Here is a 72,089-nt window from a genome sequence, read left to right as displayed (position 1 = left end):
ACGTCCCAAGTCTTCATTTTGGACTTTCATTAGCAAGACTGAGCTGCCACTATTCTGCTCAGAGTCTTAAGTTGAGGCTTTGACCCACCATAGCCATAGTGATGCTGCTGCTGTTGCTGTGCCTCCCAACCCCAGATCCAAAGTCTTGGCTTTGACCCATCATCACTGCGGCATCACTCGCTGCGGCAGTTCTGGGCCTCCCTCCAGGGTTCTTGGTTGAGGCTGTAACCTCATCACTGGGCCAGTGCTGCTGGTCTATACGAACTGCCTAGGGCCAGAGTTGGAAGTTTAAGCCACCGTCCAGAGTGTGCTGCTGTTCCACCTTGCCCCCTAGGCCCAAGCTATGGCTCCAGCCTGTCATCCTAGGGCCTGTGCCATTGCTGCTTTCCTGCCCTCATCCAGGGCATGAATCATTTCCATGAGCACCAGAGAAGAGAATCCCAGTTCCACGGGGAATCTGCTCATGCTCCCACCTCGGATTCTGGTGCCATACCAAGTCGTAAGTGCACTTATTCCTTGGGACCCAAGAACTGTGGTGGTTTTCTGTGCATCTAACCCCAGGATCCCAGCTCCACAAACCACCAGTGCCAGTATGCCAGCTGGTGACAAGAAAGATACACTTGGCTAGAATGCCCCCCTCCCCACGGAGGGGGAAAAAGAGGAAAACAAGAGAACAGCAGTCTTCATCTTCAAGGACCCCGAGAGAACTAGCCGTCACTGCCACACAGGACCTCCATAATCTTGTCTGTAGAAGATCCTCCCCCAACTGAGTGGTCTTATCCATCGTTCACCTCAGCTGACAAACCTACATGAAGCTTACGCCACCATGCTATCCCAGGAGGCAGAGACATTGCACCCCACCCAGCCAACGCCCTCACAGCCACATCCTGGTGAAAGTCTATCTGCATCAAAGCCAATCAGATAAGGCTAGAAGATGCCACTGCTCCCTCAAATGCACAGATGTTAAAGCCATTTGAAACGTGAGAAAGCAACAGAATTTAACACCACCAAAAGAATACAGTAACTTTCCAATATTTGACCCCCCAAAATATGGAGATCTGAAAATTACTTGAAAAAATAACTCAATATAATTATCTTAAGAAAGGTAAGTGAGAGTCAAGAGAACACAGAGAGACACCAATGAACTTAGGAAAAGAATGCATGAAAAAAAAAAGTTAAACAAAGAAATAGAAATCTTAAAAAGAACCAAACAGATATTCTGGAGCTGAAGAAGAGATGAAACAAAAACACTAAAATAGTGAAATAAAGACTGCAATAGATGGCTTCAGTAATCAAACAGAAGAAAGAATCTGTGAGTTAGACGGATCTCATAATACCATCCTATCAGAGAAGACAAAACAGATATGAATAAAAGAAGCATATAGAAACCTATGTGAATTATGGGGTATCATGAGATAAATTGATATTCACGTTATGAGAGTCCTGGAAGGCGAAGAGAGAGGGAAGGGGGCAGAAAGCTCATTTAAGGAAATAATGATTTAAAACATTCCAAATTTGGGAAAATATTTGGTCATCTGGGTATCATTATAAAGCTATGGCCTCAAAGTGCTCAGATTCAAACCAAAGAAGTCTTCACCAAGATGCAATATAATCAGATTCTCAAACACAAAAAGAGAATTATGAAATTGGCAAAAGAAACTAAGACTCGAAACACACAAAAGGACTTGAAAAGGCCATAAAGTGATTTTTTCAGTAGAAACTTTGCAGGTTAGGAGAGAGGGGGATGATATATTCAAATGGCTCAAGAAAGAAAAAAAAAAGCCAACCAAGAGTATTTTATCAAATAAAAATTTCCTTCAGAAATGAAGGAGAGAAAATGCTTTTCTAAACAAAAGCTGAGAAAATTTATCACTAGTGAACTTGCCTTACAAGGAGTGCTAAAGGGAGTTAGTTCTTCAGGCTAAATGAAAAGATGCTATTAGTCACAGGAAAACATATGAAAGAGCTTCTGCACAGCAAAGGAAACAATCAATATGTCAAAAAGCAACCTACTCGAATGGAGAAAACATTTACAATTCATTTCTGATAAGGATTAAATCCACAATATATAAAGTACTCATAAAGTCAATAGCAAAAATGATATATTCCAATTAAAGTGACCAAAAGACCTAATCAACATTTCCCACATATAAGTGGCCAATAAGTACAGAAAAGATGCTCAACGGTACTAATCATTAGGAAAATGCAAGACAAAATCACAGTAAGATGTCACCTCATACCTATCAGGGAGGCTATTTTCAAGAAGACAAGAGGTAACAGGTGTGGGGGAGGATGTGAGAAAAGGAACCCTTATGCAGTGTTGGTGGGAAAGTAAATTGGTACATCCATTAAGAAAACAGTATGGAGGTTTCCCGAAATTTAAAAATAAAACTATAATAATAATAATAATTCAGCAATCTCATTTCTGAGTACGTATCTAAAAACAAACAACATGAAAACAGAATATTGAACAAATGTCTGCATTCCCATGTTCAATGCAGCATGATTCACAATAGGCAAAATATGCAAACAATCTAAATGCCTCTTGATGGATGAATGGATAAAAAAATGCTATATACATATATGATAATATACAAAAATATATAATATATTATATATTTATGTATTATAATATGTAATATAAAATATAATATAAAATAAACATATTTATTATATTTTATTATTTTATATATTTATAATATATATTTTATTATGTATTATATATTTATTATATGTAATTATATATTAAATATATGATAAATATAATGTCTGATTTTAATAAATATAATAAATATGTATTTATAATAAATATAATAAATATAAAATAAATGTATTACAATAAGTATGATTATATACTTTCATATAATAAATATATAATAAATATAATGTATTATTTATATTTTATTTTATAATAAATATGTAATAATATATAACATGCATGATTTTAATTGAAATCGTATATATATATGTATTATATGCATACACAATTTTATTGAAACAGAAAATAAAATGGTGGTTATCAGGAGCTGGGAGGGGACAGAAATGGGTAGAAAATGGGTAGATATAAGTCAAAGAGTACAAACTTTCAGTTATAAGACACATAAGGTCTGAGGATCTCATATACAGCATGGTGACCATAGTTAATAATATGGTTCTGAATATTTGAAAATTACTGAGAAAAATCTTAAGCATTCTAACCACAAATTCAAAAAAAGACTTAACCATATGAGCTGATGTTTGTATCAGTCATCTGATCTCGGGACTCCTTCCGTAACGTATGTGCATATCCAATCATCCCTCGGCACACATTACATAGATACAATTGATAATTACATGGTCAGCTAGTCCTCAGTAAAGAGAGAAAAAATAAACTGAGAAGCTGATTCTAATATTTATATTAAGATACAAAAGTCTAAGAAAGTCTAAGAAAAATCAAGGCAACCTAGAGAACAAAACTGGAGATCCTATAACGGCATTTCAAAACCTATGTAGAGGAATACTGATTAAAACAGCACAGTCCTGTTACACAGATGAAAAATGGATCAATGGAACAGAATGGATTTGAAATAGTCTTCCGTGGATAGACACGAGCTGGTTGACAGGGGTGACGTTGTAGAACGGTGAGAAAAGACAGTCTTTTTTTTTTTTTTTTGACACAGTCTTTCTATAAAAGACATTGTCTTTTAGAAATTCTTTTTTTTTTAGAAATTCATATTTTAAAACCAGTATTGACTGCATCCTCACAGCATTCAGAATATAAATTGCCAGGACATTATTGGTCTAAATGTAAAAAGTAAACAGTAAAGTTTGAAGAAGATAATATGGGATAAGAACTTCATGACCTGGAATATGTCAAGACTTTTTAAACATAATTCTAAAATGCAAATTTTAGAGGAAGAAAAAAAGTCATGACTTAATTATGTTGTTATTAAGACTTTCTGTCGAAGGTGGGCACCTGGGTGGCTCAGTCAGCTGAGCATCTGCCTTGGGTTAAGCGTCTGCCTTGGGCTCAGGTCATGATCCCAGGATCCTGGACTCGAGCCCCACAACGGACTCCCTGTTCAGTGGGGAGCCTGCTTCTCCCTCGGCCTTCTGCTCACGGTACTTGTGCACACACACTCTCTCTCTCAAATAAATAAATAAAACAAAAAAAAAAAGGAATTTCTGTTAAAGGTCACAAAAAAAAAAAAAGGTGAAATGGAAAACCACAGAATAGGTGAAGACATTTGCAATACATGTATCAGAGAAAAAACTCATAATCAGAATATATAGAGAACTACGCCAATCAAAGAAGAGAAGAAACATTTGTGGAAAATTAAACAAATTACTTAAACAGACACTTTATCAAATGGAATGTATATCTGGCCAATAAACATGTACAGATGTTTAAATTCATTTGTCTTTAGAGATACATAAATTAAAGCCGCCATATGCATTGGACTAAGAATTTCAAGAATCGGTGAGAACGTCAAGCAACCAGGAGTCTCTAGCATTGCTGGTGGGACGTATACGTGGTGCAGCTACTTTGGAAATCTAACGCTTCCTACGAAAACTGAACACATACGTAAATGTGATCCAGGGATTCCTGTTATAGGGTATGTCCCAAGAGAAATTCAGAATATATTTATTAGGCTTCCCATAGAATGTCTACAGCGGCATAAATAGCAACATACCAAATATAGAAATTTACCCAAGTGCCCATCTGACATCATCAAGAGTAGATTGAACAAATATATGATATGTTCACACACGTTTAACAATAAGAATGAAAGCTCTTCAATTGTATACAGCTATACGACTGTCGTATAAACATAGTTTTGAGCAAAACGAAAAAGACCTAAAAGAGAAAATCCTGTATTGGTTCATTCATATGAAATATAAAACAGACTGAGAAATTCGAATAGTGGTTACACTTGAAGTAGAGCGGTATCCTTAAAGGGGGTTCAGTGGCGGCTTCGGTGGTAATAGAAAATGATTTAAATCTGCATTTAGGTTCTGGTTACACAGATAAGCTTGTTTATTCTAAATTCAAATTGTCTATGCGTGAGTTTATGTCTTTCTCACGTATGTGTGTTTTACATTAGTTTTTAAAAGATCAGAAGAATTTCGCTGAAATGTATTTAGAGTGTAAGTCAACATGCAGTTTTTAAAAAAATGCACATATGGCTTCAAGATAATTTATATTGTGTAATGTGAACCATAACCACATGAAACGAAGTAAGTGAACGACAAGTCAGTCCAAATCGGAATGTCCCTTAAGGCAGATGGAACTATCTCATGCATGAAAAATGCCCCAAATTTGAGGGGCACAGGAGTGTCTTCTTTCCTCTCTCACCTGTTTGGTGTCCTCTGGACCTTATTTCCGTGATGGAAAAGTGCCCTCAGGCCGCATCACTGACCTTCCAACTCCCCTTTGGCAGCGTGACCCTGTTTTCCCAAGTTTTCTGCCCCCGGAGCGGGCTAGCCGTCGAGTCCTGGGACTGTCTTACAAGATCTCTGGCTCTGTTGTTGTCCCACCTCCTCTGCCTTTCTTCAAATCTCATGACAATAATCCTTGATCTTGCCTCGACTGTCACTGTCAGATTCTATTTCCTGAAGCATGGATTGAATTGTGCCCCCCCCCCAAACAATTTTTGTGATTATTACCTTTTTATGGGCAAAACCGTAATCAACTTGAAGGTCTGCTCCATCAAAGTGAGCTCCCGACTTTCCCACGATCGCCGTCTCTTTGCTTACTCTTCCATCTGGGAGATTCTTCTACCCAAAGCCCACGACCATATGACTGAATTTCCATTATTTCATAATTTGTATATCATCCAGCAACACTCTCACACGTCCATGTTCTTTACACTGATCCCATGCCAATGTTCTTCTCTTTTGACGCATACCTCATTCTGCCTTTTTCTGTGACTTATTTACACATGTGAACGTCTAGATGGGCACAGAGTAAGAGACAAGGAAAGATTCTTGATTTTCAAGACCTTAGTCTAGAATGCCCCCTTCTTGACCTCAAGCTGCATCACACATGCCTGATTTTGATCAACCTCCATCTCTTCTTTTCTGGACTAGATACTTGAAGTTCTTTTGTATTTATTATTATTCTTTTCTATTTCGTCATTACATCCATTACTTGCCTTAACTCTCTTAGCCGTTACCTTTGGATCTCCAATAATTTGCCTGTTACCTTCACAAAATATGCTTTCAACTGAATGCATATCATGTAATATTATGATAAATCTGCATTTTATATTTTGACCTAAGTAATCAATTGAAATATAAAACAGAATAGAGCCAGAAAGCTCTTGCCTTCCACCCAGCTTTATTCCTTATTGTTAGGCAATGTCCTTTAATCTGTAATTAACGACAGAAACTTCCAACATGCACAATAGCTAGTCATTGATGCAAAAAAGTACAGAAAACGTAGCAGAGTATTTTTAGGTCAATTCTCTATTTTTTCATCTAAAATACGGATGAAGGAAGAGTGATTGTCATTGTAGTCTTAACGGATGGTATTTAGAATCTAGTTATGCTTTGCTAAGTAACCCCACAAATTAAATGATAACTTAATGCACATTATCCTAGAACGTGAATATGGAGAAATCCCCCCTTTGCAGAGGCAAATAAAAAAGCACTTCTTGAGGATAACTCCAGAAGCTGAGAAAAAAGTTGGATTCTTATGGGGGGAACTTCCACTGAATTAAATAACAGACAAAATAACTATGCGCCCAAGAGAACCCACAACCAGAGATTGTCTAAATCCTAGCAATGACGTCTGGCCATTAAACATTTTTCCTTTGGAAGTTCACGATATTTGGTTATACTGAATCTTCCGACTCTGTTACGTCATACGGATCCTCAGATACATTCCTGTGTCTCCACCCAAGATCTTTTTTGCAGACCTTTGTTTCTGTGTCCTTCACTACTCGGCTGGGAGGCCTAAATCACATTTAAAGGGATGTGGGAGCTCTAATCAGATCCTCCTCAACCATGAAATTTAATTCCAAATCTATTTGTATATTGTTTTGTTCTCTCAGGCTGGAGATTAGCCTCTTCATCAGAAAGAATAGAAGCTAAACAGAAATGTGAATCCCCCCCCCCCCCGTCATCTGTTAACTTATCGGCTACCTCCGATTGTGCATTTCTTTCATGTTTGAAGCAGAACTGAAAGAAAAATGTGTCATTTGCTAGTGATTCATACGTTGTGCTTAATAATTCTGACGAAGTTATTATGAGTTTATTTTACCTTTTTACTTTTATACGTTTATTTGCTTTAGGCAAAGAGGAGGAAGGAGGCAGGTACAGGGAAGGAACGAACAGGGAGATAGAGCCAGAGAGGGCAGCATAAAGCTATTTTGGGTTTTAGTGTTTTGCATTTCCTCGTGTTTCTAGCTACTCCATCAGACTCTGTTCTTTCAAAGTCTGTAAGTTCATAAAGCCACCTGGCTACTGTATTGATTTCTTTAAATACCTCCACATTTTATTTTAGCTTTCATTCATTTATTTATCTGAAAGAGAGAGAGAGCATGAGCAGCAGGAGGGGCGGAGGGAGAGGGAGAGAATCTCAGGCTGACTCCCTGCTGAGCAGGGCCCCATGGGGGCGCAGTCCCACAGCCCTGGCATCACGACCTGAGCCAAACCCAAGAGTCAGACACTTCACCCAGGAGCCCCACCTTCATGGTTTTTTTTAATCAAGATTTTTTTTTTTTTAATTTAGGCATAGAACTCTGCAACTCTTCATTAACCACATTCTTTTTAAAGGTCTGTGTAAACAGATACTCTTTAGGTTTTGAAATTCTGTTTCTTTAAAAATTTTGCTCCTTAAAAATGATTTGTAGCTCGATGATCAATGCTATTGATCTGAAATAAAGAAATGTGGTTTGAACACAGGTCGTGACCTTATGTGAAGTCCTTGACATTGGGGAAGAGCTGGAAAGGCCTGCCACTCACGCCTCCAGAGGAGGATTCACCCCATTCCCTGTGGGCGCTTCCTCGTGACTGGAATATATCAAAGAACACGATACACAAATTTCTGCTCCCATGAAACAAATTTTAGTGCCCTAATGGGAAGAACATGAAGACAATTTTATAGAAACAGGAGTGTGTTTTTAAAATAAATCATCTCAAAAATAAATAAATAAAAATAAAGTAAAATAAATCATCTCTTTAAACTTTAGCAGACAAGCATACTATATAACCAAGTCGTCCATAAATATTAATTATAATTTATAGACTATGTCCTGAACTATTAATCCAAAGCTAAGTATGTATTTTGGTCAAATGTAAAGTTTGACTTGATGTTCAGGTACTGTTATTACCCAGTGATTTTTTTAGACTTTATTTTATTTTTTTAAGATTTTATTCATTTACTCATGAGAGACCCAGACAGAGAGGCAGAGACACAGGCCGAGGGAGAAGCAGGCTCCACGCAGGGAGCCCGATGCGGGACTCGATCCTGGGACCCCAGGGTCATGACCTGAGCTGAAGGCAGATGCTCAACCACTAGGTACCCAGGTGCCCCTGAGTTTTTTTAGCTTAATAGGTCTATTTTAATTTTTTTTTTTTTTTTTAGTTTAAACTCAATTTTCCAACATATAGCATAACACCCAGTGCTCATCCCATCAAGTGCCCCCCTCAGTGCCCGTCACCCACTGGGTCTAAATGAGTAAAATCACAACACCTCTTAAACCTCACAACAGAAAAAAATTATATAGAATATACACAAATATTATATATATTAATTATGTATTATGTATCATATGTGGATCAAAAAAGATATGAAAGTTTACTTTATAATTAAGAGAGAAAATTTTCACTTCATATGGTTTTTGATCAACTGTTAAAACATTATTTATGACAGAACATGAATACATATTTGTATGACTATATGCATTGAAGCATTAAATGATTTATTATCCCTGTTGATTTATTTGACATAAATAGTAGATATTGATATGTCAGCCATTAATATTTTAATCCATTTGCCTTCTTGGGAGATTGGGAATTCTGGAACCTGAGATACAGTAATTAAAAAGGAACAGACTGAATAAAATGTTCTCAAATGGTTGAGTATAGGCTTTTATTTTTCAGGTACTTTTGCAAAACATAACGCTTATTGGATGATAAAATCATGCAAGCACGGCTATGCCATGCACCCTTTGAAATAATCAGAGTGGTTTGGTTTTTATTTAAATGTTATTAGATTTGATTAAAATTATCTAAGGCAATTTATTGCTCTGATAGTTCTAAGATCCTATTTGTTAAAATACACTTCTTGGGAGGAAGTAATTTAATTTTCAGCCTGGTAGTTCAGGCCATTAATTACTGTATCTTCAAAACTGAAATTCTTTTATAAACATGTGACGTGATCATGTTCAGAATCTAAGACTGAATGGGTTGCGGACAATGATTGTTATCATATTTTCCAGACTTACTGATTACCAAACTTTTATTCAAAACATCAAAACCCAGTACTTTAGTGCCAGTTTCCATAGAACAAAGTGAAACTAGTTTATCTTGGTGCTATGCTGAGCATTTTTTCTTACTTTTGTTTGTATTTGTTAAGTCTTTATGAAATGACTCAAGAACAGCTCAAAAGTTTTAGAAAATTTGCAGATCTTTCATCTCCTTTAGACCAGGCTTTACACGTTCTTATGCATCCCTCCTAAACAAATCATTGTAGTCACAAGTTACTCTGTTTTCAACTTAGGTTGTTTAGTCATTTTCTGTTCAAGGCCCAAAGCATGCAGTTTGCTGAAATGTGGGCATTCCATTTTTTTATTTCTTTTTTTTTATTGCAGTTCGATTTGCCAATATATAGTATAACACCCAGTGCTCATCCCATCAAGTGCCCCCCTCAGTGCCCGTCACCCAGTCACCCCCACCCCCCCGCCCCCCTCCCCTTCCACCACCCCTAGTTCGTTTCCCAGAGTTAGGAGTCTCTCATGGTCTGTCTCCCTCTCTGATATTTCCCACTCATTTTCTCTCCTTTCTCTCAAAGTCCCTTTCATTATTTCTTATATTCCCCATATGAGTGAGACCATAAAATGTTTGTCCTTCTCCTACTGACTTACTTCACTCAGCATAATCCCCTCCAGGTTCCTCCACGTGGAAGCAAATGGTGGGTATTTGTCATTTCTGATGGCTGAGGAATATTCCACTGTATACATAGACCACAGCTTCTTTATCCATCATCTTTCGATGGACACCGAGGCTCCTTCCACAGTTTGGCTATTGTGGACATTGCTGCTATGAACATCGGGGTGCAGGTGTCCCGGCGTTTCATTGCATCTGAATCTTTGGGGTAAATCCCCAGCAGGGCAATTGCTGGGTCATAGGGCAGGTCCATTTTTACCTCTTTGAGGAACCTCCACACAGTTTTCCACACCCTCTCCAACATTTGTGGTTTCCTGCCTTGTTAATGTTCCCCATTCTCACTGGGGTGAGGTGGGATCTCATTGTGGTTTGGATTTGTATTTCCCTGATGGCCAGTGATGCGGAGCATTTTCTCATGTGCGTGTTGGCCATGACTATGTCTTCCTCTGTGAGATTTCTCTTCATGTCTTCTGCCCATTTCATGATTGGATTGTTTGTTTCTTTGCTGTTGAGTTTAAAAGTTCTTTATAGATCTTGGATACTAGCCCTTGATCTGACAGGTCATTTGCAAATACCTTCTCCCATTCTGTAGGTTGTCTTGTAGTTTTGCTGACTGTTTCTTCTGCTGTGCAGAAGCTTTTTATCCTATGTCCCAGTAGTTCATTTTTGCTTTTGTTTCTTTTGCCTTCGTGGATGTATCTTGCAAGAAGTTACTGTGGCTGAGTTCAAAAAGGGTGTTGCCTGTGTTCTCCTCTAGGATTTTGATGGAATCTTGTCTCACATTTAGATCTTTCATCCATTTTGAGTTTCTCTTTGTGTCTGGTGTAAGAGAGTGGTCTAGTTTCATTCTTCTGCATGTGGATGTCCAATGTTCCCAGCACCATTTATTGAAGAGACTGTCATTTTTCCAGTGGATAGTCCTCTTTTTCGGATGTTAGTTGACCATGGAGTTGAGAGTCCACTTCTGGATTCTCTATCCTGTTCCATTGATCTCTGTGTCTGATTTTGTGCCAGGACCACACTGTCTTGATGACCACAGCTTTGTAGGACAACCCGAAATCTGGCATTGTGATGCCAGCTCTGGTTTTCTTTTTCAGTATTCACCTGGCTATTTGGGGTCTTTTCTGATTCCACACAATTTTTTATTTTATTTATTTATTTATTTATTTATTTATTTATTGATTGATTGATTCCACACAAATCTTAAGATTATTTGTTCCAACTTTCTGAAGGAAGTCCCTGGTATTCTGATAGGGATTGCACTGAATGTGGTTTTTTTTTCCTTCTACTTGATTTATTAATTTAGTGATTTCAATTGCTTTTTTGGATACTATTATAGTAGCGTTATTTGACAAAAGTATAAATTAAAGATGTATATTAGAATAGCCAATTCTTGAAGAAATATATTGTCATAGGGTATGCAAAATTTCACATTTATTGGAAAGTGAGGGTGGTTAAATAATGAGCTCTTTGTTCTAATTTAAATGCTTTGTTTTTATCTGACATTATATGTTTAATAACTAGCTTTTTGAAAAATATATTTAGTGTAAAATTATTCTGTTGATGCTTTATAAAGTACGTTGCTTTCAAGTTTGCCCAATTATATAATGTGTCTCATAAATTTGTCTATAATCATGCAAACTCAAGTGCACATGGTATTTTGAATTTTTACTTCATTTATAACAAACTCTCTTAATTTTTTATAGTCTATATAAAAAGATTATATTATTTCATTATCCAAAGGCCTCATGTATATAGTTTATTCTAGGTTTCACAGAGATTAGAGCTTTATGAACAATTACTGCTTGGTAAAGCTTTTCTCGATTTTTAGTATTTCAGCTAAGTCCATTGCCACTTATTCTACAACACACTGTCTCTCTATACTTGCTATTAAAAAGAACAAATTGGTGAGTTGGTCAATACACATGTAATAAATTGGAGGAGGGTATAGAAAAACTAAATAAAACTTCATTACTGTATTTGAATACCAAAATCAGCTCTGAACACTTGGAATATATCAGTGCCATATAATGGATTCCAACTTTCTTAATATGTCATAAAGGAACATTTCTGAACATCAGAGAAACTATTGCCGATATTGAACCATAAATACAATATTTTCATTCAAAATGTTTAATATTAATATAATCAACACCAATGTTTAATAAAAATGTAAAAATGCACACCACAATCTTGATTTTCAGAATATCTATATCTTAGTTTTTGCATAGTAGGCCCATGAATAGAGTCAGTGAGGAAGCTGTGAAGGGATTCGACACCGTTTCTCATGCTGCTACTTATCCGACCTGTCTAGAACCGAGACCCGAGGTGAGAACACAGTATGGTACCATTCCTTGAGAAGAGCTGTTGGCCACTTAGTGTCGAGGTGACTTCATCAGACCCTTCCCCTCTGCGGGCGTCTATAATTAGCCCTCACTGGATTGATAACTCAGAATGGATGTGGATCTGCCTTTTCTGCTGACAATGTAATTGCCTCCTCGCTCTCAGAGTAATCCTACAGAATGGCTAACTTATTTCAATAGGTTTCACAAAAGGTTTGTTCAAGGCAATTTTATGAACTCCACCGAGTTTTCCACATCACTTTGATGCAGCCAAACAGAACATTAGAAGACGTTGTTCAAGACTCAGCTAAGAAGTTAGCACTGGAGTCGTGCCCTATTGGAGGGCACTGTCCTCAAGGACGCAACGTTTGCATTCATCCCATGGCAAATATTCTGAACCCACGCCAGTAGTTAGAATAGGTCTGTAAACTACGCTCACTAGTTAGGGATACAGGCCACAAGTTGGCACGGTTCCACCAGGGGGCAGGGGGCAGGGGGCAGGGGGCAGGGGGCAGTCACTCGCCTTAATCTTTATTGGTCTTGACACTTGAAGGGTGCTGGTCATTTATTTTGACAGATATCTCTCAGTTGGGTTTGTGTGATTTGTCCCAAGATTTGATTAAGGTTATTTTTGACACTAATACTACAGAAGTGAGGATTCTATTCATTCCTCGTGTAGGAGAGTAAGGTTAATATGTCTTATTAGTGATATTAGCCTTAGTCCCTTGTATAAGGTGGTGTCTGCAAGGTTTCCCCAGCATAAACTAACCTTTTTCCTTTAATAATCAATAAATATCTTGGAGAGACACTAATACATTCCGCAAATATTCTATTCCTTCTCAAGCTGTTGCCCGCTACTTGTACTGTGCGTTATTGAATCTTGACAATGAAACAATTTTTCTGTGTTGTTCCAATGATAATTTTCTATGTACTTCATTCCCTCGACATCTGTGAATTTGGATTCTTCTATAGGAGAGCTGTATCTTCCCATGCATTTATTTATTCAGTTATTCATTTATATTAGTATACGTATGATTTTTTTAATGCATTGAAATTTTATCTATCGTCTTGCTCAATTTTTTTCCAGTTTTGACATTGGGAAATCTCTCAGATTGGTTTCTTTGTCCTTTCAACATGCCTCATTCTTTTTTTCATAAACTCTTAATTTTAGTATGGTTTTAAATTAGCTGAAAAATGTAATATAGTTTCATTATCAGACCATATTTATGTGTTTTTGAGAGGAAGACCACCACATTGAGTGCCATTTTCATTTTATGTTTCAAGGGTACAGATTAGCAACGTGACCTTCAGTGTTGAAGTTAACCTTAATCACTTGGCTGATTTTTTTTTTTTTTTGTCAGTTTCCTCCACAATAAAGTTACTCTTTTCTCCCTTTTCCACATGTACTTTTGGGAGGAATTTCCTATGCAAAAAAACACACTGAAGGAGTTGAGAGTCATGTTCTCTATCCTTGAGGGAAGATTATCTACATAAGTTATTTGGAATTCTTCTATACAAGTCACCTTTTTCCCATTTATTTATTCACCCATCTGCTTTCAGTAGCTGGGAGTCAAGGAGTCATGGATATTTATTTGATACTTCGGGTTACAATCTAATGCTGCTTTCTTTTGTTTCTCATAGTGCTCCAGCTTTGGCCAGTAGGAGCTCAGTTGAGTTACATGAGTCATGCACATTGTGGGGTTTGTGTGTGCGAATGGCGGGGCGGCGGGGGGCGGTGTGTGTGTGTTTTTTTTTTCCTTTTTTCTTTACTTTTTTTTTTTTAAGCACTTCTTTATTTTTCTGGCACTACAAGATGTTTCAGGCACATCTCTACATTTCCTGCCCAGGCCTAGAATGATTTGTTTCTCCAAAACGTCCATTGAAAGGATTCTTTGCTCTCTGCTTTCACAGATATTTTTCCAGTGTCATAGCTTCTCCATTCCCCTTATATAAGATTAGAAGCCTACAGGGGCTTAGCAATAGAGAAGTGCTTTTTCCCTAGTTGGGATAAGCTTCTAGTAGACTGTAATCCTTGTAAAGTAGGTCTTTGTTACAGAGAATGCTCTTAGTATTTCACAAGGGATTCACTTCCTCTCACATAGATCCAAAAGGGGGATCTTTCCTGGCTTGTCATTGTGAGAACTATGTAAGTTCCCAGAAAATTGCGGATGCCCCAAAACCATGGGCTGTAGGAGTTCTTCGTTCTCACACTAGGCCTCACTCAGCTTCTAGCAATTTGCTTATATTACAGTTAGGGATTCTTACCAATTTCCTGGAGGTGGGATAAATGGTAGCACCTGACCCCCACTCTCCCAGCAGATAAATCTCAGCCATAGCAACTTGAATTTCCCTTCTGTCCACATTTTAGGTCAGCTCTTCGTTCTGCAACCTTAGGTGGGTAAAAAATCATTTGTTTTTTTGGTGTGTTAAGATTTTCCTTGGTGTAAGGGGTGCGGACCTCCACACAGGATATGAAACTAGAGATACTATTTCATTTTTATTGGGTGTCTCCCTACTTTCTGCCATTTCAAGTGTGTGGTTTGAGTCCATCTTGTGAATTTTTGTGTTGCTTATTTTAACTTTCAACTCAAATATTTGTTTCACTCTTTAACAGATCTTGTTGATTTATTGAGGTTCCTTGTACGTGCACCAAGTTCCCCCACTAGGAAAGGCTGTGTGGACAGTTTATCTAGCCCTTGTCTGGCTCTCTTATTTCTAGGATCTTCTCATTAAATTTTTGACTGGACCACTGCACAGCCAACCTGGGGCTGCGACCTCAGTCTATCAGGGCGGTATGTTTCCACATTCATTCCCTACTGTGCTTGCTACTTGTTTAAAAATGACACCAGATATGAATTTCTACCCTCTTGCTGAAATCTTGTCCACAGGTGTGGAAGTTGCCAGTTTTTAAGGTAAGCTCTGCCCTGGTAATGCTGAACTCTGGATTCGGGGAAATAGTAGCAACTGTAGGCAACAAGGCCAGCAGTCTTCTATTCTTCTTACCCAAAATTCTAGCAGTTTTTCATGAGTAAATGCTTGTCAATTATTTTGGGCAAGTTCCAGAGCCCTTGAGAATGGTTGTTGTTTGGCTTTTTTCAGCTTTATACTTGATTTTTGGAAAGTGGATTCCCAGCCTTTTCACATCTTCCTACAAGGTGTCAAAGCTCAAGGCTACCACCTTGTTATTTGCTCTTGGAGACTAAATCTGACTGGAAACTCTGAAGACGAGGAGTGATGATAACCTGCTAACTTCACTACTGGCTATCCTCAATGGGCATTAAATTTCATTTAATGATCATTCCATTTCATTATTAGGAGATTTTTCTTCTAATAAAATTCCTCAACAAGATATATCTAATTTCTTATTAGATAAGAATTAGGGTGAATTAAGAAAAGATAATTTTGATGATTCAGTATCCAGGATATAGCATTCAGTCATTCCTCCTCTCTCCATTTTGGTATTCTTTCTCTTAAGTGTAACTGGGTTGGCGGGGGGAGGTTCTGGTCTATGACTGAAATTTGGGAAATTCCTAGAAAAAATCAGAATGACAGATGTGAAAAAAAAAAAAAAACTTCTAATCTTATGTAGCTGTTGGAATCATTAAAAAAGAGACTCTAATCTGGAAGTGGGTCTGAGTGATAGCACGCCATTGTGAAACAGTGAATTCAAGAAAGCAATATTCTCAGAGTTTTGAAGAAAAATATGTTGTCATATGGCTAACATTTTGTTCATACGTGAAACTAAAAGGCTTATACACCGTAGTTCAGAAGATATACTACCCATATAGTTACTGAAAAAAATATTGAAGATAATTTGACTAGAAAGTAAGAGATTTGAAATGGGGAAATTATACAATATGAAATTTTGCGGACCTTGTTTTACTGACGTTGAGCCTCAAATTCAGAAACCTAACTATATGATTTGTTGTCTTTTATCTTGCCCTAAGCTCTTCTGTAATCTCGTTCTTCACTTCGTCTTATTATAAAATGTTATAAACTTACATTCTTCCCTCCACATTTCATAGGAAATCCTTTGCTAGATTTATTTTTTATTTTATTTTTTAAAAGATTTTATTTATTTATTTATGTATTCATGAGAGACACACACAGAGAGAGAGAGAGGCAGAAACACAGGCAGAGGGAGAAGCAGGTTCCCTGCGGGGAGCCCGACGCGGGACTCGATCCCAGGACCTGGGGTCACACCCGGAGCAGAACACAAATGCTCAACTGCTGAGCCCCCCGCCCCCCCAGGTGCCCTGGAGTGTTTGCTTTTTAAATGAGACCTACAGATATTGAGTGCATATACATGAATGTGAATGTATTTTGACATTTCATGCCCAAATATATCCAATGATTTTGTGTTCTTTGAATTCTGATTCCTGGGCTTCGAATTACCCTTCCCGCACGCTTTGGTCAGTACCCTCTGGTTCTTGGGTGAATGATTTTCCTATCTAATCTTTGTATGTAGTAGATTCCTCTTTATAATAAAGTGTCCATTTTCTTTTATCTCCAGTTTTTATGGTCAAGAATTTCAAGACCTTTAGTTCATTTATTTTTATATATTTCTACCGTGAACTTTAATCAGTGAATACTTCTTGTACGTTGACTCACAAGATGACTAAAGTGTTTTGTACTCAAAGTGTTTAATTTGTAAGGAGGTGGTAATGGTTATATTTTGTGGAGTTTGGAGTACACAGATGCATGCATTTGTCAAAAAGTAAATGTGCACTTAAGATTCACATTTAATCACAGTTTTACCTCTACAGAAGAAAATCGTAAACAAATAGGGATATCTATATACTATGCATGCTGAGATATTCAGAGAGAAGAATAGAGATGTCGAACTTATTCTGAAATGCATAAAAACACAAGAAGCATTCATGGATGGATACATAAATGACATGATAAAGTATAAAATGTTAATGATAGAGTAAATAGTAGTTTGTGAGTGCTTACTGTGAAATCCTTTCAATTTTTCTATATGTTTTAATTTTTATAATAGAATGTTGGAAATAATTAAGCGTTCCATATTTTGAAAAGACTGTTAATTTCATCATGACTGATATTAAAAAATATCACCGGAATAAATTTCAGATACTGATTTCCTGAAATGATTCAACTATTCAAATTTTGAACAAAATTCCTCTAAGTGATACTGTTGAACAATGAAAACCCATGTTTTATTGTCTTTTCATATGTACCAGGTACTATTTTGAGCCGTTTAAATGTGTTATCTTGGGGCACCTGGGTGGCTCAGTGGGTTAAGTGGCTGACTCTTGGGTAAGGCTCAAGTTGTGACCTCAGGGTCCCGGGATGGAGCCCCACATCAGGCTCTCCGCGCAGCGGGGAGTGTGCTTAAGGATTCTCTCCCTATTGCACATGCACGTGCCCTCCCTCTCCGTCTGCCCTTCATGTCCCCTATCCAATAAATAAATCGATCTTTAAAAAAAAGTATTATCTTCTATATTTCTATAACCCAGAAACATAACCTTTTTTTAAATTTCTTTTCATTTCTTTTTATTTTCATTTCATTATTTCATTTCATTTCATTTCATATTTCATTTCATGTTTCGGCTCAGAGATGGTTTATATGACTCCAGTGCAGCTACTGTAGTGGCTGCTTTAGCTCCCCGGCCTTCAGTCTATGCCCTAGATTCGTTTTAGTATTGCTAGCAAGTAGAGAAAGCAGGATTCGACTCTTGTTCCTCCGGCCCCCATATCCATGTTCCCTACCCTTTTTGCTACCTCCTTAGCTCTTCTCTCTTAGACTAATGGGCACCAGCACAAAAGCAGAACATCAGGAAGGTTGTTTCTAATGCTGTTTTCCACCGTTCTCTTTTAATGACCACGCAAACGTAGAGCTTGAGTGAACACTTCCAGCCTCCCAACGTGTATTTGGTTCTAAGGTGTCTGTGGTACCATTCGTTCTCCAGGTGTAATCTGGAAAAGTGAAATTGGATCAATCATTTTGATCAGATCAAATCATTTTGGTCATCAGCTGGGTAATTCCTTTTTCATCTTTCACTGGACTTTCTGTCTAGAGGTAAACGTGAATGTAGAATGTGTGATGGAAATGTGTTGTCAGACACTTATATTTTCTCACAAACTTTCTTGGCAGATAAACCTAAAGGTTTCACGTGGCTAAGATGTTTGCATGGCAGTCAGAGATAATTAATTTTGTGTCACTCTTTAATATCTGTTTATTTATTTGGTTTCAAGTCTGGAAGTCGATCTCCTTTAGACAGAGACAGCTTTTCACAAAACTGTCATTCTTCATGATGTTCATACATTTTTCTAAAGAGTATGATTTTTTAGAATTATGTGAAGCTACACAAAACGAAGTAAATTATAAGATATTACTTCCCAGGTGAATTCGTATGTTCTCTATGACTTAATTTGTTCTGACAATTTTTGTAGAAATACGGTTTTCTTCCGACAAGCACGATTAGGTGTGGGGAAGTGCACTTATTTCATGTTTTTGAGAAAGCAACTCTCCTTGGACGGAGAAGTATCTGTGATGGGATGGCCAGTGAAAGATATGGTAAATTTAAGCGAGTGTTCAGCCGTGATTCGTGAAGCAAATCCATCCACCACTATTGTAAGTTTGAGCAGGAATCTCTTATTTTAAAGAATAGATTATATAAGGGTATGTTGTCTTTTAGACGCAGAGCAGGGAAAGAAACAAAAAGACATAAGAGCAAAGAGAGGCTCTTGTTAAGTTGACAGAGTTTTTAATGTGTTTAAATCACATGAAAAGAAATTGTGGGGTTTGGTCAGATTCCCCCTCTTAAAAGCATTAATAGCGTCAGAAATCTTTTCAAGGCATTTATCACCTTTTGAGCTTTATACGTAGCTGCTGAACACTTGATCAGTATCCGTCCACTTTATAAGATCGTGTGCTCCGCAGGGGCCAAGATCATATCTGGTTTGGTTCAACATTTTCTCCCAGTTCGTAGCACTAGGGTTAAACCAAAAGGAGGCATCCAAAATATTCATAGAATCAATGAGCTAATGGTTTTACTCTCTGAAATTACCCGTAAATTCTAACAGCTAAATTCTTGCTCTAAAAACTCCATATACCATAGCATCTATAAAGTACAGATTTTATGAACATCCATTTATACAGTTCATTCGAGTGTCTGATAACTGGATTGAAGTTTGGTGCAGATTCTGGTGTTCTCTGTGTTATGCCCTATGTTGTACTATTACACATCTTTCCTCCAGTTTGTAAAAACACTTCTCCGAAGAAATATTCTTTTGTATTTCTTGATTGTGTAGCACTTACGATAAAGTGCCACGAATGTTTGCAGGTAGAAATACTAAGAGCTAGTGAATACCATTTGAAATGAATGAATTTTTGAAATTTCTAGAATTCCAAATAGAAAAAAAAATAGATTTGTCACTAAAATAATAAATTCCTAAATAAATAAAAAAAATAAATAATTAAAAAATAATAAATAAATGAATAAATAAATAAGCAAATAAATAATTAAATTCCTAGTGAGCCGATGGCCATTGGGAGTATACATTTCCATAGCAGAGTAAGTTGCAAGGCCTTTTCTAAGTCTTATGGTCGGGTCTCAGATTTCTGTTCTGTTATACAAACTAATTTGAAAAATCAAAAAAAAAAATAGTAACCAGTTATCAACTGTGTTCCTTTGGAGAAACAACTGCACTTTTGGAGTAGATGCGAAACTGATCATTTTCAAGGTGTTCTGAGTTAGACTTACTCATGTCTTCCCTTTATCATAAATAATTTTTACTAGCTCAAGCCTGTGATCAATTACAGGACAATTATAAAGCTCTCTTCAAATGAAGATTTTTTTTTTTTTGATTATGAGTTGAGATGTATTTCTGGAGCAATGTCTAAGTCCTGATTTAGATACCTAGGTAGTCATAAAAATTATAACCTATTTCCGCAATAGAACGTGAGTCTCCCTAAAGCCCTAGGGAGTGAGTCTCACCCCTGGAGATTAAACTCTACAGACGTCATGGATGGATCTTATCAACGTTGACCATGAGATACTGGGGAGGTTCACTGGCAGTGCAGTCGGAAGCTGTTCACTTCCAGCACAGCCTGAAACCCACGGCCATCTGAGGTTGGCTTTCTTTGCAGGTGCCATCGCCTCGTTGGTTACAGGATTGGCGACTGCTAATTAATTATAGAAAACTGCTCCCACCCAGACACACGTGAAGGCTTGTGGAGTGTAGATTGTTCGTAATCTGTGCGGCACGTTACTTATTTTAACTACCAGGAGCAGCTGCACTGCAACCGCCCGAAAGCTCACTAGGCCCCTTCCCCGCCTCACACGCTGGTGGATCTCTCATTATTCTCCTTCACAGCTGATACAAGACCAACACTGAGTTTTATCATATAATGAAGTTTTCCTGGAAGGAATCACAGCACAGAATAGAAAAAAAAAAAATTAAAACTGTCAACCAGAAATCCCTTCCATCACCTTCTGGGTTTTTCCCGTTCTCTCCCCAGGCTATCACCTCCAGGCCCATGACTCTGGAGTGGGCACAGAATTTCATTTCCTAATTGATCCGAATCTCCCCGTCCTGTGTGTCGCATTAACTGTGCATAACCCGAGGACACTTTAAATGAGAAAACAGAAGAAAAGGATGATCCCAAAGATGCATTCACTTTATTCTTGACAGTAAGAGGTTTTTTGGGGTTGTTTTAGTCAGGATTCTTATGAAGGACTGATGACTTAGGCCAAGGGGCCTCTGGTTTCCATCTTACCTAACGGCACAAATAAGCTACAACAGGGAAAAAAATCTGTGTCTTTTTCCCAATGAACCCCAAAGCCTAAGTTTCTATCATTCCTACTTTCCATTTGTTACCCTTCCCTCCCGTTGTAATCTCCTTGGTGGCAATTGGACAACCTGGACCTGTGGGTTACTTTTTGCTCGTTGTGGTTCTCAGGAAACAAGTTAATATGTCAATTTAACAACAACAACAACAAAATGTTTGTCATATAGGTTTTCTCCATTTTCTTCACCTGTATAATTGTATTTTTCAGTTATTCATTTTCTAAAAAGATGAGTCTTCTATACTTTACTTGAAGGTGAATTATTTGTCTTGTGGGTCTCATCCTCTCACCTTCTGGATTATTTCCCCCCACTCATCAATTTTTAACCTCACCGTCTACTTCTCTGCTGATGTCTTCCCCTCTCTATCAAATAATCAGAAATATTATTCATGTTTGTCTCCAAAATCTGGTCATCTTCCTGTGCACAGGAAGTCAAAAAAAGGGGGGAAAAAGGTACATTCAAGGAAATAAATAACAGTGATTCAAATTACAAAAAAACTGACATTTCCCTCAGCAAATAAAAACACTTTTGAAAAACTATTGAAGTATGATTAATGCCCGACTTATATCAGCATCTGAAGTACAACAGGATTCAACAACTCTCCGCATTACCCAGGGCACCGCAGGGTGACTGTCCCCTGGGGCCCCTCTCTCTTCCCCTCACCCTGCCCGCCTGCCCTTTGGTGCCCCCCGGCTCGTTCTCGGGATTTAAGAGTCTGTTTTCTGTTTGTCTCTTTCTTCTTTGTTCATTTGTTTCTGAAATTTCGCACATTAGTAAAACCACAGGATCTCAGGCTGCTTCTGACGGGCCCTTTCCCCTGCCTCCCACCCTCCGGGTCCCCCGGGTTGTTGCAGAGCCCAGATGTATCAGATCCACATTCACAACTATCTTCTCCCATTCTGCAGGTTGCCTTTTGGTTTTGTTGATTGTTTCTTTTCCTGCACAGAAGCTTTTTATGTTTTTTTTTTAATGTATTCCCTATAGTTTAGTTTTCCTTATTTCCCTTGCCACAGGTGACCTATCTAGAAAAATGTCTACAGCCAATGTCAAAAAATATATATATATATATATTGCCTATACTCTCCCTTAAGATTTTTATGGTTTCATGTCTCACATTTAGGTCTTTATCCATTTTGAGTTTATTTTTGTGTGTCGTGTGAGAAAATGGTCTGGTTTCAGTCTCCTGCCTGTAGCTGTCCAGTTTCCCCAGCCCCATTTATTGAAAGGATAGTCTTTATCCCATGAATATTCTTTCTTGCTTTGTCAAAGATCAATCGACCACATACTGTGGGTTTATTTCTGGGTTTTCTTTTCTGTCTTGTTTGTTTGTTTGTTTGTTTTTCTTTGCTGTCTTCATGACTATCACTTTGTAATATAACTTGAAGTCTAGAATTGTGATTATTCCAGCTTCGTTTTGTTTGTTTTTAAAGATTGCTCTGGCTCTTTGAGGTCTTTTGTGTTTCCATACAAGTTTCAGGATTGCTTGTTCTAGTTCTGTAAAAAAAAAAATATATTGTTGATATTTCATAGAGATTGCACTAAATCTGCAGATGGAATACAAATTTAACGATATAGACACTTTAACAATATTCTCCTTCCATCTGTGAGCAAGAAATATCTTTCCATTTCTTTGTGTTTTCTTCAATTTCTTTCATCAGTGTTACATGGTTTTCAGAGTACAGGTATTTCATCTTTCAAATTTATTCCTAGGTATTTTATAATTTTGGTGCAATTATAAATAGTATTCTTTGTTTCTCTTTATGTCACTTCATTCTTAATATATAGAAACGCAACAGATGTCTGTCCATTGATTTTTGTATCTTGAGACTTTACTGAATTTATGTATTAGTTCTTTAATATTTTTTGATGGACTCTTTTGTTTTTTCTGTATATAATAACATGTTATCTGCAAATAGTGAGAGTTTTACTTCTTCCTTAACAATTTAAATGCTTTTTGTTGTCTGAATGCTGTGTCTGGGACTTCTAGTACTATGTTGATAAAAGTGGTGAGAGTGAACATCCTTGTCTTGTGCCTGACATTATGGGGAAAAGCTCTTTGTTTTTTTCCCATTGAGTATGATGTTGGCTGTGGGTTTTATTATATTGGCCTTTATAAATGTGGCATTTCCCTCTAAATCTACTTGGTGGAGGGCTTTTATCATGAATTGATGTGGTACTTTTTCAAATACTTTTTCTGCATCTATTGAAAGATCCCATGGCTTTATCCTTATTGATGTCATATACCACAGTGATTTGCAGATATTGAACGGCTCTTGCAACCAGGAATAATCCTGTTAGATCACAGTGGATTTTTTTAAATGCACTATTGGATTCAATTTGCTAGCATTTTATTGAGGATTTTTGCATCTATGTTCATAAGAGCTATTGGTGTGTAGTTTTTTTTTTTTTAAGTGAGGTCTTTATCTGGTTTTGTTATAGGGTAATGTCAGCCTCATAGACTGAATTTAGGTTTTCCTTCCTTTTCTATTTTTGGAATAGTTTGAGAAAAATAGGTATTAACTTTTCTTTAAATATTTGGTGGAATTCCCCCATGAGAGTTTCTGGTCCTGGACTTTTGTTTATTGGGGGTATTTGGACTACTGATTCAGTTTTATTGCTGGTTATCAAGCAAGTTTTCTAGTTCTCCTTGCTCCAGTTTTAGCCGCTTATATTCCTCGGAATTTATCCATTTCCTTTAGGCTGTCCAATTTCTTGGTATATAGGCTTTCATAATATTCTGTACCAATTGTTTGTATTTCTGTGGAGTTGGTTGTTAATTCTCCTCTCATTTGAGGAGAATTCTCTTTTTCATTATCAAAATATAAATTTTGATGTCTGTTTTGATTTATCGGTTGACCCATTTATTGTTTAGTAGCATCTTATTTAACCTGCATGTATTTATACTCTTTCCACATTTTTCTGTGGTTGAGTTCTAGTTTCAGGGTGTTGTGGTCAGAAAAGGTACATGGTATGAATTTGAACTTTTTGAATTTGTTGAGATTTGTCTTGTGACCTAATATGTGCTCTATTCTAGAGAATGTTCCGTGTGTGTGTGTGTTTAATAATGTGGACGTTCTACATAGACAATCACGCCACCTATAAACAGAGACTATTTGTATTTCTTCCTTCACAGTCTGTATGCCTATTATTTTCTTTTCTTCTCTTATTGCACCAGCTAATACAGTGTTAAAAAGGAATGCTGAGTGCACCTCTTTCCGTTGTATCTGATCTTAGTAGGAAAGTTTCCCGTTTCATACCTTAAGTATCATGTTAGCTATAGGTTTTTTTGTAGACGTTCTTTATCAAGCTGAGGATGTTCACCTCTATTTTAGTTCCCTATCTCTGCCCAGTGCTTCCTGTTTCGGAAAGTTAGTGATGATTGATTCAATCTCTTCGGATGTAGATGCAGACCTATTCCTGTTGTACATTTCATCTTGTGTGAGTTTTAATGGCTTGTGTTTTTTCACGGAATTGGTTTGTTTTAGGTCGTTTATCAAGTCCGTGGTCATAGTTGTTCACAGTGTTCTTTTATTGTCCTTCTAATGCCCGTGCCATATGCAGGGATGTCCTTTCTTTCACTTATGACATTATTAATTGGTATCATCTATCCTCTTTTCTTAGTAACCCTGCTGGAGGCTCATCAATTTTATTGATCTTTTCAAGAAGCCAGTTTGTATATTTATTTTAGCAATATCCTGCTTTTAATTTCATTGTGGTTTTTTTTTTCTCCTATTTTTTTCTGCTTATTTGGGATTTAATTTACTCCTTTTTTTTTCTAGTTTAGCAAGGTGAATAATCTTTAAGTTTTTTACTTTGAGATAATTAACAGATTTACAGATTCACACACCATTTAAAAAATAATACTGAGGGATCCCATGTACTCTTCATTTCTTCAATGATAATAACTTTTAGAACTATCGTGTGGTATTGTAATCAGAGTCTTAACATTGACACAGGTAGGACACAGAATATTTACATTTCCACTGGAATCTTCAAGTTGCACGTTTTCCACCACATCCTCTTCTGTCTTGCTGCCATGCCCTTTTTTTGAACCGTATAAACCACTAATCTGTTCATTTTTTAAAAATTTCAAGACTATTATATAAACATAATAATGTATTATATAACCTTTGTAAATACTTTTCTTCACATAGCATATGTTTTTGGATATTTCTTCAGATTATTGTATGTAACAGTTGCATGTTGCTTTGTTTTTCTTTTTGTTTTCTTTCTGGCCGAGTAGTGTTTTATGATAAGAATGTACCTTAGTTACCTCTTGGCAGACACCTGGTTTATTGACACTTTTGGGTAAAACAACCAATGTGCAGATTTTTGCTTAGATTATAAGGTCACAATTTTAGATTCTTTGTTAATGAATATGTCTTAATTTCTCTGTAATAAATGCTCAGTTAAATTTATGGGTCATATAATTTAGTTTTTAAAGAAAATGCCAAATTATTTTCCAAAATGGCTGTATCATTTTATATTTTATATTTTATATCATTATTTATATTTTATATTATATCATTATATATTTTATATTATATCATTTTATATTTCCAGCGGGAATGTATAGGTAATCTAGTATCTCTCCATCCTTGCTAGTATTTAGTTGTTACTGTCAACGACTAATGATGCTGAACATTTTTAATGTTCTTATCTGCTGTCTACATATTTTTTGAAAGAAATGTCTCTTTATGTCCTTTGGCTTTAGTTTTGGATTATTCCCCTCTTGTTTTGTTTGCTTTTTTACTGTTGAGTTTTGAGAGTTCCTTATATATTCTGAATATTAGTCCTTTATCACACAGATGGTTTGCAATATTTTTCCCCACCATATTCTTCGTATTTTTACCATCTTAAGAAGGTCATGGCAGGGGCACCTGGGTGGCTTAGTCAGTTAAGCACTGGACTCTTGATTTTTGGCTCAGGTCATGGTCTCAAGGTCATGAGTTTGAGCCACCTGCAGGGCTCTGCACTCTGGGGAGTGTGCTTGATCTTTTATGTTTATTGATCTGTAAACCATTCATTCAAACCACATAATCTTGATTATTATAAGTTCATAACAGTTACTGAAATCGAGAGGAATTCATAATGATTCCTTCTACTTTAGTCCTCTTTCTCAATATTTTTTAGATCTTTTTTTCCTTATGATATACAGTTCAGAATAACCTTGTCCATACAAAAGTATCACCAGGGTTTTGAAAGAAATTCATCAAACTTGTCATTTTATCTCAAGTCTATATGCATATTATCATGCTGAGCCAGTTGCTTCATGGACATGGTTCCTCTTTCCATTTGTTTAGCTTTTTGGCTTGATTAGTGCTATATATAAAGAGATATACATAACACTGTTACACACACACACACACACACACACACACACACAGACCAGCCTTCTATCACTGGAATAAACTCAACTTATTCTTTTATACATATATTTTTTTTTTCAAAATCTACTTGCTAATACTTAAGAATTTCTATATCCACATTAATAATGAATCGTGGCCTCTGGTGTGTGTGTGTGTGTGTGTGTGTGTGTATGTTTACTAGCTGTTCTAGTTTTAATATCAGAGTCCTACCATCTTCATGAAATAAATTGTGAAATGTTCCTTTCTTACATGTTTTCTCAAAGAGATTCTGCTGAATTACTGGTAGTAATTTAAATATTGGGAAGGATTCTCCAGTAAAGCCATCTGTGCCTAATGGTTCTTTCCTGGGAGTTTTTGCAATAACTTGTCAAATTTATGTGTGTAGTATCATTCCTGTATTCCCTTGTTATCCTTTTGACATTTTCAGAGTTTGCAGTAGTCTTTAATTCCTAATGTTAAAAATTTGTCTTTCTCTGTTAATCATGATAGAAAATTAACAATTATATTGCTTTTTAAAAATAGAGAGCTCTTTGTTTCATTAATATGTCTTTACTTTTTACTTTCATCATTGATTTCTGCTAATATCTTATCTCCTTTCTTTTATTTATTTTTGGTTATTTTCAGTTTTATTCTTGAGGTGAAAACATAAATTATTGATGTGAAGCTTCCTTTCTGATTTTTGTATATAATTTTATAAATTTTCTTCACAACATTGTTTTAATTTAACTGTTGACCACAAATTTGATATTTTCATTTTCATTCAGTTCTTTTTTTTTTTTTTCATTTCACTAGCAATTTCCTTTTCGACACAGGAATTATTTTTAGAAGTTTGGTTAGTTGCCAAACGTTTGGAGACTTTTCTATTACCTCTTATTTTGTTTTCCAGTTTGATTTCATTCTGTCCAAAGAACACTCTCTCTGGTTTCAATTCCTTCCTGTAAATATATTGAGCTTTGTTTTATAACTCAGCACTTGGTCTGTTTTTGTATATGTGGGAGCTTGAAGTGAATGTTCATTCTGCCTTTTTTTTGGAGAATATTTTATGAGTGTCAATTATAATCTGTCAGTTGATGGTGTTGAGTTGTATAACACTGTACAATTCTATTAATTGTTGAGAGAGGGGTTCTGAGATGTCCAACACTCCTGTTTTTTCTTTGGAGTTCTACAGATTTTTGATTTACATATTTTTCAACTCTGATACATAGAAAATAAGGGTAGCTTTGTCTTTCTGGTAGATTGGTAGTTTTATCTTTATGTAATGTCTCCCTTTGTCTCTGAATATTACATTTGATAAAGGGTCAATTGAGAACACATAACAATACAAATGCATGTTCATATGCCATGAGGACTTCAAAATACAAACAAAAAATAGATCCAGAATTATAGCTGGAGTGTTTAATAAGCCTGTATCTAATCAATAAAAAGAGTAGATAGGAGAAAAAAGAGTTATGGTATTAAGACCTAAGAAACACCAACACTACCCTTGAACTTATTGATATTTTGAGAATGATACATACAGTATAATATGTATTTTCTTCATGTAAAACTCGGCAAAAACTCCAAAAAAAAAAACAGTCTTTTGGGTAGGCAACATACGCTCTAACCTATCTGATTCCTTTGACAAATACATAGAAAGTCAACTTTTGGCTTTCCTTGAAAGTACTAAATAGTGTATAAGTATCTGAATAAATTTATAGGGATAACCTTCAAAATAGTTAAGAAAACAAGGGATGCAGAATACATAAGGAATAACCAGAGAAAGGGAAGAAGGGGTAGAGAAAAATTCAAGGAATTTTCCATGTCTCCTATCCACCTAAATAGCGTACTGATAGTTTTCTGAAAGTTAACCCTTGAACAATACAAGCTTGAACTACACAGGTCTACTTAAACACAGATTTTTGTTTGATAAATACGCTTTAGCACCGTAAACTGATTTTCCCTATAATTCTATGACATTTTCTTTAGTTTTATATATGTTGTATTCCATATTCTTACAATACAAAATATGTGTTACTTGACAATTTATGTTGCTAGTAAGGCTTTTGGTCAACATTAGGCTATCAATGAAGTTCTTGGGTAGTCCAAAATTATAAGTGGACTTTGACTGTGGGATAGCTGGCACCCCTAACCCCCTTGTTGTTTAAGAGTCAACTTTATTTCTATTTCCATTTACAACCTCATCTTATCTAAATCTAATATATTCAAGTTGTAGCTGAATTTTCTTTTGTGCAGAAGCTATCCTTTTCTGATGGCTGAGTAATATCCCGCTGTATATATAGACCACATCTTTACCCGTTCATCTGTTGAAGGACATCGTGGCTCCTTCCACAGTTTGAACTACTGTGGACATTGCTGCTGTGAATATTGGGGTGTGAGTGTCCTGGCATTTTATTGAGACCCCTAACTCTGAGAAACAAAGGGTTGCAGAAAGGGAGGTGGGGGGTGGGGTACCTGGGTGATGGGTACTAAGGAGGGCACTTGATGGGATGAGCACTGGTGTTACACTACATGTTGGCAAATTGATTTTAAATTAAAAAATAATAAAATAAAATGAAGATACCTTGAACAAAAATTTAGAGATATCCTCAATCTCTGAGATCTTGCAGTTTATCTTGCCAATATTATTTACTGAGTGCTTTTAGCTTACTAATCTCTCAGTTATGACTTCAATATCAATCAAAACTGAAAAGTGCAAACTTATGATAGGGAATGAGAATGAGCTTTGGGATTTTATGTAGGAATTTAGAAAACTGTACTATCATTCGGGTTTTTGTTTTTATTTTTTATAATAGTTTGTATTTTAATTTATAAATTTGTTCTCTAGTTCATACAGTAATTTTGCAAAATAGAGCAATGCAAAAATTTTATAGAGAAAAAAATTATTAACAATACATTTTAACATTGACCGTAGTCTGTCAAAACTATAAATAGGAAAAAGGATTTAGAAACTTTGTAAATACTGGCCATAATATTACTTCCTTTAAAAATTTGCATATGTTATGCATTATTATATATCTTTTTCATGCATTTAAACTTAATGAAACTTTTTTTAAAGATTCTATTTATTTATTCATGAGAGATACAGAGTTAGAGACAGAGACATAGGCAGAGGGAGAAGCAGGCTCCCTGCAGGGAGTCCGACGCGGGACTCGATCCCAGGATCCTGGATCATGCCCTGAGCCAAAGGCAGATGCTCAACCATTGAGCCATCCAGGTGTCGCTTAATGAAACTGCTTTAATAAAGTAAGCTAAAATAGACTTTTTTTCTTCTTTTTCTAAACTACTATTTTCTTTATATCTTATGTTTAAGAAATACAATAAAAATAATCTCTCGTAAATCAAATTCCATGATTTGTGATTTGTGTTGTAATTTCTTGTCTAGTTATCTTCATTTCCATTAAATATTATCAATAAAGTGCATCCTAAGTAAATTAAACCTGGACAAAACTGAAAATAATTTTGTATAGTAATTTTATCCCATACTTGAGATAAGGGGTAAATATGAGATATCTAGTTAATGGAATTATTTGCAAGGTTTTATGCTCAGTTAAAAGTAAATAGAAGCTAAGAAATGTCAACAAGTCAATAGGAAAGTTAGAATCTTATGGTAAAGAGAACATGTATTTAAGTGGAAAGCTAATACAAGAAGTTAAATACACATTTATCTTTTAAATTTAAATAGGAAGGTGTGCTTCTTTTGGGCTGTACATTTTAAAAATTCTTACAAGAGAATGCAGACAAAATCTGCCTCAAACAAATGATAAACATCAGTCATAAATATGAACAATAAAAGGATTCAAAGATAAAGTTTTCAAATCTAATCACGAAAATGCTGCTAAAATATCTAGTTATTAGAAAACAGCATCGTGAATGACGGGTAACAAAATATAGTAAACTGAGGGTGGAACATTAAAAAGCCACAGGATTTATGAAAACAATTAGAAGCTTTTAAAATAAGTAAAAATTGTTTTCTGGACATTATGGCATTCATAAGCATAGCTTGATATGAGGAATACTATTCTCGTAAATCAAGCTGATTTGAGACCCTAAATGGATGTATAGTACAGGGGGTAGAGTATAAGATGGTTGGAGGGCTGAAGGAAACCAAGATGTAAGATAATTGTACAAAAGAAAAATTACAGTGGAGGGAGGAATGAATAGGCCAAGCCCAGGGGGTGTTCTGGGGAGTGGTCTCTGAGCGATGCCTCAGTGATGAGGAATGTTACTTTGCGTTTCTCCAAACCCTGAGAATGTGCGACACCGAGTAAACCGTAATGTCAACTATGAACTGGATGATTAGGACTTGTCGATGGAGATGCGTCGATGGTAACAAATGGACTCTGGTGGGAGGTGCTGATAATGAGGGAAGAGGGCGTACTGGGCACCTCTGTGCCTTCCCCTCAATATTGTTGTGATCCTGAAACTATTCTAAAAAGTCTTTAAAAAAAAATAAGGAAAGAAAATATAGGGAGCTTAAATGAAAAATGAAGACTTGCACTTTCTCTTTCCACATTTGTTCTCTGTATCATTTTGGCTCTTCTAAATCTAATGTGATATTTAAGAGGTTATAGGGGGACTTAAAAACACCAAAACATCACAATTTGGTGATTGTTCCTTTTGTTGTATAGAAGTTTTTATTCAGTCCCATTTGGTGATATTTTTGTTGCCTTTGCTCTTGGTATTCTATTAAAAAAATTGGAATGTCAAGAGTTTTCTCTTCTAGGAGCTTTATGGTATTAGGTCTTATGTTTAGTTTTCAGTCCATTTTTAGTTGATTTATGCATATATTGTGAGCTAAGGGTCCAGATCACTCTTTTGATTGTGGATATCAATTTTCCCAGTACCATGTATCGAGGAGACCATCTTTTCCGTATTGTGTATTTTTGGTAACCTCGTCAAAGGAAACTTAATCATATATGTGTGAATTTATTTTTCAGATCTCTATTCTATTCTTTGGCTATATTTGTCTATTTTTTATGCTACTTCCATACTGTTTTAATTATTATAGCTAGCAAGATGATCATATGACTTTTTCCATTGGTTCCAATGAGTAGTCTTTTATATTTATAGATTTTTCCATTGAATTACTCTGGCATCTCCGAGATAAATTTCACTTAATCATAGTCTATGAAACATTTCATGTACTGTTGAATTTGGTTGGCTAATATTTTGTTAAGAATTTTCACATCCCTGTTTATTTTTTTAAAGATTTTATTTATTTATTCATGACAGACACACACACACACACAGAGGGAGAGAGAGAGAGAGAGAGAGAGAGAGAGAGAGAGAGAGAGAGACAGGCAGAGGGAGAAGCAGGCTCCATGCACCGGGAGCCCAACGTGGGACTCGATCCCCGGGCTCCAGGGTCAGGCTCTGGGCCAAAGGCAGGCGCTAAACCACTGAGCCACCCGGGGTTCCCAACATCCCTGTCTATTAAGAAAATGCAAACTATGTATCTTTAGGTTAATTATCCACAGGTAAGGATTTGCTGTTGCTGTCATAGATCTCTATCTTGATGGTGCTACTCACCGGAGCTTTGTAGTGTTAGGTCTTGATTCTTCATGCTCCTTAGGTCTACATTGCTCTCTTCACATTTCAAGAAGACGTCCCCAACTTGTCTTTCCTGACTAGCTTCAGGAACAAAAGACTTTTCCTAGTCAGTCCAGCTAGAGACTTTTAGAGTTACTCAGTCTTTTTCTATGGATGCTGAGATCCCCACACCCCCCCACCAGGTAGTGTCCTATGGTGATCGAGAAGAGAAGTTGTGTACTTTCTCCTGATCCTGCAGCTTAGTAGCTGCTATCTGTAGGGTCTTGCACAAATCCTCTTAAAGGCTCACCCACACCATATGCAGAGGCCTGCGTGCACTCTTACGGCAGTATGCGATTGTCTGCAGTAGTTGGATGTTCCATCTCCCAGAGCCTTTTGCCGGCTTTGCAGGGCCTGCAAGTCAGGCATCTCATTGACTTCATGGGCAGGGCCCTTGGTGGGATCTGTGGGTTCTATGGGGGGTTTTTGAGTTTCATGCTTATTTGCCATGAGCTCCCACCCTGTTTCCCTGCTCCTAGTTCCCACAAGACCTTTCAACCATGCCAGTCTCAGTGATCTGGGTGACGCCAAGCAGAAGGGAGACCCATGGGCATCATTCCACAATGAGGCACGCATCCTTCCTTACTTTCCTCTGTGGGAGAACCATAAGCTAGGGGGTCTCTCTTGGCACCAAGCTGTGCCGCTACAAGGGAGAATGCTGAAAAAAGAAGCCGTTCTTCTCATCCTCTTCATGGAATCTGTTCTTGACTTTTTTTCTTCTTTTTGATCCAAGGGGATATAGGAATCTCTTTACTGGACTCTTCAGTTCCCACAGAGATATCACTATCCCTGCATAGTTGTTAAAATGTATGTTCCTACGTGGACGCAAGAGCAGGAAACCTGTATTCCCCATCTGACATCTGTAAGGAGGGAACTGTGATGTTGATGGGAAGCTGTGGGTTCCTGTTGAGCGTGTGTGCCTACCACGTCCTCCCAGCAGAGGCAAGCTATACTTCAGGTGATGGATGTGGGTTTGGCCGTTTACCTCTTTAAGAACAAAACTCTTTCTGCTATTCCAAAAATATCAGTAAACTGATTTGTCATTATTAGATGACAAAGGTGATTATTGGGGGACATAATTATAATCTGTCAAAGAAAACTTACTATTCAAGAAGTGATCTGAGAGATAGAGATCAGTGGATAAGTAGACCTGGGGGTTTCCCTTTTCTTTTTTTCTTTTTCCTTTTCTTTCTTCTTCTTCTTCTTCTTCTTCTTCTTCTTCTTCTTCTTCTTTTTTTTTTTTTTTTTTTTTGCTATGCTCACTCTCTCTAATAAATAAACACAAGCAGGGAAAGCTGCAGAGGGAGAGGGAGAAGCAAGCTCCCCATTGAGTAGGGAGCACAGTGGGGGGGCTCTATCCCAGGACCCTGGGATCATGACCCAAGGTGAAGGTAGACGCTTAATCAACTGAGCCACCCCGGTGCTCCAACCTGGGGTTTTCTTACAGATAAATCTGATAGAACTTTAACAAAAACATAGTAATTCTTAATGATACGCATATAAAACATATATACCTAACACACAAAACTGTTCAAACACTTTGATGATGAAAAGGTGAAAAAAGTTGTTTTTAAAGGACACTATTTAAAAAAAAATAGATAAATGGAATGTGAGACTAATCATTGCTTATCTGAGTTTTTAATCAGCAAAATCAAGTGATAATATTTCATAACTTGGAATAAACACAAAGAATAGCAAAAAGAAAAAAATCTCTCCTTCTACCCCACCTTTCAAAAAAAGAAAAAAACGAAAAGCTATAAAAGAAAAGATGAGCGATTAGAAAAGGAGCCAGGAGACCTTAAAAAGGACCTCCTAGGATTTCTAGAAAAGTTAAAAGCTGAAGGAGGAGAAGTAATTATTATGCATAATAAAGAAACTGTACCTAAACTTAGTAATATATTCAATCTACAGATTAAAGGAGGTCAGTGAGCCCAGGCTGTTTAACAAATGCCTGTTTCACCCTAGACTAATCCTAATAAATTTACTAATTGCCGAGGATAATACAAAAAAAAAAAATTACAGGTTTCCAGATAGAAAGCACAGGTTACCCATTCCAGACAAGTGTTGGACTTAATATTAACATTACACTAACAATTAAAGTGAAACAAATTATACACTACATAAAAAAATGCCAGAGAGCCATTTAATTAAATTTAGCAACCACTTATGTAAAATTGTCCAAAAATCGAATAAAACTAATTTAACAAAGAGTCCTCCTGCAAACTAATCACGAAATGTTGAAATCATTGCAAATAAATGGTCTATCATCATGTTGTAGGACGTATTGATCAAAGGGAAGGATATATTTAAGTTGAGGATGTCATCAGTGTTGGAGGAAAAGTCATTAGTACATTAGGTGGAAATCCTGAAGATAAGACCTGGTTTTCCGGGTAGGAACTCAGATCACGTAGATTGCTGTTGCTTGAATTCATTCCTGAACAATTCTCACGTTGGGGGTACGAGTACAGAAGCAGTATCGTTGTGGGGGTGAGAAAGCAAAGAGACCTAGTCAAGATTACCACCATTGATCAGTGCTATTGGAAATTCTAGCTAATCACCTGGAAGGATGCGGCTATTGATAAAATTTGAAAACCATCTAGGTCACTGCAAATGTTTTTACATACTTACAATTTATCATAATTTAGAATATTTATTTTAAAGCAATATGATAAAATGGCTAGATAAGGAAATTCAAGATAATCAAAATATCTTTTCCTGTATACCAGCTATGGGAATGAAATGAAACATACCTTAAAAAAAAAATCCTCCACAGAGATAAGAATCACTTTTGAGTAGTAAACTATAACATAAAAAGAAAATGATGTGTCAGCATGATTTCTACTTCAATTTAGTCTTATTCCCATTCTGTATTATACTTGATCTCTATGGATGTGGTCTCTACTTCTCTCATTGCCAGACTCTTTTATTCTAATCAAAGAATCGCTGAAAGGACCTTCCAGAACCTAGCACATACTTTTAGGGGTATTTCTATATCATTCTGAGATCCAAGAATATGTAACTTTCTCCTTCATCCCTATCTTGGCATAAACCTTGCATTTTGCAAGATACTCAGTCTTTCACAGTTTGGATTCGCTTCCAATTTTTAAGTGATTTTTTTTCTTTTTAAATATTTTCTTGTCATATCTTTGTCTGATTTGGGCACCAAGATAATTCTAGGCTTGGGGTGCCCAGGTAGCTCAGCAGTTGAGCATCTTCCTTGGGCTTAAAGGGTCGTGATCCCGGGGTCCTGGGATCGAGTCCCACGTCGGGCTCCCGGCATGGAGCCTGCTTCTCCCTCTGCCTGTGTCTCTGCCTCTCTCTCTCTCTCTTCTCTCATGAATAAATAAATAAAATATTTAAATAAAAAGAAGATAATTGTAGGCTCATAGAATGAGTTAGAAAATATTTCTTTCTATTTTCTGAAAATGAATATAAAGAATTGAATATAAAACTCAAATGTTTGGTGGAATTCAATTCACCAGTAAGTCCATCAGGGTCTGGTGGTTCTGTTTTAGATGGTCAATTATCATTGAAATTTCATTCGTATAGGCCTACTCAGGAGTGCCTGGCTGGCTCAGTTGGGTAAGCATCTGACTCTTGATTTCAGTTCAGGTCATGATCTTGGGGTTGGGAGACTGACCTCCCACTGGGTATGGAGCCTGCTTACGATTCTCTCCCCTGCAATCCCTGCCCCCACCACTCATAACGTGCACACAAACACTCTCTCTCTAAAGGAAAAATACTTTTGTTCAGATAATATATTTCTTCTTCTTTCAGTTTTGGCATTTGTGTCTTTCAAGGAATTGTGCATTTCATCTAGGTATTCAAATATGTGGGCATGGAGTTGTTAAAAGTATTTGTTATCCTTTTAATGTCCCTAGGATCTGTAGTGATACCCCTATTTAATTATGTTAGTAATTTACGTCGTCTTTTTCTAATCCTGGCAAGAGTCATAGATTTTGTTGATCTCATCAAACAACCAGCTTTTGGTTTCATTAGTTTTTCTTCCATTACTCTCCTGCTTTAAATTTCACTGGTTTGGGCCCTAATTCTTATTTCTTCTGCTTTCTTTGATTTAATAGGCTCTTCTTGTCCTAGTTCCCTAAAGTAGAAACCTAGATTATTGGTTTTAGATTTTTTCTTCTCAAGTATATTAATTCGAGGCTAGAAACTTGCCGCTACAAACTGCTTTTTTTTTTTTTCTGTTTCCCACAAATTTTGGAAAGTTGTGTTCTCATTTTCATTTAGTTCAATATTTTTAAATTTCTCTTGAAATTTTTCTTTAACCCACAGATTATATAGAAATGTTGTTTAATCTCCATGTGTTGAGATTTATCAGTCATCTTTCTATTATTGATTTCTAGTTTAATTTTACTGTGTTCTGAAAGTGGACATTGTATGATTTGTATTCTCTTAATTCTATTGCGGCACGCCTCATGGCCCAGAATGCGGTCTATGTTGGTGAATGTTCTACGTGAGCTTGGGAGGAATGTGTGTTCTGCTATTGTCAGATGAAGTGGTCTGTACGCGCCGATTATATCCATTTCATTGATGATGATGTTGAGTTAAACTGTATTCTTCATGAAGTTTCCAGTGATAATAGTGGCTTCAACTTATTCCCTTTGTTTTTTTTTTTTTTTAACTTATTCCCTTTGAAATGCCAATACTTTTTGCTTCACATGGTTTGATTGACTGTTGATAGTGTCACATCTTCTTGGAGAAGTAACCCCTTATTATTATATGTTATATAATTCTATATTATAATATTATATATTATGCAATGCTCTTTTTTATGCCTGGTAACTTTCCTTCCTTTGAAGTCTGCTTTGTCTGAAATTAATATAGCTACTGTGCTTTCTTCTGTTTAGTGTTCACTGGGTATATTTTCCCCCATCCATTTCCTTTTAAGCTATATGTATCTTAATTTTTTTTTTAGATTTTATAGAGTTATTTGAGAGACAGAGGGAGAGCGCATGAGCAGAGGAAAGGGGGAGAGTGAGAGGGAGAAGGAGACTCCTCCCTGAGCAGGGAGACAAATGGAGGCTTGATCTCAGGGCTCTGGGATCATGACCTGAGTCAAAGGCAGACGCTTAACTGACTGAGCCACCCAGGCACCCTGTATCTTAATATTTAAGGTGATTTTCTTGTAGACAACGTATTGTTGGGTCTTGTTTTTTGATGCATTCTGACAATTTCTGTTTTATAATTGCTGCATTTAGACCATCTATGTTCAAAGTGATTACCGACAAAGCTGGATTTGTATCTATCATAAGTGTTATGTTTTTCTATTTGTTTCCCTGGTTCTTGGTTAATTTTGTCATCTCTTGTTCAGACTTGTGTGATTTAAACTTAGCACTTTATATGGTATAATCATTTTTTTGGAATTATTTGTAATTCCGAAGGTTAAAGTAAGAAATAGTTTCTACAAAGATTATTACTATTTACTTATTCCTGGTACCTGATAAATCTCAGGCAATATTTAATCAATATTAAAGCTTGAATTTCCCTGGATGCCCAAAATTTTAAAATGTTTAACTCCAGGGAGGGGGAAGGAGTTTAATTCTGCATTAGAGGCAGTACATTTCGTAATACTCACATGTTTCAAAATGGACCTTTTTGGGATTCATCTTATTATGAGATGTACTCTTGTTAAATTTCCCACTTTTAAAAACTCCACACTTTGATTACTGTTTCTCTCACTTCACAATGTTAATAAAGAAAATATAAATTCTCCTAATCACCAAATTCAAGGAGAAAATGGATTTGTAGTCTTTTAATTAAGAGTTCCATATTTTCTTAAGTATTGTCATTTACCACTGTTGTAACTACTAAAGAAAAATAAGGCATATAAAGTTAAAAAGTGATCAAGATAATCAAGTTAGAATAGAAAAAATAAAATATACAAATACACAGAATAATTAGATCAAAGGGGAATGGAAATATATACTGCTGAATATTTTTATAGTATATGTTAAATAACATAATGCAATTTAAAGGCAGAAATTAGTTAACCTTAAGCACTAGAAAACACATAAAAGGTAAAAGAGGTATAGCTAACAAGCCAATGGTGGAGATAATATAGTATACTTAAAAAAAAAAAAACAACTGCATTCAATTTAACAAGGCAAAAAAGAAGAAGGAAACAAAAGATAGGACAAATAAAAATAAATATCAAGATGGATGATTAAATCCAGCTATATCAAAGAATTACATCAACTATAATTTTTTTGGCATTCCAATTAAAAGCAAAATTGTCATGTAATTCGAAGTTATGACATATCTATTTGTATGACATCTATAAAAATATACTTTATACATTATGACAATAAAGACAAAAAAAAAAAAAAGACCAGAAAATGTCACTATGAGGCAAAGTAAAATTTGGCATAAGAAATGTCACAGTGATAAAGGAGGACATTTCATAATGATCAATATGTGAATTAGCTAAGACATAGCAACCCTAAAACAAAACAAAAAACAAAAATAAGGATCTGTAAGGTTTTGATTATTTCCTGTTAGTACAAATGCCTCAAACTTTTATTAGGATCTTATAGACAACATTTTGCTATATTCCAAACTAGTATGCCTTTGGGGCAGATTGTATTATCTCTTTCTATCTTGACCTCCTGTCCTATGTCACATACTTACATACCCTACCATACTCTAGATGGTTAAAAAAAAAAAAAAACATAAACCAAAAAGTCAGCCAAAGTGAAAAATAAATAGCAAGTTCCAATTGTAGTCAGTCTTACAATTCTTCTATTTCAGAGACTAGTGTAACATGTGGACAGAAGATTATTAAGAAGACAAAAATACCTATGAATATTGACTGATTTGGTTTAACTGGTAACTTCGCATTTGGTAGATGCAGGAAGCATCTGTTTCAGGGTCCTGAGGTTTCCTGGGCAGTATTGAAATCTTCATCATATACGTTTGGAATTCATGTTACCTCATCTCGGCTGACAGTTCATCGCTATTCAATAACCTGCATTCAGCTTCTATTCTGTACCCCATTCCTCAGAGTAAGGGTCCTCACGCCTCTGTACGATTCGAGTATGGGCTATCGCGTTGTCATGTCTCAGTGGCTAGCTGAAAATACTGAGAGAACCCAAATATATTTTATCAAATTCCTGACACCTTACACTTCTGGGCTTTCTGTTTTTATGACAGGAAGAAATATTTTCCCAACTATGTGGGGCTTCTGTATCTTGACTCATCAGGTGTTCTTTTACATATTCCACTCCTTACGTTTTGATTTCTTTCAATAGGGTTTCAAATTTGGTAGTTCTAAGAAGTCTGAGGCATGCAAACTGAGACGGGGAATAGTCTAACCACTGCAGGTCTTCATTTTGCTAGGACCATATGGGATGTAAAGGGTCCTGTAACACCTTTGCTACACTCCCAGTCAGTACGCCTGAAAGCATTACTCTCTGTGTCTTGACCTACTGTTACAGCCCATGCTTCTGCTTCTCTCTAGATGACTATTTTTATTAAACTTGTTAAAATTCTACTCCTTTCTTGAAGTTGGCATTAGAAAATATCTTCCGCTGAGGGCATTTTCTGATTCCTTCCCCTGAACTTATTTCCCTCATGAGTTATGATTACATTTATATACCTTAGCAGTGCTCATTATCAATACCAAGATCTATGTCATTATTGAATCTACGACTATAATCTACCACTGTATTGCCCTCTCCTTGAACGCCGATGAATTGCATATTACACGCATCATAATGTCTTGCACATAATAGGCCCTCAAAATATGTCAATTTGAATTTACTTGCACTTAACCTTATTCCCTCCTTCTATATAGGTTTGGGCCTGTGCAACCTCTATAAATGCAGCCATATATTCTTAAAATCGAGAATCACTTTATGACAATATGGGAAGACTATATTTACAACCACAAAACAAAACCTTCATGTATGGGATTTACAGGATAAATAATATTTCCATTTATTGAATAACTGGAAACTTATGTTTCCTAGAAAGAAATTATAATGACTGTAAATGATAAAATAGGCTTACCACTTTATTTTAATCCATTATTTAAATTAAAAGCAATAGGGAGACAACATACTAAAATGATGTTAAGAGTCTAGTCTTGGAAACTTCACTACTTGGGCTCAAGCCCCATATTTATTACCCACTGTGAATTACCTTGGTTATGTTGTTTAACCTGCCTGTGCTCAGGTTTAGTTTTCTTTTAAATTTATATACAATAGTATATGACTCTGACTCATGGAATTGTTGTGAGAATTAAATATGGTGATATTTGTAGTGTTGGCGTTGTAAAAATGTTAAAATAAGTAAGTATATGCTATTTTTGTTTTCCACATATGTGTCCTTAGTTCATTTTCTATCGTCTGTCCAAAAGTTGGAGAAGTATAAAGGACATTTTGTTTATGCTGTTTTATATTTGCTATGATCACAGAGGGAAGCGATCCAATTGCATTTTGAAGTGCTTCCAAGGTAATTACCCAACCTAAGAATAAAAACACTCTAGTCAATTGAACATTAATATTTTTCCTTTATTTTTTATGACACTTCAGATCTTGAGATTCTTAGAAAATGTTTCCAAGCTTCTGTCACATTTTACTGTATTGTTGCCATAATTAACCCTTCTCCTTACCTTTAATTTATTGTCTATTCGATTGCTTCTGCTTAGTAACATTAGTCTTCTTAAACTGATGTTTTTGTAATTTCATTCCTTTGGCCACCAATCGCTCTCAGTAATGCCTGATGGAAGTTCAGCCATTATAGCCTTATCTTCCATTTATCTTTTGGTTTCTTTTAGCTTCTTCCTCCCAGACTTACCATATGATCCAGTCAAAGTTTTTGGACAAATCCTGGATGCTTTAATCCTATTTCTCTTCTCTTCCCTCAGTTTTGCTATTCTTGGATGCTTGTCCCTAGATATATTTCCCAACACTGTAATAATGGAGAGCGTATGGATTTGAGGGTCGATATCTGGGTCTAGATAAGGCCTCTGCAAATAGGTAGCTGTGTGAAAGACGGTTGTTTACCCAAGTTGTCTGGGCCTCAGTTAATTGGCTTGTGGTAGGATTAAGTTCTCTAAAGTGTGTAGGTTATCAGGCACATAGTACATGCCAGTCAGTGATGCTCTCTTCTTTCGCAGCCTATCCAAATCTCCAGATCCTAGCTTAAATTTCATTTCTGTCAAAGAAACTTCTTTGACTCGTGGAAACTGATTTTCTTTCTCTTTTAAACTTACTTATATCCTTTATTTTACACTTGTAGCCTTTTACCTCCCTTAGCTTTGGGAGGTCTTCTTTGTGTGTATATATTTTATTTTACTGATACCATTAGTTTGAAAATTACTCAACGGCTCTTATTCCCATAGTCATCTGAAAAAAGACTTTAAGCTATATGTAATTTTTATTTTATTGAAGTTATTTTAGCATTACTTTATCCAACTTATTTTATATTTGTTGCCTTTAACTACAAGTTGTAAAAAATTGAAACATATTTTAGAAACACAATTTAATTTTTTTCTATGTGATTTTAAATAAAGGAAGGCAAATTTGAAGAGCAAATTTAAAAATACACTAGTTCATTTTGTTTATATTATTATATATTATATAATTATATTTTGCAACAATACATAATTGTGCTAACTGGTACCATATATTTTATGAATAACAAAAAGTAGATCCAAACTTAGGACTAATATGCAGTGGGAGGAGGTCTGACAGACTCAGAAGGAAAAAAAAAAAAGAGTATTATAATATTGTCATTATTCAACTTAAATTTTCCACTGAAAATAAAAGTAATTGAATTAGCCAATGCATGTCCAAATGTATTTCTGTATGCACACTTATTTTAAATTATTTGCTTTCAAATACACGTACTACTCAGAAAGAGAAAAGCAGCACTGGCACTTAGGAAGTAGCCCAGTATGCTTAGCTAGGTCTTTTGTTCTAGTTTGGATATATATAAAAAAAATTCACAGGTTATCAATATTAAACAAGACTCTTCTGCGACAATGATGGCTCAAGACAAAAACAAGATCATTCTGTAATTATACATGAATGTAGGTAAAGCACGAGCATTGTCCAATCACACAGATGGCCAAACATACTTCTATCCTGGCTAATATAAGTGACCATGGTTTCTTACCAAATAAAGCTTTGGCCTAGACCTAGTCTCTTTCTCGATAGATTTGTTTTTTGTTTTGTTTTGTTGTTTTTAGATAGATTCGTTAAAAACGAATCATATAAATACCTGTACTTCCTCAGAACATTTAATTAAAGCAAGTCTCACTTTCTTAAATATTACAAAAAATGAAATGACTAAACACAAACCCAAATCCTATATAATTCTTCTCTAACAAACTCTTACTTAAAATACCCCCAATACCTCCCCTCCTGGTGCCAGTTTGTCGGGACTCCAGTGAACTATTTACATTGGCTGTATATGGAAATGTCTCTTCAGCTATGTGACTCCAAGGCAGCTGCTGCCGTTGCTTTTGCCTCTTCCGCCCCCTTCTCTCCTGCTCCCTCCCCTGCTGCCTCTTACTGGATAAGAGCATTGGGTTTTATTTGCTCATTTCTTGAACTTGAAGTATTTCTCAGTGGTATCCTTGGCCTGCGACTCTTTGCCATAATCCTTGACTATCACACAAACGCAACTAACCACTTGCAGTATTTTTCCCTCTATGTCAATTTTATGGAACCCTGTCTATTCCCCTAGTTTCTTATTATCAACCTTGATGGGTTTGTGCTGAACCGATGTTCAAGGGCCACACAAAGGGCCACCACCACTTTGGCATACATAGGCTCCTTACCGATGGACGCAAACACACAAAGATGGACTTGACGCTTGTCTAAAGCTGGGGCAGCTTTGTAAAATCCATGTGCTAGGCCATCATGGAAAAGAGCAATCTTTACCACCTCTTATAAAGTAGCATAAATGCCCCTTATACCCCCAGCAACAATGTCTTCCTCAGCATTAGAGGATCTTTATTCTGTTGCCAACTGTGACAGACTTTCAATCCTTGTTAAAGTCCATGTGCTTAGAAAGTGATGCCATGTTGGTGAATTATTTCTCACCCAGTCTTGTATTCAGCTGTCTTGATCCACCAATCCCAGGGCTGTTTCTCTGCCAGCTTATTTTTGCAACCCCTTCAATATATGGTTTATTTTCTCCTTTTCTGAGACCAGAAAATGCCAATCTAAATTATGACAGTATTTAATCCTAATTATAATTATAATCCACAGTAGGAGAGGACAGACGCCATCTTTTAATGGAGTATGTATTGCCTTGCAGAGCCAATGTCCTCACGTAGACCATTTCAGATGTCCTTTCCCCATATTTCAGTGTCCCAGGCACTAACACTAGCATGACAGATCTATATTGGCTTAACATTCAAATGTCTGTAGCTCTGTGACGTTATTGCCTTTTCAAATTTTTGCCCCACTGTGACTACTCTTCTAATGAAGGAGAGTGTAGAGAAATGCAACTGATTTTTGAATAATGATATTTTATTTCTTTTTCATGTCTGATTGCTATGGTGAGGACTTCCAGTACCATATTGAAAAAAGGTGGCAAAAGAGGATACTCTTGTCTTGTTCTTGATCTTAGAGGAAAAGCCTATTTTTTTTTCACCATTGAATATGATGTTGGCTGTGGGTTTTTCATATATGACCTTTATTACATTAAGGTATGTGTCCTCTAAGCCTACTTTGCTGAAAGTTTTTTCTCATGAATGGATGTGATATTTTGTCAAAAACTTTTCTGCATCTATTGAAATGGTTATACACTTTTTTATTGTAGAGAGTTGATGTTATGTGTCATGTTGATTGGTTTGTGAATATTGAACCATCTTTGCATCACTGGATTAAATTCCATTTGATCATGGTAAATAATTTTCGATGTATTGTTTGATTCAGTTTGTTAATATTTTGTTGAGAACTTATGCATCCATGCTTATCAGAGGTGTTGACCTGTAGTATTTATTTGTTTGCTTCCGCTTTTTGTAGTATCCTTTTCTAGTTTTTATATCAGGGTAGTGCTGGACTCATGAAGTGAATTTGGATGCTTTCCTTTGTATTCTCTTTTTTTGAAATACTTTGAGAAGACAGGGTATTAACTCTTCTTTAACTGTTTGGTAGAATTAATCTTTAAAATTACCTGGTCCTGGACTTTTATTTGTTGGGAGTTTGTTTTTTACTAACTCAAGTTCATTGCTAATAATAGTCTGATAAAGTTTTCTATTTCTTTATTATTAAATCTTAAGATGTTTACATTCATGTATTTTTTATTTAAAATAAAGTAAGTTAATGTGTAGTGTAGCATTGGTTTCACGAGTAGAATTTAGTGATTCCTCATTTAACATAGAACACCGAGTGTTCTTCCCAACAAGTCTCCTCCTAATGCCCATCAACCATTTAGGCCATCTTCCCACCCAACTCCTCCTCAGAAACCCTCAGTTGTTCTCCATAGTTAAGAGTCTCCTATGGTTTGCCTCCTATTTTTCTTATTTTATCTCCATTCCCTTTCCTATGTCCTTCGGTTTTGTTTCTTAAATTTCGCGTGTAAGTAAAAAAATATATTTGTCTTTCTCTGGATGACTTATTTTGCTTAGCATTATAAACTCTATTTCCATCCACGTTGTTGCAAATGGCAATACTTCATTCTTTTTGATTGCTGAGTAATATTCCATTGAATACATATATCACTTTTTTTAATCCACTCATCAGTTGGTGACATTCAGGCTCTTTCCATAGACTGGAAATAATGCTACTATAAACATTGGGCTGCATTTGTCCCTCTGAATAAATATATAGTAGTGAAATTTCTGGGTTGTAAAGTAGTTCTATTTTTAAATTTTGAGGAACCTCCATGGTGTTATCCAGAGTGGCTGCACCAGTTTGCAACCCACCAACAGTACAGAAGAAATCTCCTTTCTCCACATCTTGGCCAACACCTGTTGTTTCCTGCATTGTTAGTTTTAGTCATTCTGACTGATGTGAAGTCATAGCTCATTGTAGTTTTGATTTGTGTTTCCCTGATGATGAGTGACGTTGAGCATCTTTTCATGTGTCTGTTGGCCATCCCAATGCCTTCATTGGAAAACTATCTATTCATATCTTCTATCCATTTCTTACCTGGACTGTCTTTTGAGTGCTACATTTGATAAGTACTTCTAGATTTTGCTATTAACAGTTTATCCTACACGTCATGTGCAAATATCTTCTCCCATTCTGTTGCTTGCCTTTTACTTTTGTTCATTGTTATCTTTACCATGCAGAAGCTTTTTATATTGATGAGGTCATTCTTGCTTTTGATCCCCTTGCCTACAGAGACATGCCTAGTAAGAAGTGGCTGCAGCTGAGGCCAAAGAAATTACTGTTGTACTCTCCTCTAGGATTTTGATAGTTTCCTTTCTGACATTTAGGTTTTCCGTCTATTTTGAATATGTTTTTGTGTATTATGTAAGAGAGTGGTCCAAGTTCATTATTCTCTGTTGTTGTTCAGTTTTCCCAACACCATTTGTTGAAGAGATTTTCTTTTATCCATTGGCTATTCCTTTCTGCTTTGTTGAAGATTAGTTGACCATAGAGCTGAGGATCTACTTCTGGATTCCCTATTCTGATCTATTTATCTATATGTCTGTTTTGTACCAGTACCACACTGTCTTGATGATTACAGGTTTATAATACAGCTTGAAGTCTCGGGTTGTATTATCTCCCACTTTAGTTTTCTTTTTCAACATTACGTTGGCTATTCAGAGTCTTCTCTGGTTTTAGAATTATTTGTTTTACCTCTGTGAAAAATGCTGGTGGTTTTTTGATAAGGATCACATTATATGCATAGATTGCTCTCGGTAGTATAGACATTTTAACAATGTTTTGTCCTTCCAGTCCGTGAGCATGGAATGTTTTCCCACTCTGTGTCTTCTTCAGTTCCTTTCATAAGTATTCTATAGTTTTCAGAGTATGGGTCTTTTACCCCTTTATTGGGGTTATTCCTAGATGTCTTAAGGTTTTGGGTACAATGGTAAATGGGACTGAGTCTTTGATTTCTTCTTCTGTTGTTTATTATTGGTGTAGAGAAACACAACATATTTCTGTACATTGATTCCGTATCCCACAACTTTACTGAATTCATGTAGCAGTTGTAGCAATGTTTTTGGCGGAGTCTTTCAGATTTTTTGATAGTATCATGTTTTCCGTGAAGAGTGAAAGTTTGACTTCTTCCTTACCAATTTAAATGCCTTCTATTTCTTTTAGTTATCTGATTGCGGAAGCTAAGATTTCCAGTACTGTGTTGAACAACAGTGGTGAGAGTGCACATCCCTGTTGTATTCCTGACCTTAGGGGAAAGGCTCTCAGGTTTTCTCTGATGATTATAGTATTCTATGTGGGTCTTTCCTACACAGCCTTTAATGATGTTGAGATATGTTCTTTCTACCCCCACTTTCTTGAGGGTTTTTATCAAGAATGGATGCTGTATTTTGTAAAATGCTTTTTCTGCATCTATTGAGGGTTTCTATTGTTCTTATCCTTTCTTTTATTAATGTGGTGTATCATGTTGATTGATGTGTGGAGAATGAACCATCCCTGAAACCCTGGAATAAATTTCACTTGGTCATGGTGAATAATCCTTTTAATGTACTGTTAGATTTGATTAGCTAGTATCCTGTTGAGAATTTTTTCATGTTTTTCATTTCCATAAGGGATAATAGTCTGTAATTCTCCTTTTTTTTTTTTTTTTTGGTGGGAGGGGGGAGGAGACGGTCTTTGTCTGGGTTTGGCATCAAGATTATGCTGGCCTTATAGAATAAGTTTGGAAGTTTCCCTTCCAGGTCATTTTTATGGAACAGCTTCAGAAGTATTAATTCTTGTTTTTCCTTTTTTTTATTTTTGAAGATTTTATTTATTTGAGAGAGAGAGAGAGACAGATATATAGAGTGATCAGGGAGGCCAAGTCAGGGCTCAATCTCAGGACCCTGAGGTCATGACCTGAGCTGAAGGCAGACCCCCTAACTGACTGAGTCACCCAGGCACCCCTTCAATCTTCTTTAAATGTTTGATAGAATTCCCCATGGAAGCCATCTGGCCCTGGACTCTTATTTGTTGGGAGATTTTTGATTACTGATTCAATTTCTTTGCTGGTTATGGATCTGTTAAAATTTTCTATTTCTTCCTATTTCAGTTTTGGTAGTTTATGTTTCTATGAATTTATCCATTTCTTCCTGATTGCCTTATTTGCTTGCTCACACTTGCTCATAATATTTTCTTATAATTGTTTGTATTTCTTCAATGTTGGTTGTGATCTCTCCTCTTTTATTCATGATTTTATTTATTTGGATCCTTTCTCTTTTCTTTTGGATAGATCTTGCCAGAGGGTAATCAATTTCAATTCTTTCAAAAAATCAGCTTCTATTTTTTTTTCTCAGCTTCTGCTTTCATTGATATGTTCTAAAGATTTTTTTTTTAATTTTCTATATCCTTTATTTCTGCTCTAATATTTATTATTCCCTTCTCCTTCTGGATTTAGGATTTATTTGCTGTTCTTTTTCCAGCTCCTCTAGTTTGTATATTTGAGGCTTTTCTTGTTCCTTGAGAAATGCCTGTATTGCTATATACTTCCCTCTTAGGACTGCCTTTGCTGTATTTCATGGCTTTGGACTGTTGTGTTTTCACTTTCATTTGCTATCTTGCATTTAAAAAAAATGTCTTCTTTAATTTCCTGGTTAATGCATTTATTCTTTAGTAGGATGTTCTTTAACCTCCATATATTTCTGGTCCTTCCAAATTTTTTCTTATGGTTAATTTCAAGTTTCATAGCATTGTGGTCTGAGGCCTGATTTGTGACCCACTATGTGATCTATTCTGGAGAATTTTTTTTTTTTTTTCTGGAGAATGTTTTATGTGTGCTTGAGAAGAATGTGTATTCTACTAGTTTAGGATGAAATTCTCTGAATATATGTTAAGTCCATCTGATAAGTGTGTCATTCAAAGGCCTCGTTTCTTTGTTGGTCTTCTGCTTAAATGATCTGTCTATTGCCGTGAGTGGGGTGTTAAAATCCCCTACTATTACTGTATTAGTATCAATGCATTTCTTTAATTTTGTTATTAATTGATTTATATATTTGGCTGCTCCCAAGTTGGGAGCATAAATATTTACAACCGTTGGATTTTCTTGGTGGATAGATACCTTTAATATGATATAGTGCCTTTCTTCATCTCTTATTACAGCCTTTGATTTAAAATCCAGTTTCTTCAGATATAAGGATGGCTTCTCCAGTTTTCTTTTGATGTCCATTAGCTTGAAAGATGGTTCTTCACTGCTTCACTCTCAATCTGGAGGTGTCTTTGGGTTAAAAATGTCTCTTGTAAGCAGTATATTGATGGGTCTTCTTTTAATCCGTTCTGATACCCTGTATCTTTTGATTGGAGCATTTATATTCAGAGTAAGTATTGGTAGATATGAATTTAGTGCCATTGTATTGCCCGTAAGATCACTGTCTCTGTAGATTGTCTCTGTTCCATTATGGTCTTTTTGTTGTTGTTGTTGTTGTTTTTTTTTTTTTTTTTTGGTGTTTCTTTCCCACTCAAAGGTTCTTTTTAATATTTCGTGCAGAGCCTGTTTAGTGTTCACAAACTCCTTCAGTTTTTGCTTGTCCTAGAAACTATTTCTCATTCTATTCTGAATGACAGCCTTGCTGGACACAGTATCCTGGGCTGCAGAGTTTTCCCTTTTAGCACATTGAGCATCTCATGCCACTCCTTCCTGGCCTATTTTCTGTTTACAGGTCTGCTGCTAATCTTATGTGTCTATTCTTTTAGGTTAAGGACATTTTGTCCCTACCTGCCTTTATATTTCTCTATCTTTGAATTTTGCAAGTTGTGATAAATGTCTGGGCGTTGACCTGTTTTCTATTGATTTGAGGGGAGTTCTCTGGTCCTCTTGGACTTGATTGCCTATTTCCTTTCCAAGATAGGGGCGTTTTCAGCTATAATTTGTTCAAGTAAAACCTATTGTCCCCTTTTCCCCACTCGTATTCTGGGACTTCTGTGATATAGATATTATTTTGCTTTGTGGAATCACTGAGTTCCCTAAGTCTATGTTTGTGACCTAATAGTTTTCTTTCCCTCTTCTTTTCACCTTAATTATTTATTTTCTATATCCTATTTGTTCTTCTGCTTCTTCCATTCTCATCATGATTATATCCAGTCAGTTTTGTACCTCAGAGCATTTTTTTGGCCTATTTTTTTTTAGGTCTTTTATCTCCATAGTCAGGGTTTCTCTTGTATCTTATATGCTTCTTTCAAGCCCAGTTAGTATTCTTATGACTTGTTCTAAATTCTTGCTCAGATATATTGCTTATATGTGTTTTGAGCAAATCCCTGGCTGTGATTTCTTCTTGATCTTTTATGGATAATCCCTCCATCTTGTCATTATGTCTAGGTTTCTGTCTTTTGTATTTTATGAAAACTTGTTATGTTTCCTGCTCCTGAGAGTAATACTGTGTTAAGAAGTGGTCCTACAGGGCAGCCCCGGTGGCACAGTGATTTAGTGCTGCCTGCAGCCCAGGGTGTGATCTTGGAGACCCTGGATCGAGTCCCACATCAGGCTCTCTGTATGATGCCTGTTTCTCCCTCTGCCTGTGTCTCTGCCTCCCTCTCTCTCTGTCTCTATGAATAAATAAATAAATAAAATCTTAAAAAAAAAAAGCAGTGGTCCTCCTATATTATCCAGGTCCTGGCACTTCAGGAAATATTTTTGATGCTCTCTGCTATGTTGCTTTGGCTGCTCTTTCCCACAGGTCAGTTCTCTGCAGAGTTCCTACTTGCTTGCAGTGGGGAGTGTTTAGACCTTTTGTGTGTGCTTTGATTTGTTTGTTAGGAGAAGTCTGATTTAAAAATAATAATAATAATAATAATAAGTAATAATAATAATAATAAAGGCCAATCCAAGAAAAAGAAAAGGGACAAAAGAGAAAACAAATAGACCCGCCAAAAACTATAAAACTGATTCCAGAGGAAGAAAAATTAAAATTAAAAATAAATAAATAAAATAATTCAAAAGATGCAAAATAAAGAAAGGAAAGAAAATAAAAACCTGGTCCTATTCCACCAAAACTGAGTCTGAGCCTTTGAAGCACTCTCTGGTCAGTAGACTTGGTACATGTGGGGGACCTGTTTTGGTCTTCTGAGAGAGAAGCCTGCTGCACTGGCTCACAGGCAGCCCTGCCCTAGAAAAGATGTCCTTGCAGGGTGCAGGGGGCTAGGGTTTGGCATAAGTGACTCCAGCCTCCACTGAAGGCACTGACCCTGTGGTGGGCAGGGAAAGGAGGGATGAGGAAGATGGCATCACCCCACCCTGTCGTCTCCAGAGAGTGGAACTAGGAGCTGCTGCTGTTTAGGGGGCCCTAGAAGGAAAGTGAACCATCCTCCCTCATTTGTGTCCTGGGTTTTATCAGCTCCCTGCCCTCAAGGTATCTGTGCCTGGGCTGTTGGCCCACCCAGAGCCATAGTTCTATGTTTTATCTCTGCCTGATGGCTGGGATTCAAAACTCCAGAATCTTAAAGGACCCACAAGACGTGGACCCACTCCCCTCCTCCAGAGGAGAGTTTCACAGTGCTGTGCCAGGCCCCACTATGTCCCAAAAAAGCAGCCCCACAGTTGCCCAGGTGCCTGGAGTCCCTGGTGCAGCACACCAAAAAGCTTTTGCCAGTTGTCTGCCCTCAGCATACTCCTCTGTCTTCTGCTTTTGAACAGCCACTCAGGGACGCCCGGTGCACCTTTTGTTCTTGCAGAGGCAATAACCTCTCTCTAAATCTACTCCAGGAAGGGAAATGTTCTCTCCCAGTGTGACCCAGGACGCCCCACACCATAGCGTCTTGCACAAACGCTATAGGTTGCTCTCTCTCCCCTTCTCCCCCTCTCTCCCGGACCTCTCCCTGTGAAAGGTCTTTCCCTCTGCAGCACCGGGGCTTTTCTCTCCCCCAGTCACACTTCTGAACCTTGCATCTGCCTCAATCTCTCCTCTCAAATTGTGCAGATTGCTTTCTTAATCCTCAGATTGAGTGTTGTTAAAAGTGATTTGATGTTGATCTAGCTGTGTTTGCGGGACAAGGCGAGCTCAGGGTCCCCCCCCCCCACTATTTTGTCATCTTAATTCCTCCCTGCCTTGAGTAGTTTCTAAGAATTTATCATTTCTTCTAAGTAGTCCAATTCGTTGACCTATAATTCTTCATAATATTCTTATATAATCCTTTGTATTTCTGTGGTGGTGGTTATTTCTCTTTCTGATTTTGAGTTCTCTCTCTCTCTCTCTCTCTCTTTGGAGGAGTCTAATGGTTTATCATTTATTTTAAAATTTATTTGTGAGAGAGAGAATGAGTAGGAAGGGACAGGGAAAAACAGACTCCCCACTGAGCAGGGAGCCTCACATGGGGCTTGATCTCAGGAGCTGGGATCATGACCTGAGCCAAAGACAGCTGTGTAATGGACTGAGACACCCAAATGCCCCAGTGGTTTGCATTTTTGTTGACCTTTTCAAAGAATAAGTTCCTGGTTTCACTGATCTGTTCTATTGTTTTTTTTTTTTTAGTCTTGATTTCATGTTTTTTTTTTTATTTTGATTTTGTTTTTTGTTTTTCTGCTTTAATCATTACTATTTCCTTTCTTCTGCTGCTTTTAGATTTTGTACTTTTTCTAGCTCCTTTAAGTGTAAGGTCAGGTTGCTTTATTAGAGGTTTTATTTGCTTCTTGACACAAGCCTGTATTGCTATAATCTTTCCTCTTAAGAACAGCTTTTGCTACATCCCAAAGATTTTGGGTCCTTGGGATTTTATTTTCATTTGTATTTTTTATTTATTTATTTATATTTATTTATTTATTTATTTATTTATTTATTTATGTCTCCATTTATTTTTTGATTTCCTTTTTGATTTTTTATTTGACCCATTTATTGTTTAGTAGTGTGTTATTTAACCTCTGCATATTAATGTTCTTTCCAGATTTTTTTTCTTAGGGTTGATTTCTTGTTTTGTAGCATTGTGGTTTGAATAGATGCATGGTGTAAATTCAGTCTTTTGAATTTGTTGAGACTAGTTTTGTGACCTAACATGTTGTCTGTTCTGGAGAATGTTTCATGTGCGCTTAAAAAGAATGTGCATTTTGCATTTTTGTGATGAGATGGTCTGAATATACCTGTTAAGTCGATACATTGTTTCCTTGTTGATTTTTCTCTCTGGATTATCTATCCCTTGATGTAAGTGGGATGTTAAACTCCCCTGTGATTATTGTACTACTACTTATTACTCCTTTTATGTTTGTTAATAGCTACTTTATGTATTGGGTGCTCCCATGTTGGGTGCACAAATATTTTGTTTTTTGTTCTTGTTGGATTGTTCCCTTTCTGACTATATAGTGTGTCCTCCTTTGTGTCCTGTTACAGTCATTGTTTTAACACTTTTTTTCAACATAAGTATTGCTGCCTCAGCTTTCTTTTCATTTTCATGTACATCATAAATGTTTTTCATGTAAACATCTCTTCACTTTAAATCTCAATGTGTCTTTAAGTATGAAAGTGGCTTCTTAGCAGCACAAAAATGGGTTTTTCTTTTTTACCCATTCAGTCCCCCTATGTCTTTTGATTGGAGAATTTAGTCCATTTACTTTCAAAATAATTATTGATAGTTTTGTACTTATTGCCATTTTATTACTCATTTATGGTTATTTTTGTAGTTCTCTCTTACTTTCTTTTCTTAATTTCTTGCTGTGTGAGTTGATGGCCCTCTTTAGTGAAGGGTTTCAATTCCTTTCTTTTTATTTTTTCATATCTCTGACAGGCTTTTGATTTGTGGCTATCACTAGGTTTGTATATAATATCCTATGCGTATAGTAGTCTATACTAGATTGATGGTTAAGTTTGAACCCATCCTAAAAGCACTAAAATTTTACTCCACCCTCCCCTCATGTTTCATATATATGGTGTCATACTTTACATCCTAGTTTTAAAATTGAAAATACAGGTCTTTATAGACTCTGAATATACAGATTTTGTACCACCTTGGTTAAATTTATTTATGATATTATATATTTTTTCTAAGATATTATTTATTTATTCATGAGAGACAGGCAGAGACACAGACAGAGGGAAAAGCAGGCTCCATGCAGGGACCCCGACGTGGGACTCAGTCCCGGGTCTCCAGGATGATACCCTGGGCGAAAGGGGGGAGCTAAACCACTGAGCCACTGGGACTGCCCTATTTTATTGTTTTTGGTGCTACTGTAATTAGGATGGCTTTTTAAATTTATATTTTAGATCATTGTTAGTATATAGATATGCAAATGATTTTTATATATTGATTTTACATTTTACAACTTTACCAAATCATTTATTCTTAAAGTTTTTGTTAGTGTCTTAATGATTTTCTATGTTTTCTATGTATAGATCATGTCCTCTACAAATAGATGTAATTCTACTACTTCCCTCTTTATTAGGTACCTTTTATTTCTTTCTGGTGACTAATTGCTTTGGCTAGGACTTCCAATACTACGTTAAATAGAAATGACAAGAGTGGGCATGGCCTTACTACTGATCTTAGAGATAAGGCTTTAACTTTACTGTTGAGTATGATGCTATATGTATACTTGTCATATACAGTATTGAGTTGAAATCCTTTTTTTCTACACTAATTTGTTGAAAGTTTTTCATCAGAAGGGATGTTGAGTTTTGTTAAATGCTCTTCTCCATGTATCAAGATAATCATAGTATCATATTTATTGATTTGCATATTGTTGAATCATCTTTGCATCCTGAGGAGTTCTACTTTATCATGGTGGATGACCTTTGAATGTGCCCTTGAACCTGGTTTGCTAGTTGTTGCTGCTGTTGTTTTCCTCTATTGAGATTTTTTTCCATCAGTTTTCATTAGGAATATTGGACTGTAATTTCCTTTTCCTGTAATGTCCTTATCTGGCTTGGTATTAGGATAGTGTTGGCCTGGTAAAATGAATTTGGAAGTGTTTCTTTAGTGGGTCATGTTCCCTTGCTTTTGTGTGTGTCAGTGATGCTTTTGAGTTGACGTCGACATATTTGAGAGATCATTCATATCTCCCAGTCTTTCAGATAGGCTTTGTTGGGGAAATGCTTTCCCTTGAAGGTGTCTGTGCGGGCAGCAGCTGGCTGAGTGTACCATCTCTAATTTCCGATTTGCCACAGCATCATATGTCCACGTCCTGCAACTCCAACTAACTTCAATGTTGGCAGAGACTATAGTGGTCTTCTGTGGACAAGAATGCTGGGGTCCTGAGTGTGGCAATGCTGGCCAGGACTATGGAGTTCCTCAAAGGCCAAGAGTGCTGGGTTCTTTCATTCATATTTACACTTTGGAGGAAGTCGTAGGCAAGGCAAATCCCTCTTGATTTCAGGTCTAGTGCACTGACACTTAGAGTGGCAGTGGTGGCAGGGTCCTGGATCAGGCATATGTAAATCTAACAGTACTCGGTCCTTCATCACAGATACACTCGCTGCAGCAGTGGTGCTTAGATCAGGAGACTAAGCATGTGCAAATGTCCTATGGAACCAGAGCATGGTGTTCTTTACAGGGACTCCATTGAAGGAGCAAGCTCTGGCATGATGGGGCATGGTGGTGCTTGGTCCCAGTGCTCAAGTTGTAGTAACAGCATATCTAGGGGATGATGAGTCAATGACCTAACTCTGGCCCCAGGGGTAGTAGCAGAATTGCCACTAAATCTATATGCTAGGAACTAGGGGGTGGGGTGCAGAGATTTGGTGCCAGGGTCCCAATAATGATGGCCAAAGCCCTGACCAGCAATCCAGGGAAAGGGCACAGGGCAGCAGTAATGTGGCTTTGGCAATATTGGATCCAAAGGTGAGACTTGGGACCCAGCGGTGGGGGCTCAGAGCAGTAATAGCTCTGCGCCTATAGGTAGTGAGGAACTATGGCTTCCTCATCCCCCAAACAGGGCACAGTAGTGATTGGGCCCCTGGGGGTAAGTCTCACTGCAGTGATAGCTCCATCTCTGGGGAGAAGAGGCAGTGGCAGTGACCTTTGGCAGCTCGGTGCCCCTGTGATTAGCATCAGTGGAGACTGAGGGAGTCCTCCGGAACAAAGGCTGCACATACCGAGTGAGCCTTGCCGAGGTCCTTCGGTTCTCCTTCTCCCCATGGGGTAAAATCCCTCCAAGGGAGCCCTACTGAGGCTCAGCTGCCTAGGCTGGGGGGACAAGGTGAGACACATAAAATGCTTCCCATACTTTTCTGTGTTGCCATCCTAGTCTCCGAGCTTCAGCCTTACTCCTTCCCAGTGCTCCAGAGCTCTTTCCATCAGTTGGTAGGTTTTCAGGGGAGGATGAGTGTTTGGGAGCCCCTAGTTCTCCATCTTACTGGCCAATCAAGTCTCAGGCTTTTATTATAATTTCTGGCATTATTTTCTATTGTTAATATCCTCCTCGACATTTTGTGTATGTTTTGGCTTTATTATTTTCTTTTCTTTCAGCAAGTCTGGCTCAGATCATATGTGTTGCGCAGCGTGTTGTTTCTATTTTGAAAGATATAGTTATTTTGACCTGTGTGTTCCTGTTACCTTGAGGTCACCAGCCAGGCTGTCTGGTATTTTGTGTCAGAGAGGAGATAAAAAGCCAGGCTCAGCGACAATCCTATGGAATTAAGGAGAAAATAGGAAATAAATCCAGAGACGTGAGCCCAAAACATTATAATACCACGACTGACCATTTTCATTGTTTGCTACTCTATCAGGAAACTCCTCCGGTAAGGATTTCACTTTAAAATACTTAGGTAGCATCAATTTTTGGAGGAGCTAAATCCCATTAGCTGACAAGATTTAAAAAGAAGAGATATTTGTATACATTCTTGAGGCCAGTGGGTCAATCCAAATCTGTTTCATCAACCCCCTACCTTGTGGCTGTCCCACGGATACACAACCCTGGCTTTCTTTCATTATTTATCTACTTTACTCCTGATTACCTCCACTCCAACCATATTTGCTGGGTTTTGTTCATTCAACACAACCCACTAATCCTCATATCAAGTTGTTTGTCCTTATTCTCTTTTCTGCCTAAAATCTATTTTCCCAAACCTATGCGTGATTGTGTCTTTCTCAATTCAAATGGTATCTTCTCAAAAAGACCTTCAATATTACACTGGCTAGAGGAATGCTTCAACTCCCATCCCACTCACCCACTACTCCCCTTCAAAAGCCTATCACCTTCTCATATTATCTTTTCATTAGTACCAAAAAATGGTTTTATTTACTGCTTTGTGTGAATTTTTTGCCCAAGGCTTCTGAACAGAAAGAAAAAGGTCATTATTTGAAGTCAGAGACTCAGTGTGTCTTATACATTATTATATTCTTTGCATCTACAATACATGGTTTGGCATAAAGCACAATTCAATAAATATATTTTAATTGACCACTTGAAAGATTGTGGCTTGGATCACTAAGAAATTTTGATACCTCTTCTGTGCTATATTTTATAGGATAAGGTTGTGTCAAATAGAAAAGTAGATGTTTTTTTGTAAACTCATAAAGCACCGATTTAATATATGGATGTGAACATTCATTATTTAAGAGAATACCTAAAAAAACACAATTTCCATGTGGTTATGGTGACCATGGAGGTGATATGATGGTTTAAATTAACAGCATGTGATGGTAGAAAGTTTCTACAGTGACTAGAGTTCAGGTGAATTTGTTCTTGTTTTAAGTTCCAGAAGAGATGAACTAGCCTAAAGGTTTCATACCAAACTGTGATGCAGAACTGTTTTTGTGCAATCACAAACCATCTCCCTAGAGAGAGTCAAAGACCTTATGATTCCAGGTCTGAGGTGTGCTCCAGGGTTGATGTAAAAGAGGTCCCAAGGGAAATCAAAGAGCATTGAGAGTATAACTGAACACTTCTTGGGAAAAATAAAAACACCCTTCAACTATAGTTACAGAGATCATATTCACTGCTTTTGATTTTATAAGGCACTTATCACTAATCCATACAAGGAACTTGTAATTTTCCCACTTGATGTTTTATCTTGATTTAGTTTTTTGCTCACCATCTGTATTCATGATTTGCAAGTATCTTTTGTGATTAACAGAATCAACTTTGGATACCTTAACTTTCAAACTCTACAGGGCAAAGGCAATTTCTATGTGATGCTCTCCTGCAGGTACACACACTCCCTCAAGCTATTAGGGATATAATTAGTATCCGTCAATAAAACTGCTTCCTGCTCCGGCAATTCTTATTGTTCTGACAGCCCAGTACCTGCAAACTATAGATTGAAAGCAAATATAATTTTCATCATTTTATAGACAGTCAAAAGCAAATAGGTAGGACAGAGATATTTTCTGGGTACGCTTCGCGGATTTTGTTTCATCACATTCCTAAAGCCCCAGGACCTCAGAAAACATGCAATCACTTGGCTGACAGTCAGAAACAATTCTATTGCCGTAGAAATGGACGAACTGCTGGAGAGCTATTTGTGAGAAATCCTGGATCTTCATTTTTGATGTTCAATTAGGCAAGGTATAAGAGCTGCTGACATGCTTTTTCTTCCGAGATTAAATGACTTTCTAAATAGAGGATATTTGAAGCCCAAATCACTTGACAAGTAGGGATACTAGACTTTTGCAAGAACCGGATTGTTTTTCAACATCCAATACATTAAAGAATTCTATGATAACAAAATGGATCTTGCTTATTAAAATTGCTGTAAGATTATGAAACCCCTATAGATTATATTGTTCTCTTCTTGAAAACTCTTAAATGTAATCCAAGTAATAATGATGCTTGAAGTCCTGATATTATTGCTGCATTATAAATTAGGGTTAAAAACCAAAAGTAAAAAATAATAGCCATAATATGTATTATTATTTTTAGGTATTTAGCATTTATTTAGATGAGAATTGTTTAAGATATTTCTACAGTAGAATATCTTCGATTATAATTATCAGTAATAAAGAATAATAATAGATATAAAACCTATAATAGATATAAAGCTGTAAATAGATATATACAAAGTGGTAACTGTTCCTGAAAATAATTTCACTCTGTCTGACTGAAATCAATTGCTTCATTAGAAGTGACGTGACTTTTGCTAACTTGGGAACATGTTAAAATTGAGTCTCCTCAAATTAACAGATTACTATTACTCCTCCAAAGCAATATTTGAAAGAAAAACAGTAGCTCCGTACATACCCTGTTGAGACCATTAACCTGTTGAACATTATTGCTAAGACCTAGATTACGTATCTTCAGTTTAGGAATGGAATATAAACAAACCTCATCTTTTTTTTAAAGTCCTAAACTAAGCTCTTTCATGACACATTAACTATGATAAGCAGAAGAGGCAGGGTGCTAATTACTATAGTGATGTGATCCATTTGCTAAATGATGAGAACATCAATAATTCATAAGAATTGGCTGCTAAAACATTTAACGTCAAACAATCCAGGCTTAGCAACTCAGCAATCTTTTGTGTGTACTAGTTGACATTCAGACACTTCCTTTTCATTGAGAAATATAAATGCAAAAAAAAAAAAAGAAAAAAAAGAATTATAAATGCATTTTTCCTTCTTGCAGCAGTTTAGATTATAAAGAATGGCAGATGTAGAATGTGTCTACTCTGATTGCAGTATCGACAGTCTCAGTGAGAGTCTGCAGATGTCTCACACTTAGTGCAAATCAGTCTTAAAATTTTTAAATGCAAATTAAGTGTCATCTTCTAATAAGCAATGATATGGAAGAAATAACAATAGCACAAGTAACCAAATATGGGATGATTGGCTTTTCACATCAGAATAGAGGAAAATTCAATCCTTGTATTAAATCATGTTATGAGTCTAAATACAGTCTTAGATTACGGGTGTCTCAAAGCTTTATATGCCACCAAACCATTGAGTCTACCATCAAAATTTTATCTTAAGTTATTTCCTTAATATCTAATGTACATTTATGTCCTCATAAAATAATTTAAATCATTTCCTCTAAAAATCTCATTTTTCAAAATAGAATATTCACGCTTTTAAAACCTAATCAAGAGCAAATAACAAAGTTGTGAAGTGTTTATCATTTTTATATTATTAACGAGACTACAAATACATATCCATAATGTTATTAACACAAGTAACCGTAACAGGCAATGTACAAGTGAATTGATTGTTGGAGCCATGAAAAAATCAAACTATGTCTTAAAAATAAAGGGAATCATTTCTTTAGTAGCTTTAATATTAGAAAAAAGTGATGTGAACTGAACACAAAATATTTCAAGTTATCTTAAAAGGAAGAAGAGACGTCTAATCTGTAAAATCAAAGGGAAAATCACTACATAGCTGGACAACACTAAAAAAATGTTATGGCAAATGATTCTTTAACAGTTCAGACAAAATTTAATAAAGTTCTTACAAAGTCATCTTAATACATCCCAAAAAGTGAATAGCTTAAATCCTAAAATCCTTAAATCATCAGTGTTCCAGTCTAAAATGGTTTTTCTCAGGCTAAATCCACATGGAATGCTTTATTACTATTTTTTTTGTTAAGTCCCAGTTGTAATCCTTCATTACATTTTTTTCAATAAGTCCTGAAGATATAAACCTCCTTATCACAAACTTTTCTATGGTCACTTTTTGCTTTGAGTACAATTAAGTTCGATATCTTTTTGTACTTTGGCAGTATAACTAAAGGGAGCATCTTTAAATTGGTTTTAATATATAATTATGACATTTTTCCTGGCTATCTAATGAGGAGAATGTTATTAGTAATATCACCTTCCAGCATAATTTTGCCTTTCATCCCACTTAAAATTTTCTCCAATTAAATTTTCACGATATCAAGGAAAATTTTAGATTGCAACAATTTAATTTTTGTATCTATTAAGCACTGCTTCCACTAATGAAAACTGTCATATATCACTAAAATTCAGCTCCAAGAAATTTAGACTAATTATATTATCTCTCAGTGAAGAGATTTTTCCCTTTGCCCTATGGTAGCCTGATAAAGGAAAACTGAATTATGCAACCACATAAAGTAAGATGTAAGCATTAGGTTCCATTTATTCTATCGGAAGGTACTAGATGATTATTTAATCATATTAAAGATATATCAAGAGAACTAATATAACTAGTTCTTACAGTTTCTAAACTTGGCCCTGAGTTAACGTGGGAAAAAAAATGCCTTAAAATGATGGTATAAGAGGCACAGGTTCTGTTCCTGTGGTACCCATAGCTGTAGTCAGTGTTACAAATACCACTTATCCCCCCTTGTGTATAGTACCAGCTCTTAAAAAATTAACTGAAATTTCCTTTCAGAATCATAAATAGGAAAAAAAAGAATCATAAACAGGCAGTTTTTACTATTTATTCTCGGGAAAAGTACCATCTTTCTCACTGCTTCCCATCAGGGTCTGCTAGAAATTGAATATTTGGTCATCTCTACCCGCCACCCTCCACCCCCACAGACATAAAATTCATAGGTTGAAATCCTGTCCCTCAGTGAACCAAACTCTTAGCTTCTAGGTGAGTCACGGGGCAGGAACTACTCCAGGTGGAGGTGGTGCACAAAGTCAGCTTCCTTTAAGGCAGATAAGGAGATCGGGGCAGTAACTTCCAAAGCTGCGACTCCCTGAGCGGAGGTGAATGGGTTCCTTTTACCGCGGGTTAGAATGAGCCTTTCCAGAGGGAGCCTCCCCATCCTGTGCACAGGCAGGCACAGGGTTGCACGTGCCCCTTAGGAAGCCTGTACGTGCTGTGCTTGTGCTGTGTCCACAAGGCTTGTTCTCTTCCGTGGGTGGAGATTTTCACATAATAATGAGATAAAGGTGACTCTCCGTCACCCCATGGGTCACCCCGTGGCCCATCAGCACAGGCAAGAGTCGAGGGTTGAATTCAAACTGGTCCGGGTGGTCTGGGCTGGCGAGAGCTCTTTGCCCGGCCGGTGGTTACTGCTGGAGGGGTCGTTTCAGCTTCCCTCATGGGTTGCGTACCTGTCCGGTCTCTGGCTTGAGTTAAGCTTTGCTTTCCACCTTATTCTTAAGGAAAAGGATGGGATGGCGTTTGGTGACTACAAGCAGTAGGTGGTAAAGGTCAGGTCTTGGAGTCTAGCTGGTGATAGAATTTGGAGTTAAGGAAATTGGGAAGTAAAGCTGTCATAAATGTAACTAGGGCCCTTCTAAGAGAGACCCCCCAAGGATGCCCACCCCCCCCCGCTTCCTACCATATGAACACTGGGGGAGGAGATGGCCAATCCTTAAAGCAGGAACGCGGGCTCTAGTCAGACACTGGATCTGTCAGCACCTTGACTTGGACTTCGTAGCTTCCAGAATGATGAGAAATGCATTTCTGTTGTTTATAAGGCACCCACTCTGGCACTTTTGTTATAGCAGCAGAAAAGACAAGTTGGCAGCAGACGTGGGATGCTGCAGCGACAAATACCTACAACACACACAAGTGGCTGCGGAACTGGCTGGTGCCTGTAAGGACTGGGGGGATTTTGAGGTGCGAGCTCAACGAGGCCTACGTTGGTTGTGAACGTTGGTTGTGAGCGGACCCTAAAGGGCGACCCTGGTGAGAGTTGAGGAGAAAGGGGGAGAGCTGGAGCGAAGGCCTCTATCCTGTTAGAGAAGGAGTGATCTGGGATGGGCTGCAGACAGGTGCAGGGGTGAAGGCTCCTGCGGCGAGCTCTTCTACAGAAATGAGGACTGTCACTGGGAGCCGGAGGGAGGTGGCCCTTGTTGTAAAGTGGAAAAGCACTTGCCCGAGTGATGTTCACGTCCGGGTGTCTTGTGGGAGGGAGAACTTGCAGACTGCGCCCTTGAGGATCGGGCTCGGGCAATGCCTGGGCAGGCGCGACTGGGCCTCCCTCCTCCTGGCCGCTTACGGCAAACGGGCAAATGCCAGGAAAGAGGAATGGCTTAGAGATGGAGCAGTTGGCCGGGGAGGAAGCCCGGTTTAAAGACCCGGAGAGTTCCCAGGCTGGCCGCACGGGAGACAATGACGAAGCGTGTTCAGGAGGAGCCTTGGCAGATTAGTGTGAACGTGCACCCCCCATCCCAACAGGCGGGAGCTCTTCTGCAGACAGCAGAGGCATGACCCTGGGGCCCTTCAGAGACCCAGCGGGGGCTCCGGCCCCATCACAGGCCACACAGTGCGTGTGGGACGGGCCCTGGGCAGAGGGAGGCCATGGGCCATGGGCCATGGGGGCAGGGCCAAGGTAGTTCAGAGGAGGGGCTGCTGGCATCTGTGGGACCGGTTGTGCCCGGCGCCAGCTCCCATGTCAGGCTCCACTCCCCCCACATCGGTGCCATCGTCCTTGCTGCTCGTGTTTGGGCTCCGGTGGGCCCGGTATGGGCCATGATGATCGCCCCTTTGGCGGGCACACACAGGAATCTCTGGTGGCATCTTTACAGTCCAGTCTCTCTAGTGCTCAGAGGTCACACCCATGGGGCCTGCTGCCAACCGCCAGATTTCAAGGAACAGAGGTGCTGGACAGCTGGACACCGCTGTGGGCGAGGCACCCACCAAGGAGCTACCGCAGGGCCAGGCCCAGGGCCACCCTGAGGCCCTCCGGGGGAGCTGCAGGGGTAACATTGCCATTGCCGACCCTCTGGGCCCGGGCGGCCGAGAATCGGGCCTGAGGAGATCATACTTGGGCCTTACGGTTTCACGTTTGCACCATTCAGTTTTGGACTCACAGGGATGCGTCACTGCTTTCTTCTTCCCTATTTCTTCCTTTTATAATGGGAATGTCCACCCTATGCCTTTCCTACCATTTTATTTCAGATGCACATAACTTGCTTGATTTCACAGGGAAAAAAAGGAACGCTGCTGCCTCAGGGTGAAAAACACCTGGGCTCTCCCCTGATTAGGATGATACTTATTTATTTACTTGAGAGACAGAGAGAGAGAGAGAGAGAGTGGGGAGGGACAAGGAAGGGGAGGGCCAGAGGGGGAGAGAGAGAATCTCAAGCAGACTCTGCTGAGCACAGACCCGCGTATGGGGCTCAATCCCACAACCCTGAAACCAGAGTCGATGCTCACCTGACAGTCACCCAGGTGCCCCCGATTTAGGTGAGACTTCGGACTTTTGCATTTTGAGTTGATGCTGGAACAAGTCGGGATTGGGGGCTGCTGGAATGGAGTGAGTACATTTTGCATGTGAGGAGGACGTCAATTTTAAGGATCCAGGGGGTAAACGCTGTAGCTTACGTGCCGGTTATCCTCTTCCTCCCCCAAATTCTTATGTTGACATTCTAACCTCCGATGTGATGGTATCTGGAGGTTTATCCTCTGGGAAGTGAATGAGATTAGTGCCCTAATAAAAGAGACGCCAGAGAGCTCCTTCTCCCCTTCCATCACGCGAGGCCACAGCAAGAAGATGGTCCTCTGTGAGCTAGAAAGCGGGCGCCCGTGAGACACTGAACGTCTCAGCGACTTTATCTTGGAATTTCCAGCTCCGGAACTGCAAGAAATACAATTCTGTTGTGTATGACCCACTCAGTCTACGCTACTTTTGATGTAGCAGTCAGCACAATCTCGGGGGCACCCTTCTATGGGACCCTGCCATTAAGAAAGCGGGCTAGAGGGAAATTGGAAGTTAGGAAGAGGAAAGTTCCCTGGTTTCCATCAGCATCAGGACAGCCGCGGGAGGATCTGAAATTCTTTTTTTTTTTTTTTTTTTTTTTGGATCTGAAATTCTGCTGCCACTTTTGCACCAGCTGCCTAAAGCTTCCTCAGATATCTGATCAAGATCCCGGTAGCGCCCCTCCTGCGAGTCCCTAAATTCTTAGGATACTTTTCCCTTCTGATTCCTTGATGCTGGATATGGTAGCTTTTTTCCCCTGTGGTTAAACTCTTGATTATTTCAATTTTTCCCCCTCTTTAAAGGCTTTTAAACGTAGCAATAACCAATTTCTTGAATTAAATCATCTCTGTTTGAAATACCTATTGCCTTTTCTGTTTCCCTGAATGAGGCCTAGTAGGAAGCCATTGAAGGGAGATCAGCAACGTACTAACGTTATCAGCCTCGGGTTGAGAAATCCTTGTGTTAGTTGCCTTGTAGAGAAGAGCTTGAAGGAAGGAGTAGTGCAGACTTGGCTGCTAATAGTTGGGAGACTATTTTGATAAAGCAGAAGAGGGACCGGCTAGGATTATTGTGATAGGAATGGGTCCAAGTAAAAAGACTCACAAGATGTAGGGATATAATATTGGCAATACTTGGGGATCCCTGGGTGGCGCAGCCATTTGGCGCCTGCCTTTGGCCCAGGGCGCGATCCTGGAGACCCGGGATCGATCCCACCTCGGGCTCCCGGTGCATGGAGCCTGCTTCTCCCTCTGCCTGTGTCTCTGCCTCTCTCTCTCGCTCTCTCTCTATCATAAGTAAAAAAATAAAAAATAAAATAAAAAAATAATAATATTGGCAATACTTGATGATGCATCAGATGTGGGGAATTAGAGGAAAGAAAGAACGATGAGTGACAGGATTGAGTGTGACACCATTTCGTAAGATGAGTATGGAAACTGATGAGACTCAAAAGTACGGTCATAAATTAATTTTTTTAAATAAAAAGAATTGATTTTTTTTTTTTTTTTTTTGCCATTGAGAAGCTATAATATTAGTCTGGTCCTAGGAGAAAATTTCTGTGCTAGGGACTTAACATTTATGTAAGGTAGATTCTGATGCCCTGAGTATTGAAAATGGTAAACAGAATGAAGTTCTAAGGCCCAAACTCGAGGAATGTTGGCAATTAATGACCCAGTTAACAAAGGCAAGACTTCAAAAGAGGAAGAGGAGGACCTGCAGCTTTAAGGGGAAAATGAATGTGATACGCTGTTAGAAAGGCTGGGGAAAGGAAGAGCTCAGGAAGGAGCAAGTAATCAACATTGTCAATGGCTGATAAAAGAGTATCTAAAACAGGAAGCGTAGTTTGAGTTCACGTGTGGTAATAAAGCAGGGGGGCAGAAGGGAGTGGGAGCGAGAAGAGTTAATAATTGGTAAGGAAGACCCGTTTCTGCAGAGATCGCGAGAAACAGACTTAATTTTGAATCTATTCACTATTTCCGTATATCTATTTACAAAGCAAGGAAAACAACTTGATTGTTACGGGATCTCTCCAAGCATAGCTGGCATTCTTTCAATCTTTGGCTTACCTGTGCCATTCTTCTAGAGATAATTTCAATCTAGAAAATATACACGCGTCCAGTGCCTGATACTATGTGCATGTTATATACTTTCCGATGATGGTATTGATAATTGCATTCCACAATTTTCACATTTCACAATAAGAATCAGAAATAAACACTTCCTTACTCAAGTCGTGAGATGCCAAGCAGATTATCAATTTCTCTTGGCCGATAGTATTTTGAATAGAGGAAAAACACCTGTCCCTTAAGTAGGAACAAAGCTGATTACTACCCTTAAATCTTAATTGATTAACTCCAATCCATAATCTCCTATTTCCCAGCCCTTCCTTATTAAACAAAAAAAAAAAAGGGAGATTGTAGAATTCTCAGTAAGCACAGGTGCAATGAAAATACTTCGCTGCTGAGTAAATTGCCATTGCAGTTTTGTCCACAATTAGAACCTTATTGAAAATCTATGATGTGGGTCTATGTGGTCTGCAGCCTGACGGTTACGCAGGAGCAATAATCATTGATTTCTAAAGGCTTTCAATACTTGGAACACTGGTTATTAATAGCAAAAAATAACCATTCAGGCAAATGAACCTGTAATTTGGCAATGATCTTGCTAATTTCTATCTAAAGCACGTTACTTAGAGGATTCAAGGACCTTCCTTTAGCTCCCAGTTAGCTAATACGCATCGCTCTTTGATCTGGCATTAAGGGGGGCAGGATTCCAAGTGTACTTTATAGTAGTTTTGGCTTTCTACCTGAAAATGGTGCCGTTGAGCCGTCATGGACGGACATGATCTTTGAATTGCTTTTCTAAGTGTAGGGTGGATCTGTGGCGTCGTTCATGTGTGTATCTCTTTATCTATGAAATAAAATTGGGCACAGAGTGTTATCCTGGCTCTCCAACTGAGCACGTCATTTAACCTCTCTAAGGTTCATTTTCTTGTTGGCAAAATGTCAATCTAAAGGCCGCCTGCTTCACCGGGGGGCACCGTAGAGAAAGGTAATACGTGTGCGGTTCATAACACAAAATTTGTCCCATATTTGATAGTAGTGTGGGCAGTACGCAGTTGCAAATGCCCCTTTATGATGTAGGCCTTGGCCAGAGCTTTGCCTTACGACGAACTATTGCGTTTGACTAACATAGAACACAACTTATAGTATACGTCTTTCAAATAGTATCCGTTAATCCATTCACTCAAGAAACATTTATGCGGCGCCTACCCTGGGAAGGTGCTTTTCCATTTATTGGGCATTGAACCGTAAAGGTACAATAAGACATTGAGCAATAAGAAAACAGCCACAGCTGCTAAGGTTCATGTATTTGTGGGAAGAAATAAAGATGGAGAGAGAGAGAGAGAGAGAGAGAGAGAGAGAGAGAGCCAGCCAAGGTGGCCATAACTAACTGATTTCAAATGTCCAAGCAGGCATAATAAGAGAAAAGAAAAATAAAGCAAGATAAGGGGAAAGAAAATAGTAGCAGTAGATGGATTATCCGTGAAGACATGTTGGAGGTGATGCTTAACAGAGACTTTAATAAAGGAAATACACCGTAGAAGTATATAGCAGGACAGCTTCCCAAGGGCAGAGTGAGTTAGCATGTATCAACGTTCCCTTTTTCCCATTCACAAGAATTTTCCAAATACTATGCATTATTTTTGTCTACACATTATCATGACTTCTGTGGTTCTTCTTACTCATCCGCAAAGAGTTGAAGCCCTCTGCTCTTGCTGCGTGTTCCCAAAGATGTAGGCACAGGCCTTGAGCTCTGCCCTTGGTCTAGTCATGTGTAGGACAGAGATCCTCCAACCTATAGGTAGAAATCAGAACAGATAGGAACAGGAAGTGTTCTTTTTTTTTTTTGAGTTTTTATTTATTTATTCCTGAGAGACACAGAGAGAGAGGCAGAGACACAGGCAGAGGGAGGAGCAGGCTCCATGCAGGGAGCCCGGGACCCGGGATCATGACCGGAGCCACCCAGGCATCACGGAACAGACGATCTTCTTACTCACTACTACTTGCCAGGCCCTAAGTTGGGCACTTTTACGTATTTTACCTCATTTGAGGCTTAACCATATGAAAGGGCGTTGAATGTCATCCTTATTTTATAGCAGATGAAACAGAGGCAACAGCAATTAAGAAACTGGACAGTGGTCTCGCAGCTGTGGAGGCTGAATTTTAATTTAAGGAATCTGCAGGTATAATTTTAAATTCTCAAAAAAATGCGCGCACACTATATACACGTATTTCTTTCCAACATCATAGTAATTGTGGGGAGATAGTAAAAAAACAGAGCAATCCTAATTTTCCTGTAGTAAAATTTTCCATGAAGAATATAGATGTTTATTATTAGAAAATAGTCAACTCTTGGGACACCGGGTGGCTCAGTGGTGGAGCGCCTGCTTTCGGCCCAGGCTGTGACTCCGGGTCCCGGGATCGAGTCCTGCATCGGGCTCCCTGCATGGAGCCTGCTTCTTCCTCTGCCTGTGTCTCTGCCTCTCTCCCTTCCCCCCCACCCTCTCTGTGCGTGTCTCATGAATAAATAAATACAATCTTTTTAAAAAGTAAAGAGAATAGTCAATTCTTGATTGTCTGTATCAGAACATTTGAATGGATAAAGTAGCAGAAAATTTCAGTGACTTATATTGGTTTTATGTTTCATTTAACTATTTTCATGTGTTATCACTACTTGATTTCAGTGATAGAAAATCAGATTTTTAAAGGCTTTAGAATACATTTGTTGACTAAAGCTACAGTAATGCGAAAAGACAGTGTAGGAGTCATGGTCTCATATTTTGACATTTTATAATGCTGAGAAATTATAAATGTTACAATACTTATAACTGTGAAGTAGGAAATCTTTGTTGAGCAAAACAATATATGTGACCTTGTTCTGTATATTCCTGTGATACTTATATTTACAGAAGCTTCAGGACTTTTTCTGCCTTCCTATGAGTCTTAGACTGTATTTTTTTTTTTTAGATTGTATTTTTGATCTTTTCAATTGTGTCGATTATTTCTTCCATTTAAGAATAATAAATAACACTTATTAGACAGAAGTTATTTGAGCAATCAAAATGCCTTCCAGGGATCCCTGGGTGGCGCAGCGGTTTGGCGCCTGCCTTTGGCCCAGGGCGCGATCCTGGAGACCCGGGATCGAATCCCACGTCGGGCTCCGGTGCATGGAGCCTGCTTCTCCCTCTGCCTATGTCTCTGCCTCTCTCTCTCTCTCTCTCTCTCTCTCTCTCTGTGACTATCATGAATAAATAAAAAATATATATATAAATGTTAAAAAAAACAAAATGCCTTCCATATTTAATATAAGAAACTACTAATAGTAACTCATAATTAATCATAAATTAATCATATTGCTTTTCTTTTGAAAATAATAAACTGATTCAGAAGGTGATTTCTGAGTAAAGTCTCAAATATACTATTTTTATTATGGTCTTGTAGTTTTCTTTCAGTCAGTATGCATTTGTGATTACTTTTCTCTTATAGCATTGATATTTTGTAAGGAAGCAATGAATTCTGCAGTTATAAATAAGTTGCCATATTATAGAGATTAATAAATAAAAATTAATAAAGTTGCCATATTATAGAAATTCCCTTTGTATTGACAAACAATTCATTACTTTCAATGAATTAAAAATATTAGATTTTAATTTAATTTTAACTTAATTTTAATTATTGACTTAAACTTAAGTCTGTAAAATGTATTGATTGATTGCAGTATGATTGTGACTGCAGCATTAGCTAATACTGTCGTGTCACATAGTTATCATTTCTTCTGGTATTGGGAATAGTTTAGATCTACTTAGCAGGTTTAATGTTTATAATCTCCTTTTATTGTCTATAATGACTGCGCTCTGTATTAGGCCTCCAGGACTTATTAATCTACTAGTTGCGAGTATGTAACCTTAAGGGACATTTTTCCCCTTCTAATCTCCAATCCCTGGAAACCACCGTTTCACTAGATATCACAAGAGAAATGATACAGTTTTTGTCTTTCTCTGTATAACTTTCTCCCTTAGCAATGTCAAGTTTCCTCCTTGTCATTGCAAATGGCAGGATTTTGGGTCTCCTGGCTGATTAGTATTGCATGTCTGTCTACCACAACTGCTTTATGCATTCGTCTGTTCACAGGCACTTGAGAGACAACTTAGGTCTTCCATGGCTCAGCTGTTGTGGATGATGTTGCAATGAACACGGGAATGCTCATGTCTCTTTGGTAACGTGTTTTCATTTCCTTTGCACGTGTACCCGAATGCTTGCTCTATTTTTAATTTTTTGGAGAACCATCCGTATATTCTCCATAGTGGCTACACAAGTTTACATTCCCGCCGCAGTGCACACGGCTTCCCCCCCTCTATGTCCTCACCAACACTGGCTATCTCTCGTCCTCTCGATGATAACTACTCTTGTAGGAGTGAGGGGATAGCCCAGCAGGGTTTTGATTTGCGTTTCCGTGATGATGAGTCACACTGAGCACTTTTTCATGTGCCTTTTGGCCATTGGGAGGTCTTCTTTGGAAAAATGCTTTATAGTTCCTCTGCCCATTTTTAATTAGAGTTCATTGTTGTTGAGCTGTAAGAGTTCTTTATAGATTTTGGGTACTAACTTCTAATCATATGCATGGTTTTCAGGTATTCTCCCTACATTTTGCTGAGGATTTCCTTTGATGTGGAGAAGCTTTCATGTTTGGTGTAGTGCCACTTGTTGATTTTGTTGTTGTTTGTTCTTTGGCGTCCTATCCAAAAAAAAAAAAAAAAATCGTTTCTAAGACCACTGCCAAAAAGTTTCTTCCCTATGTTTTCTTCTAGGAGTTTTATGTTTTCAGATTCTATGTTTAAGTCTTTAATCTTTTTGAGTTAATTTTTGTGAGTGGTGTAAAAAAAATGTTCGATTGTCTTTTTTTTTAAACGTGGTTATTCATTTTTTTCCCAGCAACATTTATTGAAGAGACTATCCTTTCTCACTAAATATTCCTGACTTCCTTATTAAATGTTAGTTGACTGCATATGAGGGAGTTTACATCTATAAAAATTATGTTCCTAATTGTTGCGGTCATCATGCTCTATTTATACCATTGCACATTTACATCAGCAAACTTTTTTTTTTCATTTTTAGAAAATGTATTAAGTTTATAGACTTCCAAATGAATCAGTACAATTTTATTTTTTATTTTTCAATCTCTTATTTATGAGAACCTATTTTTCTTTCCAGATGGAACAAACCAACTCATAAGTAATATTTGTCCTTCTGTTTTAAAGATGGCACCATGCTCGTCCTCAAGGAGTTGTGGAATAAAGCATGTTATACACAATTGAATAGTGAAGTTTTTTCCCCCTCAGTAAAATTTTGGGGTTCCCATTTTTTTTTTTTGCTATGTCTCAAATTTCACCTGGCAAATTTCAATGATGTAATATATGCGCCTTACCAATATTTTAAATGATTCCCTCTCTGGGATGTTATAAATATGTAGCTGTATAGTTCAGGGACAGGTTGTTTTCATTTGGTTTGTATTTTAGAATTGTTGCTGGATAAATCATGACCAGAATTTTGCATCTGTGGTTTAAAGATCTAGAAAATACAAATGGACAGATGTTATTATTAATTATTAATTAAGAAAAAACCTTTCAATTTATTGTCTCACATATTTTCAGATGCCATATGTTTATGCTATTTTCATATTTCCATATATATTTTCACATAACAGTTTAACTTTGTAGATGATTATAAGCATTTAAGTTGTAATAAATACATGAGCTTAATCTGTCCTATTTGCTTAACTTTTAAAGTATTTGTTGAAGGTAGTTCAGAATGATTGAAAACCTTAAGATCTGTTATGTACAGTGTTAGTTATTTTTTTGTTTCTAAATTTACATTATATTCTCTAACCCATAAAAACATATGGAAAGCCAGACTCTTCCTCTATACTACTACTGCTACTAATAACAATTATCAACAACAGGTTTATTAATTATAAAAACTTTAGAAAAATTATAAAACTGCTGTTCTTTTAAAATCAATAACATTTTAAAACCTGTTAGTCTGAGTATGTAACTTCAAAAAAAAAAAAAAAATGTTTGCCCTACAACTACTACTTACTCCTAGAGGTGAGAGTGGGAAGGAATATGGGCAGGAAGGAGCGGTCATTTTCACTATCGTTGTCAGTCACTCTATTAAGTTGGTATTGGGAAATATCTTGATACCTGGAGCTTTCATGAATGGAACTCAGTCTCCTATTATCACTCCGCACTAGATATGGTAAAACAAAAACCAAACAAATCAAAAAATGAACCATTCTATTTACTAAACCGTATGGTACATTTTGAATATTATAGGAAATTGTACCAAGAAAAAAAATCCAAAAAAAAAAAAAAATCCATGAAGCATAAGTCAAAAAAATCCATGGTATACAGCAAAGAAAATCTAAGAATGAGAGTTACAAATAATAAAGGAGATTTTTATAATTTTAATTAAGAGTTTTGATAAGATTTTTATTTAATTTTCCCCACAAGATTGGGCCTTGCTTTGCTTATTGATGAAATATACTAGTTCACTCAATAAAATTAAAATAGCTATTTTTATTAAAGGCAGGCTCTTGGATGTTAAAATGTAAGGTACTCAGAGAAGTGAGAAATAAAGTGAAACAAATTCAAACAAACAAACAAACAAAAAAGATTGATTCTGATATATTGTCTTACCACAAATATGTATAAGACTTGTTT

The 72,089-nt window shown here is 37.2% G+C and overlaps 1 pseudogene; it reads right to left on the bottom strand.

The window, feature by feature from the left end:
* Positions 1 to 42,775: 42,775 nt before the first annotated feature.
* Positions 42,776 to 62,625, bottom strand: LOC129516790 (40S ribosomal protein S12-like; annotated as a pseudogene).
* Positions 62,626 to 72,089: the final 9,464 nt, after the last annotated feature.

This window comes from Nyctereutes procyonoides, unplaced genomic scaffold (genome assembly GCF_905146905.1).
Source record: "Nyctereutes procyonoides isolate TBG_1078 unplaced genomic scaffold, NYPRO_anot_genome, whole genome shotgun sequence".
Taxonomy (NCBI): Eukaryota; Metazoa; Chordata; class Mammalia; order Carnivora; family Canidae; genus Nyctereutes; species Nyctereutes procyonoides.
The sequence above is the reverse complement of the archived record's forward strand: the minus strand, read 5'-3'. Positions and strand labels throughout refer to the sequence as shown.